Source organism: Lemur catta, chromosome 5, assembly GCF_020740605.2.
Source record: "Lemur catta isolate mLemCat1 chromosome 5, mLemCat1.pri, whole genome shotgun sequence".
Taxonomy (NCBI): Eukaryota; Metazoa; Chordata; class Mammalia; order Primates; family Lemuridae; genus Lemur; species Lemur catta.
The window spans coordinates 37,682,561-37,749,440 of record NC_059132.1 but is presented as its reverse complement, the minus strand read 5'-3'; the positions used below and the strand labels follow the sequence as shown (position 1 = coordinate 37,749,440).

General features: G+C 41.1%; 2 protein-coding genes across 6 annotated transcripts; both read left to right on the top strand.

Annotated features, from left to right (window-relative positions):
- The first annotated feature begins 13,512 nt into the window (after positions 1-13,512).
- LOC123638154 (ankyrin repeat domain-containing protein 26-like) lies at positions 13,513-27,574 on the top strand. The gene is made up of 8 exons (XM_045551550.1): positions 13,513-13,651; positions 17,215-17,254; positions 17,630-17,700; positions 22,033-22,153; positions 22,446-22,513; positions 24,617-24,710; positions 25,358-25,524; positions 27,441-27,574. The coding sequence occupies exons 1-7, from the start codon at positions 13,622-13,624 to the stop codon at positions 25,474-25,476; spliced, it is 543 nt and encodes a 180-aa protein (XP_045407506.1). The 5' UTR covers positions 13,513-13,621; the 3' UTR covers positions 25,477-25,524; positions 27,441-27,574.
- On the top strand, positions 27,489-64,234 carry LOC123638153 (coiled-coil domain-containing protein 144A-like). Of its 5 annotated transcripts, XM_045551546.1 has the most exons (7): positions 27,489-28,382; positions 37,968-38,258; positions 48,768-48,982; positions 54,585-54,728; positions 59,894-59,931; positions 60,370-60,578; positions 63,960-64,234. In XM_045551546.1, exons 1-5 carry the CDS (start codon positions 27,489-27,491, stop codon positions 59,895-59,897), a joined length of 1,548 nt encoding a protein of 515 aa, XP_045407502.1. In that variant the 3' UTR covers positions 59,898-59,931; positions 60,370-60,578; positions 63,960-64,234. The 5 variants fall into 5 exon arrangements, with proteins under 5 accessions (XP_045407502.1, XP_045407501.1, XP_045407505.1 ...); XM_045551545.1 differs by lacking the exon at positions 59,894-59,931 and having other exon boundaries at positions 54,585-54,675; XM_045551549.1 differs by lacking the exons at positions 54,585-54,728; positions 59,894-59,931.
- The last annotated feature ends 2,646 nt before the right edge of the window (positions 64,235-66,880 follow it).

Below are 66,880 nucleotides of genomic sequence, written 5' to 3'. Positions count from 1 at the left end.
CTCATTTCTCTCTATTTTTAGTAGAGAAGGGGTCTTGCTCTTGCTCAGGCTGGTCTGGAACTCCTGAGCTCAGAGGATCCAGCAGCCCAGGCCTCCCAGAGTGCTAGATGGAAATGCTTTTCAATGCAAATTAAGACTCTGGGAGGTGGGGTGGGAGGGGATGGAGGTATGACTGCATGGTGAGTGCCAGGCACACTGTCTGGAGAATGGACACGCTTGAGGCTCTGACTCAGGGGGCTGGGCGGGACATGGACAATGTATATAACCTGAACTTATGTACCCCCATGATGAACTGAAATAAAAAAAAAATAAATAAAAATAAATGCGAATTAAGAAACGAGAGGCAGTCAGTGCAAAAGATTCTTCAGAATGACATATCCCTGATGTTAATGAAGGACTGAAAGAGAGTTTAAGATGAGTGTCATGAACATTAATCAGCTGGGCATTTTAAAATTGCTAGAAGAGGATAATTTGAATGTTGCTAGCATATAGAAAAGAGAATCATTTAAGGTGATGGATATCCCAGTTACCCTGTATGGTTCTATTAAAATGAATGTTTCAAATTATCACATGTTAGTCCTCATATGTGTACACCTAGTGAGCATCAATTAGAATCCATGTGGGAAGTAAAGAAAATTTAATCCTCACTTCTTTTCAATTTAGTAAAGTGATGTCTTGTCTTGAATCTAGTAAAATCTGTCCTACATGATGCAAAGTAGTTTTGACTCTTTTGTTTCTTGGTAAACGTGTCCAACTTAGTGTTCAGTCATTCCATCAGTTACCTAAGTAATTTATCTTATTGTTTGATATAATCTTGGTGGCTGTTTTAGATCTTTTGGAGAATAAGGAGAGAGAAATAAATAAGCCTTTGATTGGATATCTTTGTTAACGAAAATTGAAATGTGAGGTTATATACAGGAGGTTCTCAGTCTCTTTCGATGAAATCAGAAAAGCAATTTTGAGCCACAACCCTCTTAGAGAAATAAATGCAGCGATTATTTCTTTCTGGAGTTACTCTGATCTATCTTGTGGCAATAATATCGGTACCTAATGGCCACCTGTATGTACACATCCCACGTGAACGTAAACAGAATTGTCGATTGCTTGCTCACATAAACTACCTTTTATCACAGAAACATGCTGAAGGCATGGTTTCCAAAGGAGTATACAAAATCATCTCTGGGCGATGATTTTTTAATTTTAAAAATATCTCCCGCTAAGGGCACGCTTTATATTGTTCCCGGGATGCTTTGTGAACTGTCGTATTCACAGTTGTTCCACCTGGCCTGTACAGTCATTCATCTCTAAAACTGAGGAACCCTGTACATTTGACATTTCAGTCAAATTCTTCTGTCTTCCTAGGAACATTGGGTCCCCCTTGACGATCGTAGGTGTACCTGAAGATTTTTAATCTTCAACGTGGATAATCATGGCTTTACTTTTCTTCATACTAGATGTTCTCTCCCACTCTTAAGTACTACCCTATCTGGCATAAAGTGGACATTAGAGCTATTAGTATGTCCTTTAGCGGGGCAGAAGGAAAAGCACGTGAAATTCAACAATGAGTATTATGTCACCTTTTTACATTATAGTAGCATTTAAAGATGCCTCCTAATTCTGTAATCACACAAATGGAGAAGGAGGTCTTCTACAGTTTAACACCTATCCGATAAATTTTTACAAAGGAATCCTCTTGAACTGGCATTTTGAATCAGTGTTGTAGAATTCAGCCATTTCATTTCATTTGATTTAAACATGCATATTCCGGCAATTTTCTGGAAGTAAATATTTGCGTATATAAATAAAAGTATATTTCATATCCTTGAATCAGACACTGAGTTATGCAATTGAAAAATTGCATCCCGTCTTTTATTTCCCTCCTCTCCTTATCCTTCTAGAATTAGCGAGTTCTTTCTATGTTTGCCTTATTGAATTCTACCGCTTTTGTATGGTTTTCAAATATTTACCTTCATAACTCCAGACAGTTTTCCCGAGTAAGCTTACCGAATCCTACGCCCAGTGTGTTTACCCAGCTCTGTGTTGTGCATCACGTCCACTGGGTGCCTGAACTTTGACGCATTGCCAGGTGAAGCTGTCCTTGACCCTTTTCTGAGTCTTCCTGACTGTCCGTAATATACTCCGACATCTGGCTTCTTCACCCCAGTAAACCACCCCGAATAAATAGCAGTGAAAGACTCAAGCAGGAACAGTCCAGCTCTCCAGTCCTCCCCCCAGTCGCCAATTCTGTCATTCAGCAAGTTCTGTATCTTCTACCTGCTCACCATTTTTCCTATCTTGTTACGCTTACTCACTCTCTGACTTATGATGTTGGAAGACCCCCGCTTGGTAAGTTCATTTAGCTTTCCATTGCTGCCTGGGTGACCTTTCTGAAATATATTTGTGAAGATGTAAGACATCTCCTCATTGAGGGGATCCTCATTCCATGACTGATTCTCCCGTTTTCCCTCTCCATCCCGCTTCCTGTAGCTGTTTTGCAGTTCACCACATTATTTTGCTTCCCCTATTTGCCTGGCTGCTTCCTTATCCTTGTGCTGATCCCACATGTCAAGAAATTCTTCACACCTTCGGTCTGTATTTTGTGTGCCTTTCAAAATCCATTTCACTCTTTGTAGCGTTTCTGGAGTTTCCCAGTTATAACGGACTGTTCTCTCCTTTGTGCCCTCACTAGACTTTGTTCAGTCCATTTGTCGAACTGGTGACTTAGTGACTTACCCATTTCTCTTCTTATTTGTTTCCATACATCTCAAGTCCCGCTTGAATATCAGGCAGAATCTGCCTTCTATTTATATGTTCCGCTTTGTCCCAGAATATTGCCCATGATTTGGCAGACACAGTGACTGTGTGTTATCTGACTGAGTGAGTGGGTGAATGAGAGAATAAATACAATGTGCTCTGAAGTGCATTTCTTTTTTTTTTTTTTTTACAGGAGGAGACAACAGAGCCAGCAGGTTTAAGAGAGGAAAATGGTATGAGTATTATTGAAAATGCTCCACGAGAGCCAAAAAGTAATGTCAGTTTTACTGTAAGGCGTGAAAATAGCAGAAGCGGTAAATCAGTGAATATCTCTGAGATTTTTCCATGCGTAAATACTGTTATAAAGGCACTAGTTAACGTATGTGGTTTCAAATGTAACAACCATTTCTTGTAATTATTTTTCTTTTCTTGTATTCCTTCATGCGGCCTACCTTTTGTTCTTTTAATCTACATCAATTCTGAAATAATTTTTTGCTATTAATTTTATTTCATCTGAATAAAAGTGAATGGCAGTAGACTTGTGTAGGTATTTGAAGTATACAGTCACACATGTTCTCATAAATGACTCTGTGAATGACATTTTACAGCTAAGATGTCCTTGTTAACATCTGGACCGAAGGAAGAGGAAGCGTCGTCACCTTGGGATTGGGCTTCGGAGGTACTATGTTTTGTTGTTGTTGTTGTTATGCTGTTAAAATCTAAGCATTGAGTGAAGTTAAAATCCAAGAAGGGGGGGTGTGATGTCACAGTCTGACCTCTGCATTTGCATATAAGGGCTGATCGTCTTACAGTTTTCAGCTTATAGGTCAGAAAATAATAGTGTGCTAAGGACATTACAGCTGTACAGTATAATTCTGCTAGTTTGCTGCATTTTTTTAAGAGGCCATCATACTGTAGGGTAAAAAATAAGGCTTAGAAGTGGGAAAGAATCAATTTGGGCTTTGAAGTATGTTGACCTACAAGCTAAAGAATTCTTCCGGGTCAAGCCGTGGCCAAATGTAAAATTGCATGGTACATGTGAACGTGTGAAAGGTCCAATGACATTCAAAGAGAAAGAGTTTGGAGTAGGATGTTTTGGAAGGTGGAACTAACAAAGAGAGTGCCTGAAACCTGAAGATTTTAAAAGGTTGGATAGTCAAGTCAAGATGTTGAGGAAACAGGAGATGGAAAAGTATGGGGAATAAATAGTAAATACGTGAGAGTTTAATAACAGCAATTCTATTTAGTGATATTTTGATCAGTAGAATTTGTTTTCAAAAACAAAATGCGGTAAATATATTTGTGGCTGCTGTGCTTTTACAAGGGTAGGTAGGAACTAGTGACGACGTATAGTAAGGGGACAGCTGTGGAAAGAGCTTGGAAGGGCCTGACCACTTAGATAGAAGCAGCTGCTGCACAGTGGTACCTGGACGGAGGAGAAGTCAGGTTACATGTTTGCATCCTGGTTATGTCACTGATTACACTAGGAATGAAATCTGCAGGAACTGCCAGGGCTGTGCCAGCAGCTGTGGACAGAAGAGGGAGGGAGGAGCAAGATGAGAAGGGTCTAAAAGAATGAGACCTGTCATTCTTGACACCTGTGTCTCAAGGAGCCCTTCTGGGATTCGGTGCTGTCCTCTCACATGTAGGCAGCCTGCCCAGAATGTGCCAGCTGTGAGATCGCTCAGGTACCCGAGATTCACTGGTGCCCTCTGGCTGCTGCAGTCTGAGTGGGTTGTGTAGCACATTTGTGTCGGTTCCAGGGAAATGAGAAACTGAAGGGCTGAAGCTCCCTGGGCAGCACAGAGGCACACAATGGGTGCGAAAGCAGTATGGTGCCCTCCACGTGGGCTGTGTCTGTGGGGAGGGAGAACGACCTCCAGGGTGCCAGCGGCCTTGTGCTCTGTGCTCAAGAAGCTCCCAGTTCCCTGAGGGCAGCAGCGCTTGGGCTCCTGAGGACAGAGGGGCTGTCTGACAGTTTGGGGGCCTGCAGACTGCCAGAGGTGTGAGGGGAGGAAGAACAAACCTCCCCACCTACCCTTTCCGTGGGGCTCCCAGGTCGTCCGGAGTCTCTCTTTGCCAGAACCCGTTGCTCCTTCCTGTTCTGCCCTGCGAGTTCTTCCCGTGGGATCTGTGGTGGGTTCTGGCACTGTGTCCTTAGAATTACACCTGGGGTGTGCCGTACCATCTGAGGCTTTCTGTTCTTCCTCGTAGGGTCCGGTGCCCGATATCTGTAGTCACCCATTGTGCCCGTATTCCCCTCTGTGCTCTTTCTAGTGAGGGTTTCTGAAGATATCTTTAAGACATGATATCATTACAAGCCGCACATTACTGTTTAGAATTCTGATTACCCATTTTTTTTTTTCCTCCTAGGAGAAACTGATGGAATGTTTCTGTTTCTATTTTTCTCTTTTTGTATTTATTAGTTTGCAGCTTTCAGATAGTGGTATGTGACCATGTTTCACTGCTTGAATGCCTCAGTTTATAGCAATAAATTAAAGTCTACAAAAGTGGAGACAAAAAGTAACTGTCACGTAAATGTTAGTCAGTATTATTGTGGATGTGCTATGAACAGAAGTCTCTGTTATAGATCTTATTGTGCTGAATGTCTTGTCTTTTCTTTCTTGATTTACGTTCATAATTGAGCGGAAATGTTTCTTGGTTTTGTTTGTGTGTTCATCCATGTGCCCGCAGCTTTTGAAATGGTTTTACATCCACCTAAGTTTTCCTTGCAGGAGACGTTTCTTCAGTGTCTGTCTCTTCATTCCCTCTCTGCCTCCGTATTTAGTTACAGGTTTCTTTGTAGTAGCTATGTGTGCCTTTCTTTCATCCATCTGTGCCATATGAGTTTTATTCCTGTTTATTTCTCTCCTTCTTGCAAAGACCTGAAGGACACAATCATTTCTCTGTACCTTTTTGTCAAACAAGATAGAACTGTCTTATAGTACTGTTAATCTCCATCGTTTTAGGTAAGGTACTAGTAAAAACTAAACTTCCACATATTCATGGGCAAGAGATAATTCATACAAATATAAATCACGTGGATGGATGTAAAAATATAGCACATGATGACTGTAAGTTCCTTAATGTTAGTTGTTTCAGAAATGCTCTCAACTATGTCGGAAAATTTTTGTCCTAGGTTATTCTGGTTAAGAAAATACTCTAAATGAATCATAGTGTTTGTATAGTAATGAAGTAGGGATGAGGGGGATAATATTTTGAGGACATCTGTAGTAGCTCCCATAACGCTCTCCCCACATGAAGATATATGTTAAATAATGACAGAATTGAGTGTTGGGTCTACATTCAAGTTATTCCACAATCTGTGCACGTTGTGTTGATTTGTCTGGTAATGGTGAACATTACACTTGAGTTACCCGTGTTGATACTCATTTTTATTAAGGCTTCCATTTTTCTTTCTAGAATGTTGCACAACCAGGATTGTCGAAGCCAATGGCCACTTCTCAGCAACTCACGAAAAGTGGTAAGGTATTTCAAGACTGCCTATATTGTGTTATTCCTTGTTAACTAATTACACATATTTTCATATACTCTTTATTTTTGCAGTACTAAAAAGCAAATATAATGGTGTGGGAACAGAAAAGGAAACCATGTTACAGGACGGTATTTCTCATCATCGAGATGTGGTTGAAAGCCTTCCGACGTCCGTCAAAGTCCAGGGCTTTCATGCTCGTTTCGTTGAAACACATGGCCCTGGCCTGCAACCTTTCTTGATGTCTTCAACTGAGGAAGGTCACACAGAGGTAAGTTAGTTTAAGGAACCACGACCCCTTCTTTTCCCCAGGCTTTGTTCACATACCACTCCCTGACCCTCATCATGCTGACAAGGATCCTAGAAAGAAATGGATGGCCTCAAGGTCATCATAGAAACCAGTGTAATCACAAGAGAGAGAGATGTACAGGATTGAGATTTATAAACTTTGGTGGGAGAAAACAATTCTTAGGGCTGCCACTGTGTGAGCAAAGAATTAGAAAGCAACCCAAAAGTGCTGCTCCACAAATATGTGGATGGAGGAATGAATGAAGGGGAAGAATTCATGTGAGAAGGGCAACATAAACGTAATGATTGAATAAGAGCGTCAATATGACAGATGAGTATAAAAACACCTCAGAAATAGTGGAGTTAAATGAGAGCAGGATCTCTCCACATTAAAAAATATGATGAAAATGCTTTTATTTTTTATTTTTATTTTTCTTATTTTTTTTGAGACAGCGGGCTAGAGTGCCGTGGCTTCGGCCTACCTCAAAGTCCTGGACTCAAGCAATCCTCCTGCCTCAGCCTGTCAAGTGGCTGGGACTACAGGCATGCGCCAATATGCCTGGCTAATTTTTTTCTATAAATTTTTAGTTGTCCTGCTCATTTCTCTCTATTTTTAGTAGAGAGGGGGTCTTGCTCTTGCTCAGGCTGGTCTGGAACTCCTGAGCTCAGAGGATCCAGCAGCCCAGGCCTCCCAGAGTGCTAGATGGAAATGCTTTTCAATGCAAATTAAGACTCTGGGAGGTGGGGTGGGAGGGGATGGAGGTATGACTGCATGGTGAGTGCCAGGCACACTGTCTGGAGAATGGACACGCTTGAGGCTCTGACTCAGGGGGCTGGGCGGGACATGGACAATGTATATAACCTGAACTTATGTACCCCCATGATGAGCTGAAATAAAAAAAAAATAAATAAAAATAAATGCGAATTAAGAAACGAGAGGCAGTCAGTGCAAAAGATTCTTCAGAATGACATATCCCTGATGTTAATGAAGGACTGAAAGAGAGTTTAAGATGAGTGTCATGAACATTAATCAGCTGGGCATTTTAAAATTGCTAGAAGAGGATAATTTGAATGTTGCTAGCATACAGAAAAGAGAATCATTTAAGGTGATGGATATCCCAGTTACCCTGTATGGTTCTATTAAAATGAATGTTTCAAATTATCACATGTTAGTCCTCATATGTGTACACCTAGTGAGCATCAATTAGAATCCATGTGGGAAGTAAAGAAAATTTAATCCTTACTTCTTTTCAATTTAGTAAAGTGATGTCTTGTCTTGAATCTAGTAAAATCTGTGTCCTACATGATGCAAAGTAGTTTTGACTCTTTTGTTTCTTGGTAAACGTGTCCAACTTAGTGTTCAGTCATTCCATCAGTTACCTAAGTAATTTATCTTATTGTTTGATATAATCTTGGTGGCTGTTTTAGATCTTTTGGAGAATAAGGAGAGAGAAATAAATAAGCCTTTGATTGGATATCTTTGTTAACGAAAATTGAAATGTGAGGTTATATACAGGAGGTTCTCAGTCTCTTTCGATGAAATCAGAAAAGCAATTTTGAGCCACAACCCTCTTAGAGAAATAAATGCAGCGATTATTTCTTTCTGGAGTTACTCTGATCTATCTTGTGGCAATAATATCGGTACCTAATGGCCACCTGTATGTACACATCCCACGTGAACGTAAACAGAATTGTCGATTGCTTGCTCACATAAACTACCTTTTATCACAGAAACATGCTGAAGGCATGGTTTCCAAAGGAGTATACAAAATCATCTCTGGGCGATGATTTTTTAATTTTAAAAATATCTCCCGCTAAGGGCACGCTTTATATTGTTCCCGGGATGCTTTGTGAACTGTCGTATTCACAGTTGTTCCACCTGGCCTGTACAGTCATTCATCTCTAAAACTGAGGAACCCTGTACATTTGACATTTCAGTCAAATTCTTCTGTCTTCCTAGGAACATTGGGTCCCCCTTGACGATCGTAGGTGTACCTGAAGATTTTTAATCTTCAACGTGGATAATCATGGCTTTACTTTTCTTCATACTAGATGTTCTCTCCCACTCTTAAGTACTACCCTATCTGGCATAAAGTGGACATTAGAGCTATTAGTATGTCCTTTAGCGGGGCAGAAGGAAAAGCACGTGAAATTCAACAATGAGTATTATGTCACCTTTTTACATTATAGTAGCATTTAAAGATGCCTCCTAATTCTGTAATCACACAAATGGAGAAGGAGGTCTTCTACAGTTTAACACCTATCCGATAAATTTTTACAAAGGAATCCTCTTGAACTGGCATTTTGAATCAGTGTTGTAGAATTCAGCCATTTCATTTCATTTGATTTAAACATGCATATTCCGGCAATTTTCTGGAAGTAAATATTTGCGTATATAAATAAAAGTATATTTCATATCCTTGAATCAGACACTGAGTTATGCAATTGAAAAATTGCATCCCGTCTTTTATTTCCCTCCTCTCCTTATCCTTCTAGAATTAGCGAGTTCTTTCTATGTTTGCCTTATTGAATTCTACCGCTTTTGTATGGTTTTCAAATATTTACCTTCATAACTCCAGACAGTTTTCCCGAGTAAGCTTACCGAATCCTACGCCCAGTGTGTTTACCCAGCTCTGTGTTGTGCATCACGTCCACTGGGTGCCTGAACTTTGACGCATTGCCAGGTGAAGCTGTCCTTGACCCTTTTCTGAGTCTTCCTGACTGTCCGTAATATACTCCGACATCTGGCTTCTTCACCCCAGTAAACCACCCCGAATAAATAGCAGTGAAAGACTCAAGCAGGAACAGTCCAGCTCTCCAGTCCTCCCCCCAGTCGCCAATTCTGTCATTCAGCAAGTTCTGTATCTTCTACCTGCTCACCATTTTTCCTATCTTGTTACGCTTACTCACTCTCTGACTTATGATGTTGGAAGACCCCCGCTTGGTAAGTTCATTTAGCTTTCCATTGCTGCCTGGGTGACCTTTCTGAAATATATTTGTGAAGATGTAAGACATCTCCTCATTGAGGGGATCCTCATTCCATGACTGATTCTCCCGTTTTCCCTCTCCATCCCGCTTCCTGTAGCTGTTTTGCAGTTCACCACATTATTTTGCTTCCCCTATTTGCCTGGCTGCTTCCTTATCCTTGTGCTGATCCCACATGTCAAGAAATTCTTCACACCTTCGGTCTGTATTTTGTGTGCCTTTCAAAATCCATTTCACTCTTTGTAGCGTTTCTGGAGTTTCCCAGTTATAACGGACTGTTCTCTCCTTTGTGCCCTCACTAGACTTTGTTCAGTCCATTTGTCGAACTGGTGACTTAGTGACTTACCCATTTCTCTTCTTATTTGTTTCCATACATCTCAAGTCCCGCTTGAATATCAGGCAGAATCTGCCTTCTATTTATATGTTCCGCTTTGTCCCAGAATATTGCCCATGATTTGGCAGACACAGTGACTGTGTGTTATCTGACTGAGTGAGTGGGTGAATGAGAGAATAAATACAATGTGCTCTGAAGTGCATTTCTTTTTTTTTTTTTTTTACAGGAGGAGACAACAGAGCCAGCAGGTTTAAGAGAGGAAAATGGTATGAGTATTATTGAAAATGCTCCACGAGAGCCAAAAAGTAATGTCAGTTTTACTGTAAGGCGTGAAAATAGCAGAAGCGGTAAATCAGTGAATATCTCTGAGATTTTTCCATGCGTAAATACTGTTATAAAGGCACTAGTTAACGTATGTGGTTTCAAATGTAACAACCATTTCTTGTAATTATTTTTCTTTTCTTGTATTCCTTCATGCGGCCTACCTTTTGTTCTTTTAATCTACATCAATTCTGAAATAATTTTTTGCTATTAATTTTATTTCATCTGAATAAAAGTGAATGGCAGTAGACTTGTGTAGGTATTTGAAGTATACAGTCACACATGTTCTCATAAATGACTCTGTGAATGACATTTTACAGCTAAGATGTCCTTGTTAACATCTGGACCGAAGGAAGAGGAAGCGTCGTCACCTTGGGATTGGGCTTCGGAGGTACTATGTTTTGTTGTTGTTGTTGTTATGCTGTTAAAATCTAAGCATTGAGTGAAGTTAAAATCCAAGAAGGGGGGGTGTGATGTCACAGTCTGACCTCTGCATTTGCATATAAGGGCTGATCGTCTTACAGTTTTCAGCTTATAGGTCAGAAAATAATAGTGTGCTAAGGACATTACAGCTGTACAGTATAATTCTGCTAGTTTGCTGCATTTTTTTAAGAGGCCATCATACTGTAGGGTAAAAAATAAGGCTTAGAAGTGGGAAAGAATCAATTTGGGCTTTGAAGTATGTTGACCTACAAGCTAAAGAATTCTTCCGGGTCAAGCCGTGGCCAAATGTAAAATTGCATGGTACATGTGAACGTGTGAAAGGTCCAATGACATTCAAAGAGAAAGAGTTTGGAGTAGGATGTTTTGGAAGGTGGAACTAACAAAGAGAGTGCCTGAAACCTGAAGATTTTAAAAGGTTGGATAGTCAAGTCAAGATGTTGAGGAAACAGGAGATGGAAAAGTATGGGGAATAAATAGTAAATACGTGAGAGTTTAATAACAGCAATTCTATTTAGTGATATTTTGATCAGTAGAATTTGTTTTCAAAAACAAAATGCGGTAAATATATTTGTGGCTGCTGTGCTTTTACAAGGGTAGGTAGGAACTAGTGACGACGTATAGTAAGGGGACAGCTGTGGAAAGAGCTTGGAAGGGCCTGACCACTTAGATAGAAGCAGCTGCTGCACAGTGGTACCTGGACGGAGGAGAAGTCAGGTTACATGTTTGCATCCTGGTTATGTCACTGATTACACTAGGAATGAAATCTGCAGGAACTGCCAGGGCTGTGCCAGCAGCTGTGGACAGAAGAGGGAGGGAGGAGCAAGATGAGAAGGGTCTAAAAGAATGAGACCTGTCATTCTTGACACCTGTGTCTCAAGGAGCCCTTCTGGGATTCGGTGCTGTCCTCTCACATGTAGGCAGCCTGCCCAGAATGTGCCAGCTGTGAGATCGCTCAGGTACCCGAGATTCACTGGTGCCCTCTGGCTGCTGCAGTCTGAGTGGGTTGTGTAGCACATTTGTGTCGGTTCCAGGGAAATGAGAAACTGAAGGGCTGAAGCTCCCTGGGCAGCACAGAGGCACACAATGGGTGCGAAAGCAGTATGGTGCCCTCCACGTGGGCTGTGTCTGTGGGGAGGGAGAACGACCTCCAGGGTGCCAGCGGCCTTGTGCTCTGTGCTCAAGAAGCTCCCAGTTCCCTGAGGGCAGCAGCGCTTGGGCTCCTGAGGACAGAGGGGCTGTCTGACAGTTTGGGGGCCTGCAGACTGCCAGAGGTGTGAGGGGAGGAAGAACAAACCTCCCCACCTACCCTTTCCGTGGGGCTCCCAGGTCGTCCGGAGTCTCTCTTTGCCAGAACCCGTTGCTCCTTCCTGTTCTGCCCTGCGAGTTCTTCCCGTGGGATCTGTGGTGGGTTCTGGCACTGTGTCCTTAGAATTACACCTGGGGTGTGCCGTACCATCTGAGGCTTTCTGTTCTTCCTCGTAGGGTCCGGTGCCCGATATCTGTAGTCACCCATTGTGCCCGTATTCCCCTCTGTGCTCTTTCTAGTGAGGGTTTCTGAAGATATCTTTAAGACATGATATCATTACAAGCCGCACATTACTGTTTAGAATTCTGATTACCCATTTTTTTTTTTCCTCCTAGGAGAAACTGATGGAATGTTTCTGTTTCTATTTTTCTCTTTTTGTATTTATTAGTTTGCAGCTTTCAGATAGTGGTATGTGACCATGTTTCACTGCTTGAATGCCTCAGTTTATAGCAATAAATTAAAGTCTACAAAAGTGGAGACAAAAAGTAACTGTCACGTAAATGTTAGTCAGTATTATTGTGGATGTGCTATGAACAGAAGTCTCTGTTATAGATCTTATTGTGCTGAATGTCTTGTCTTTTCTTTCTTGATTTACGTTCATAATTGAGCGGAAATGTTTCTTGGTTTTGTTTGTGTGTTCATCCATGTGCCCGCAGCTTTTGAAATGGTTTTACATCCACCTAAGTTTTCCTTGCAGGAGACGTTTCTTCAGTGTCTGTCTCTTCATTCCCTCTCTGCCTCCGTATTTAGTTACAGGTTTCTTTGTAGTAGCTATGTGTGCCTTTCTTTCATCCATCTGTGCCATATGAGTTTTATTCCTGTTTATTTCTCTCCTTCTTGCAAAGACCTGAAGGACACAATCATTTCTCTGTACCTTTTTGTCAAACAAGATAGAACTGTCTTATAGTACTGTTAATCTCCATCGTTTTAGGTAAGGTACTAGTAAAAACTAAACTTCCACATATTCATGGGCAAGAGATAATTCATACAAATATAAATCACGTGGATGGATGTAAAAATATAGCACATGATGACTGTAAGTTCCTTAATGTTAGTTGTTTCAGAAATGCTCTCAACTATGTCGGAAAATTTTTGTCCTAGGTTATTCTGGTTAAGAAAATACTCTAAATGAATCATAGTGTTTGTATAGTAATGAAGTAGGGATGAGGGGGATAATATTTTGAGGACATCTGTAGTAGCTCCCATAACGCTCTCCCCACATGAAGATATATGTTAAATAATGACAGAATTGAGTGTTGGGTCTACATTCAAGTTATTCCACAATCTGTGCACGTTGTGTTGATTTGTCTGGTAATGGTGAACATTACACTTGAGTTACCCGTGTTGATACTCATTTTTATTAAGGCTTCCATTTTTCTTTCTAGAATGTTGCACAACCAGGATTGTCGAAGCCAATGGCCACTTCTCAGCAACTCACGAAAAGTGGTAAGGTATTTCAAGACTGCCTATATTGTGTTATTCCTTGTTAACTAATTACACATATTTTCATATACTCTTTATTTTTGCAGTACTAAAAAGCAAATATAATGGTGTGGGAACAGAAAAGGAAACCATGTTACAGGACGGTATTTCTCATCATCGAGATGTGGTTGAAAGCCTTCCGACGTCCGTCAAAGTCCAGGGCTTTCATGCTCGTTTCGTTGAAACACATGGCCCTGGCCTGCAACCTTTCTTGATGTCTTCAACTGAGGAAGGTCACACAGAGGTAAGTTAGTTTAAGGAACCACGACCCCTTCTTTTCCCCAGGCTTTGTTCACATACCACTCCCTGACCCTCATCATGCTGACAAGGATCCTAGAAAGAAATGGATGGCCTCAAGGTCATCATAGAAACCAGTGTAATCACAAGAGAGAGAGATGTACAGGATTGAGATTTATAAACTTTGGTGGGAGAAAACAATTCTTAGGGCTGCCACTGTGTGAGCAAAGAATTAGAAAGCAACCCAAAAGTGCTGCTCCACAAATATGTGGATGGAGGAATGAATGAAGGGGAAGAATTCATGTGAGAAGGGCAACATAAACGTAATGATTGAATAAGAGCGTCAATATGACAGATGAGTATAAAAACACCTCAGAAATAGTGGAGTTAAATGAGAGCAGGATCTCTCCACATTAAAAAATATGATGAAAATGCTTTTATTTTTTATTTTTATTTTTCTTATTTTTTTTGAGACAGCGGGCTAGAGTGCCGTGGCTTCGGCCTACCTCAAAGTCCTGGACTCAAGCAATCCTCCTGCCTCAGCCTGTCAAGTGGCTGGGACTACAGGCATGCGCCAATATGCCTGGCTAATTTTTTTCTATAAATTTTTAGTTGTCCTGCTCATTTCTCTCTATTTTTAGTAGAGAGGGGGTCTTGCTCTTGCTCAGGCTGGTCTGGAACTCCTGAGCTCAGAGGATCCAGCAGCCCAGGCCTCCCAGAGTGCTAGATGGAAATGCTTTTCAATGCAAATTAAGACTCTGGGAGGTGGGGTGGGAGGGGATGGAGGTATGACTGCATGGTGAGTGCCAGGCACACTGTCTGGAGAATGGACACGCTTGAGGCTCTGACTCAGGGGGCTGGGCGGGACATGGACAATGTATATAACCTGAACTTATGTACCCCCATGATGAGCTGAAATAAAAAAAAAATAAATAAAAATAAATGCGAATTAAGAAACGAGAGGCAGTCAGTGCAAAAGATTCTTCAGAATGACATATCCCTGATGTTAATGAAGGACTGAAAGAGAGTTTAAGATGAGTGTCATGAACATTAATCAGCTGGGCATTTTAAAATTGCTAGAAGAGGATAATTTGAATGTTGCTAGCATACAGAAAAGAGAATCATTTAAGGTGATGGATATCCCAGTTACCCTGTATGGTTCTATTAAAATGAATGTTTCAAATTATCACATGTTAGTCCTCATATGTGTACACCTAGTGAGCATCAATTAGAATCCATGTGGGAAGTAAAGAAAATTTAATCCTTACTTCTTTTCAATTTAGTAAAGTGATGTCTTGTCTTGAATCTAGTAAAATCTGTGTCCTACATGATGCAAAGTAGTTTTGACTCTTTTGTTTCTTGGTAAACGTGTCCAACTTAGTGTTCAGTCATTCCATCAGTTACCTAAGTAATTTATCTTATTGTTTGATATAATCTTGGTGGCTGTTTTAGATCTTTTGGAGAATAAGGAGAGAGAAATAAATAAGCCTTTGATTGGATATCTTTGTTAACGAAAATTGAAATGTGAGGTTATATACAGGAGGTTCTCAGTCTCTTTCGATGAAATCAGAAAAGCAATTTTGAGCCACAACCCTCTTAGAGAAATAAATGCAGCGATTATTTCTTTCTGGAGTTACTCTGATCTATCTTGTGGCAATAATATCGGTACCTAATGGCCACCTGTATGTACACATCCCACGTGAACGTAAACAGAATTGTCGATTGCTTGCTCACATAAACTACCTTTTATCACAGAAACATGCTGAAGGCATGGTTTCCAAAGGAGTATACAAAATCATCTCTGGGCGATGATTTTTTAATTTTAAAAATATCTCCCGCTAAGGGCACGCTTTATATTGTTCCCGGGATGCTTTGTGAACTGTCGTATTCACAGTTGTTCCACCTGGCCTGTACAGTCATTCATCTCTAAAACTGAGGAACCCTGTACATTTGACATTTCAGTCAAATTCTTCTGTCTTCCTAGGAACATTGGGTCCCCCTTGACGATCGTAGGTGTACCTGAAGGTTTTTAATCTTCAATGTGGATAATCATGGCTTTACTTTTCTTCATACTAGATGTTCTCTCCCACTCTTAAGTACTACCCTATCTGGCATAAAGTGGACATTAGAGCTATTAGTATGTCCTTTAGCGGGGCAGAAGGAAAAGCACGTGAAATTCAACAATGAGTATTATGTTTCCTTTTTACATTATAGTAGCATTTAAAGATGCCTCCTAATTCTGTAATCACACAAATGGAGAAGGAGGTCTTCTACAGTTTAACACCTATCCGATAAATTTTTACAAAGGAATCCTCTTGAACTGGCATTTTGAATCAGTGTTGTAGAATTCAGCCATTTCATTTCATTTGATTTAAACATGCATATTCCGGCAATTTTCTGGAAGTAAATATTTGCGTATATAAATAAAAGTATATTTCATATCCTTGAATCAGACACTGAGTTATGCAATTGAAAAATTGCATCCCGTCTTTTATTTCCCTCCTCTCCTTATCCTTCTAGAATTAGCGAGTTCTTTCTATGTTTGCCTTATTGAATTCTACTACTTTTGTATGGTTTTCAAATATTTACCTTCATAACTCCAGACAGTTTTCCCGAGTAAGCTTACCGAATCCTACGCCCAGTGTGTTTACCCAGCTCTGTGTTGTGCATCACGTCCACTGGGTGCCTGAACTTTGACGCATTGCCAGGTGAAGCTGTCCTTTACCCTTGTCTGAGTCTTCCTGACTGTCCGTAATATACTCCGACATCTGGCTTCTTCACCCCAGTAAACCACCCCGAATAAATAGCAGTGAAAGACTCAAGCAGGAACAGTCCAGCTCTCCAGTCCTCCCCCCAGTCACCAATTCTGTCATTCAGCAAGTTCTGTATCTTCTACCTGCTCACCATTTTTCCTATCTTATTACGCTTACTCACTCTCTGACTTATGATGTTGGAAGACCCCCGCTTGGTAAGTTCATTTAGCTTTCCATTGCTGCCTGGGTGACCTTTCTAAAATATATTTGTGAAGATGTAAGTCATCTCCTCATTGAGTGGATGCTCATTCCATGACTGATTCTCCCGTTTTCCCTCTCCATCCCGCTTCCTATAGCTGTTTTGCAGTTTTACCACATTATTTTGCTTGGCCTCTTTGCCTGGTTGCTTCCTTATCCTTGTGCTGATCCCACATGTCAAGAAATTCTTCACACCTTCGGTCTGTATTTTGTGTGCCTTTCAAAATCCATTTCACTCTTTGTAGTGTTTCTGGAGTTTCCCAGTTATAACGGACTGTTCTCTCCTTTGTGCCCTCACTAGACTTTGTTCAGTCCATTTGTCGAACTGGTGACTTAGTGACTTACCCATTTGTCTTCTTATTTGCTTCCATACATCTCAAGTCCCACTTGAATATCAGGCAGAATCTGCCTTCTATTTATATGTTCCGCTTTGTCCCAGAATATTGCCCATGATTTGGCAGACACAGTGACTGTGTGTTATCTGACTGAGTGAGTGGGTGAATGAGAGAATAAATACAATGTGCTCTGAAGTGCATTTCTTTTTTTTTTTTTTTTACAGGAGGAGACAACAGAGCCAGCAGGTTTAAGAGAGGAAAATGGTATGAGTATTATTGAAAATGCTCCACGAGAGCCAAAAAGTAATGTCAGTTTTACTGTAAGGCGTGAAAATAGCAGAAGCGGTAAATCAGTGAATATCTCTGAGATTTCTCCATGCGTAAATACTGTTGTAAAGGCACCAGTTAACGTATGTGCTTTCAAATGTAACAACCATTTCCTGTAATTATTTTTCTTTTCTTGTATTCCTTCATACGGCCTACCTTTTGTTCTTTTAATCTGCATCAATTCTGAAATAATTTTTTGCTATTACTTCTATTTCATCTAAATAAAAGTGAATGGCAGTAGACTTGTGTAGGTATTTGAAACATACAGTCACACATGTTCTCATAAATGACTCTGTGAATGACATTTTACAGCTAAGATGTCCTTGTTAACGTCTGGACCGAAGGAAGATGAAGCGTCGCCACCTAGTGTTTCGGATTCGGAGGTACTGTGTGTTGTTTTTGTTGTTGTTATGCTGTTACAGCCTAAGCATTAAGTGAGGTTAAAAGCTGAAAAGCAGTGATCTAACTTTTCATTCTCGCCTCTGCATATGCATATAAGGAGTTATTGTCTTATGATTTCCTGCTTGTTGTTAGGAAAACAATTCTGTGCTAAGTATATAGCAGCTGCCTAGTATAATTGTGCTCTTTTGCAGCATTCATTTAACAAGGCAGTGCACTGTAGTGCAAAAACTGAGGCTTAGAAGTGACAAGGAATCAATTAGCGCTCTGAAGTATGTTGATCCAAACCTACCCAATTAGTGCAGTGGAACCCATAGCCCAGTGTAAGACTGTACGGTACATCTGGATGTGGACAGGGCTAATGAGAGATACTCAGAGAGAAAGAGTTGAAGTATAATTATTTCCCAACATGCACTACAAAAGATAATGGCTGAAATGTGAAGACTTTAATATGTTTGGATTGTCAAGTAAAGATGTTCAAGGAACACTACGGGAGAAGGAAAATTATGGGGAATAATCAATATGTAAGATTGTAATAAATCGGTTTAGTGATATTTTGATGAATATAATTCATTTTCAAAAATAGAATGAACAGAATATATTTGTGGCTGCCATGCTTTTGCAAGGGCAAGTATGACTTAATGACAATGGACAGTAAGGGCACAACTGTGGAAAGAAATGGGAAGGGTCTGACCCCTTAGATAGAAGCAGCTGTTGCACAGTGGTACCAGGACTGAGTGGATGTCAGATGACATGTTAGTATCCGATTATGTCACTTATTGTAGTAGGCGTGGCATCTGTAGGAACTGCCAGGGCTGTGTCAGTGTGGGTGGGCAGGGGAGGAGGAGGAGAAGGAGGAGAAGAGTCTAAAAGGATGAGACCTGTCATTCTTGACCCCCATGTCCCAAGGATGCCTTCTGGCATACTGTGTTGTCCTCTCACCTGTAGGCACTCTGCACAGACTGTGACAGCTGTGGGCTCACTCAGTTTCCCCAAGATTCACTGGTCCCCTCTGGCTGCTGCAGTCTGAGTAGGTTGTGCAGCACATTTGTGTGGGTTCCAGTGAAATGAGAAACTGAAGGGCTGAAGCTCCCTGGGCAGCACAGAGGCACACAATGGGTGCGAAAGTAGTATGGTGCCCACCATGTGTTCTGTGGTCTGTGGGGAGGGAGAATGACCTCCAGGGTGCCAGCAGCCTTGTGCTCTGTGCTCAAGAAGCTCCCAGTTCCCTGAGGGCAACAGCGCTTGGGCTCCTGAGGACAGAGGGGCAGTCTGACAGTTTGGGGGGCCTGCAGACTGCCAGAGGTGTGAGGGGAGGAAAAAGAAACCTCCCCACCTACCCTTTCCATGGGGCTCCCAGTTCCCCTGGGGTCTCTCTCTGCCAGAACATTCCTCCTTCCTGTTCTGCTCTGTGACTTCTTCCCGTGGGATCTGTGGTGGGTTCTGGCACTCTGTCCTTAGAATTATACCTGGGGTGTGCCTTAACATCTGAGACTTTCTGTTTTCCCTCATAGGATCCAGTGCCCGATATCTGTAGTTAGCCATTCTGCCTGTATTCCCCTCTGTGCTCTTTCTAGTGACGGTTTCTAAAGGTATCTTTAAGACATGATATCATTACAAGCCGCACATTACTGTTTAGTATTCTGATTACCCATGTTTTTTTCTCCTAGGAGAAACTGATGGAATGTTTCTGTTTCCATTTTTCTCTTTTTGTATTTATAAGGTTACAGCATTCAGGTAGTGGTGTGTGACCATGTTTCACTACTTGAATGCCTCATTTTATAACAATAAAATTAAAGCCTACAAAAGTGGAGACAAAAAGTAACTGTCACATAAATATTAGTCAGTATTATTGTGGATGTGCTGTGAATAGAAGTCTCTTTTTTAGATCTTATTGTTCTAAATTGCTTTTCTTGTCTTTCTTGATTTACATTCATAATTGAGTGGGAATGTTTCTTGTTTTTGTTTGTGTGTTCATCCATGTGCCCGGACCTTTTGAAATGGTTTTACACCCACCTAAATTTTCCTTGCAGAAAAGGTTTCTTCAGTGTCTGTCCCTTCATTCCCTCTCTGTCTCCATATTTAGTTACAGGTTTGTGTGTAGTAGCTTTGTGTGCCTTTCTTATCACAGAAACATGCTGAAGGAATGGTTTCCAGTGGAATATAGAACATCATCTCTGGGTGATTATTTTTTACTTTTAAAAATATCTCCCGCAAAGGGGACTCTTTATGGCATTCTCAGGAAGATTTATGAACTTTAGCATTCATAGCTGTTCCACTTGGCCTGTAGATGCATTCATCTCTAAATCTCAGGAATCCTGTACAGTTTACATTTCAGTGGATTTCTTCTTCTTATGAAGATTGAGTCCTCCTTGATAATTGAAGATTTATCTGAAGATTTTTTTTTTTTTTTTTTTTTTTTGAGACAGTCTTGCTGTGTTGCCCGGGCTATAGTGAGTGCCGTGGCGTCAGCCTAGCTCACAGCAACCCCAAACTCCTGGGCTTAAGCGATCCTACTGCCTCAGCCTCCCCAGTAGCTGGGACTACAGGCATGTGCCACCATGCCCGACTAATTTTTTGTATATATATATTTTAGTTGGCCAGATAATTTCTTTCTATTTTTAGTAGAGATGGGGTCTCACTCTTGCTGAGGCTGGTCTCGAACTCCTGACCTCAAACAATCCACCCGCCTCGGCCTCCCAGAGTGCTAGGATTACAGGCCTGAGCCACCGCGCCCGGTCATATCTGAAGATTTTTTATCTTTAACTTGGGGAATCATAGCTTTATTTTCTTCAACTAGATACCATCTCCAATTTTTAACTAATAGCTTATCTGGTGTAAAGGGAAATTAGAACTATTCATATGTTGTTTACCAGGGCAGAAGAAAACCACATCAATTTCAACATGGGGTTTTACATTTCTTCGTATGTTATAGTAGCATTTAAACATGCCTCATAATTCTGTAATCACACAAATGGAGAAGGAGCTCTTTTACAGTTTAAAACTTTTAAGATTAATTTTTACAAAGGAATCCTCTTGAATTGGCATCTTGAATCGGTGTTTGAAAATTCAACAGTTTGATTCCTTTTAAAAATGCATATCCCGGCAATATTCCAGAAATGAACATTTGTGTATGTAAATAAAAGCACATTTTATGTCCTTGAAACACATATTGAGTTAGATAATTGAAAAATTATATACAGTATTTTTTTTTTACCACCTCTGGTTTTCATTTTTGAATTTCAGAGTTTACATTATTGAATTCTACCACTTTAGTATATTTTTCAAATACTTACCTTCTTTACTCTGTGTAATTTTCTTAAGTAAGGTTACTCCTCCTCCCGATTTTTTTACATGTATCTGTCTTGTACATCACATCCCCTGGGTACCCAAGCTTGTTATAGTGTCACATGAAGCTGTCCTTGACCCTTGTCTGAGTCTTCCTGATCTTCATAATCTACTCTGCCATCTGGCTTCTTCACCCTAGTAAAGAGCCCTAATAAATAGCAGTGAAACTCTGAAGCAGGAACAGTCCTGCACCGCAGCCCTCCCTGCAGTCCCCAGTCCAGTCATTCACCAAGTTGTATATGTTCTAGCTGCTTACCATTTTTCATATCTTATTAGCCTAACTCACTCTCTGACTTACAATTTTGAAATACTCTTTTCTCGTTATCCCGGCTCCCGCCAGGTTCATTTATCTTTCCGTTGCTGCCTGGGTGACCTTTCTAAAATATATTTGTGAAGACCTAAGTCATCTCTTTATTCAGAGGATCCTCATTAATTGAAGGGGATAGTTCACATTCTGGGTCATACACGTCTGCTGTGGTTGGGACTGATTCTCCCATTTCCACTCTCCATCCCACTTCCTATAGCTGTGGTCATTTTACCACATTTCTTTGCTACTCCTAATTACCAAGTTGTGTTCTGCCTCATCCTTTTCATCAAGTTGCCCTGTGTAGAAAGCATTTATACTCTCCTTCTTCACTTTGTTTTTCAAAATCTGGTCCTATTTTTGCAGCATTTCCTCAGTTTACCAGGTAGAAGTGACAGTTCTCTTATTCATGCCCTTACTATCCTTTATTCAGTTCAATTATAGAAGTAATGAATTTTCTTTTTCTGTTTTTTTTTTTTTTAATACATCTCAATCCTGTCTTGAATGTAGTGCAGAATCTGCCTTTGTTTATGTGCTCAGCTTTTCCCAGAGTATTGCCCATGATTTGATAGACACTATAAATACGTATTGTTTAAGTGACTGGGTGGGTAAGTGTGTGAGTAAATACAATGTGTTCTGAAGTTGGGATTTTTTTTTTTAATAGGAGGGAACAGCAAATCCATCAACTACAAAAATGGAAAATGGTATCAGCATTATTGAAAATGCTCCTCAAGTGCAAAATGCTAATGGCAGTTTTACTGCTGTGTGCCGTAGTAACAGAAGTGGTAAGTTAGTGACTATAGCTAAAAATTTTTCCACGCTTACATGCTGTTATGAAAACAACAGTTAACGTATGTAGATCAAAATGCAACATCCATTTCAGTTAAATGTTTTTCTTTTCTTGTTTTTCTTCTATTATCAATTTCTTCTCTCTGTATCTGCTTCAATCCTGAAATCAGTTTTTGCTAGTAATTTTATTTCCTTAAATGAAAATGAGTGGTGATAGATTCGTGTATGTATTTAAAATACACAGTAAAAAATGTTCTCATGAGTGTATCTGTGAATAACATTTTATAGATAAGATGTCCGCATTAGAATCTGGAGAAAATGAAGTTGTGGAAGTACCTTTGGACTCGGCTTGTGAGGTACTGTCTGTTGCTGTGTTTTTAAAATATAAGCTTCGAGTGTTGTTAAATCTTAAAAAGCGATGATCTGACTTTTCACTCTCACCTCTGTATATATATATAGAAGGAATTATTTTCTTACATTTTCACCTCATTATTAAGAAAGTAATTGTGTTGTAAGTATGTTAGGGCTGCATGATGCAATTCTGCCAGTTTATAGCATTCCTTTGTGCAGGCAGTATAATGCAACAAGGCTTAGAAGTGACAGGGAATCAATTTGGTCTCTGAAGTATGTTTATGTGTAACCTATAGAAAAATTCCAGGTCACCCCATGGCCCGATGTAAGATTGTTTGGTACTTCTGGATGTGTGAGGGGCCTAATGACCCTCAGAGAGAAACAGTTTGGATGAGAATTTTTTGCAACATGAAACTTCAAATGATAATACTTGATACATGAAGGTTTTAATGCATTTGGATATTCTAGTTTCGGTCTGCAAGGACCATTTCAGGAGAAGGAAATGTATGGGTAATAGTAAATATAGGAGTATCATAGTAACATTTTGGTTTAGTGATGTTCAGGTAAGTAGAATTCATTTTCAAGAATAGAATGCATTGAATATGTTTGTGGCACCCATGCTTGAAATAATGACAATGTATAGTAAGGGCACAACTGTGGAAAGAGGTGGAAATGGCCTGACCTCTTAGAAGCAGTTGTTGCACAGTGGTACCAGCACTGAGTGGGAGTCAGAAGATAGGTTAGTGTCTTGGTTGTATCACATACTGTCCCTGGAATAGTGGAAAAAATGATTCATCCTCTTGGACCTTTAGTGACCTCATTCTTAAAAGTCATACTAATATCTACCTTGTATGTATGGGTGATGAATAACTGTGATAAGAAATGTGAAAACAGTTTTTAACTGGAAAGTGTGTATACAAAAGTAAGGTCAAATGATCACACTGGTGTTCAGTGAGTTAATAAATATCGAGGGTGTTTTTTGTAAATCTGAAAGCAGTAGCATCCAGAAAAGAATGGGGAAGTTAGAATGGGCATGTGGCTTGTTAGTCTGGGGTATGTTAAGTTTCAGCAGACTATTACTGGAGATGTGCTATAGGAATATAGTGATTTGGCACTTGATAACCCTCCAGATAGGATTTTACATGTGTTGACCTTGAATAAATTCCTGTTACTGAGTACAGATTATGTGCTTAGTGGTTAGATGCTGAATGTACAAGATGAACTCTGTTACTGCAGTGGTAGGAATAGAAAAGGTAGTAAGCAAAAAACATTTGATAGTCCTTATTAAGTGCTCCATATAAAGAAAACAGAGAAGGTTAGGTTAGACAATATTAAAGAGGTTCGTAGTTAGGGTGGAGCTGGGAGTGAGAGTGTAATTCTGTAGTCAGAGAAGATTTCTCTGAAGGTGACATTTAAATGGCCAACTTTCACATGGTTGAAGAAGGAACCAGCCATGTGAAAGTCTAGGAGGACAACATTGTGCACAGAAATCAGTGGATCACATTTCATCATTTTACCTGTAGGATCCTGGAATGACCAGGAAGCAGGAAGAGGGTAACCATCATCATCATCATTTTTATTGACATATTCCAAAGTTCATATCATGCCAAGTGTTCTATTTTAACACTAAAATGTTTCTAGAATTAGAAATATTTTAAATGCTTAATGCCGAGTGTATTATAGCAAATGTGTTTTTATATATATATATGTGTATATATATATATATATATATATATATATTTTTTTTTTTTTTAGTTGACTTTTTTGGTGGGGAATGCAAAGTCGAGTTAGGCATTTTGAAGTTAGTTCTTTGTTAAAATATTCACATGAGTTAATATTTTGTCCAGAAATCTGTTTGCTTTGGCATTCTGTGCTTGGATTACAGTCAATATCCCATATGAAGATGAGAGGTAAACTTTATCTAGAGAGCATAGATGAAGTATTCTATTGAAACGTTTTAATTTTCAATAGATATTTCTCCTTTTAGATCTGACTGGGTTTAAAATAGGAGATTCAGATTTTTTTTTTTAGAACATGATGGAAGTCTTGATGAAACTTCTTGGTTTTTTTTTTTTATTGAAACTCATTATTGATATAAATTTTGGCAGAGTATCTCAAAGAGTCCTGTACAGAAGGATGTTGGTCCTTCATCTAGGCCTGTAGATCAAAAAGGAAGAAATACAGTAAATGGACAAATAGAAGGTAAGAACCATATTTGTAAAAAAAAAAAAAAAAAAGTCATTTGGAGAACATTTGTTTAAAAACATGAGCCCTGATCTATTCTACCAGGCCAAAAAAAAAAAAAAAAAAAAAATCACCTATTAAGATACCTAGTAAGGAAAAGGAGAAGTGAAATGGTGACACATTGTAGATCTTCTCAGGTGCTAGCAACAGATGAAATTGAGAATGTCAGTGAAAGGAGCTGAATCGTTAGTTCCATTTCAAGATGGTCTAAGACCTGGGGGAAGTCAGGAAATAAGGAGGAGGCAAGGAGTCAAAGAGGGAATGAAGACTGAGGAAGGCAAAGAGTACAGGGAGTATGCGAAGGAAGGAGAAAAAGGGGGATGTAAAAGAAAGTGGTCAAATAAAATAATTCTTCAGAAAATGGAAGAACAGGGGATTAGAAAGGTGGGACGAATATAAAGTGAGCGTCCAGTGCCAAAACCTGACAGAGAAGTAGAGCAAAATTTTCCCATTCTACCTGTCCTCCTCCTGTTGTGAAGGCATTGATGGTTGAGGCCCATGATCCTGCAGAGCTCCTTTTTCCCTACCATAGAGCAATACAAGCAGATACGGTCAGCTATCCATGGGTGTAATTTAATGTCATGCAAAATGTTGTGACTTCATAGGTTCATACCATGAAAATTTGAGTTCTTCACCACACAGTGACAGAGCATCAAAAGTATATCTAAAAGAAGAATTACGGCAAGATACGCAAAAGTTTAAGAATGAGGTAGACATGTTATAAGTCGAATTACTGTCTGTGGAGAAAGAAAAAGGTCTGCTTGAAAAAGAGGTAGGGGTTCACTTACTGCTACTCTTTGTTTTTTCTCTTGATCAGTTCTTGATCCATTTTGATTTTCTACTTATGATATGAAAAGCTCATATGTAAAATAGGGTTTTCCATATATGTAATTGTGTGTAGAAATAGATTATTTCTGCTATGTACATGATTGGATTTCAGGAAAGGTTTCTCATAATCATTATTTCTTCATCAACCTAACTCCCTCTATCAGTCTCCCAGGTGGCATAAGGACTGGGAAGCTACTAATAATTTAGCGGTATACCATGTGACCACCTGCACCAGGGTAAGCATAAAGAAAATTGATAAAACTATCTATTAATAATGAGCTCTAGGGTCCCCCTCACCCCATTGACTGAAAGATGAATTGCATTCATGGAAAGAACACAATGGGAATACATTGGGAAGGACGCAGTGACTGAGAGGAGATACAACTGTGTCTAACCTTGAGAGTTGCAACAAATGTGGCCAGCCCAATGAATCTCTGAATGTGCTTTTATGTGTGCGAGTTGATCAGTTAAGTCAAACTTTTGGAGCTTATAATTCCATCATGACCACTTTAAATATTTTGGACAATAAATACACATACTTCCACATATTTATTTCAAAATCACCACTCTCAAATGTTTCTGTTGAATAGGAACTTTATATTATGTTGTTTAATGAAGTATGGTTAGATTTTTCACATATGATTTTATAAGTAGCATAAATGCTCAGCCAAAAATTTAGTATTTGACTCCAGAGTAGAAAGCTGAGTTCTCGACATTGAGTTTCAGTGGTAGACAAAAATCTGGAGACATTTCTTCTTTAAAAGTAAAAGTAGAAGAGGCCTCCCATCCCGCCCCTCTACGTCCAAGGCATTATATTACTTTGACAAAGTCACACCTTTAATTTATCTGACAAATTTGGCGAATTTCTCTGATAATTTATGTGACTCAGCATGATGGCATTGCTTCGTCTCTTTTGGTGCCATAAAATGCTAGGTAATACCACTTTAGGAATACCACTTTTGGAGGAATCATTTCATCTTTCTTGGTTTTACTGCCATTATCAGTAGATAAGGGAGGTGAAGCAGGTAATTACTCATGCTGTACATTCTCCATCCATAAATTTTTATGTCTATTGAATATGGAATTTGGGGAGCATCTCATTTTTCAGAATTCCGCACTGGCAACTCAGCAGTTACACTCTGCCCCTTGTGTTGTGGCAAACTTGGTTGATATATTTCAGTGAACACCATCATTTTTTTTGAGATCCCAGGATCCGGATAAGTGTAGAATGATAAAAGGCAGTGGGGAAAAGAATAAGCTGAATGCAGAAGGGGGAAAGCTTCCTTTGTCGTCATGAAGCCCCACAAGGTCACATTCTCTAAATCTGGCTATTTAGTGGAAAATCTAGGTGATAGCAAAAGAAGACTATACAAATGTTAGAAAAGTAGAGTATCTATAGAATATTCCCAGGAAAAAGGAACGTAAAGTACTTTGGGAAATTTTATCTGTCCAAAGATAGGCAGACCTAAGGCTCTCACCATGGGGGTAGTATAAGGTTAGATATTAGAGTGCAAACCCAATTTTTAAATGTAGTCAAATTTATGAATCTTTCATTCTATGCCTTTGGGTTTGTTGTAATTCAGGGAAAGGTTTTTCCAGTTCTGAGATCCTTAAAAATCCGGTAGTGGTTTCTTTTTTACTTTCATGGATTAATTGTTTTCAAATAAATTTTTGATCCTGTGGGAATTTATGCTCTATAAGGTTGGAGGGTTTGCTCCAACTTCTTTTCCAGTTGTATATCCACTTATTGCAACCCTTTCATTGTATAAATGGACAGGTTATCTTTTAATTTCAGAGGAAATCATGATAGATAGGTCCTTGTATTGAGAGATAGCTAAAAGCTTCCTTGGTTTTCCATAGATTTCTCATAGCCAAGAAAGAGAAAAAGATCTACTCCATAAGAATCGCATGTGGCAGGAGGAACTTGCCATGGTGAGAATGGAGAGAGACAAAATTAAAAGTCAGAATGAAGAAAATGAAAAGAAATATCCAAAGGACACGGAAATTATGAAAGAAAAGTATGATGTTTACATGACTCTATTGCGGAATTTGGAAACATTAAATAAAACTGTGTGTCAGTATGGTGAGCAGCTTTGTGTTCTCACAGCTGAGAATGCAATGCTAAAGTGTAAACTGGAGAGTGAAACACAAAACAAGGAAAGACTGGAAGAAGAACTTGCCTCTTGCCATTCCAGACTGACTGCCGCTACACGTGATCTTGATGAAAGTGAGACATCAAGAAAACACCTAGAGCTTGCTTTCTACACAGCAAGAGATGAGTGGGATCACTTACAAGACAAAATGAATTTTTACATGTCGAATCTAAAAGAAAACAATGAGATTCTTTCTGAAAAACTTTCTAAAGCAGAAAGTAAGATCGATAGCCTGGAAACGGAGCTCCATCACACAAGAGAGCTCCTCCGAGAAAAAACGTTTTTAGAAGTTGTACAAAGAGACCTAAGGCAAACACAGTGCCAAACGAAGGAAATAGAACAAACGTATGACAGTGACCAAAGCAAAGTGAATCCACACATGGGCAAGCAGGAATCTCTAGAGCAGAGATTCTGTGAACTACAAAGAGAAAATATGTTGCTTCGACAGCAACTACATGCTGCTCACAACAAAGCTGCCCAGAAAGACGAGACAGTAACCAATATCCAGGACCAGCTTCAGGATATTGTGAAACAAAGTCAAGCTGACAGTGACAAGCAAAGTCTGCTTCTAGAAGGAAAACTTCAGGAGCTCACCAATGAATGTGATCGTTTAAAAGAAACAATGTGTCATTTGGAAAAAGAAAGAACAGTAAGTACACAGAATAGTAAATGTTTTTCAAATCTCCTGAAAGAAAATTGCAAATAATATTTCATTATGGGTAAATGTTGAATCCAGCTGGATTAAAAAATATCTAGAATGATAAAAGTATTTGCTCTGTCAGCGTAGAAACATACCTTGTTTCCAGCAAATAGATGGGAGAGATGCTGTTCTTTGAGGAAAGACATTACGTCACCTTCAAAATTCTAAGCTACGAATTGTCAGTATAGACTAACATTAATAGTGCAGACTTACACTGTGTAAAATGCAATTTCAATGTCTTTATGTTGCCCCATTTTAACACCATGATGAAGCAGATACATGGAAATGTTTATACCTGAAATGAGTATTATGAAATTAAGATTCAGTGAAGTGGGTTACTCTGACCATTAAGTTTAGATTCCAGAGATGAACTGAAATGTACTGCTGTATCTTGTAATACTTTGACTTCAGTAGCTTTTTATATGTTTTAGTTGGCATAATTTTATTTTAATTCATGTCTGTTTGACTTATATCTGAAAATATTTCAATTTGAAATGATGTACTGTTTATGACCTATCAATTCTTCAACAGCAGTTTACTTTTATTAAATCATAAGATGGTAGTAACACTCAGCAGAAACCAATCAGGCGGGTGGGGAGAGGAGGGGACACGTAAATTCGCAACTAAAGGGTACAGTGCACGCTGTCTCGGTGATGGGCACACTTATAACTTCGACTCAAATTGCACAAAAGTAATTCCTGTAACCACAGCATTTGTACCCCCGTAATACTCTGAAATTTAAAAAAAAATCATAATGTACTACTGAATTTTAGCAAAACCATAGTTGATTTACTCTTCTCAGTGTTATTTTTTATTTACTTTGTATATTTTTACACATAATTTGCTCATAATTGTCATTTCAAAGCTCAATCACTATGATTTGGAAATAACTTTGTCTAGTATAAAGATAACTATAGCTATCTGTGATTTGTGAGTTTGGCATTGGATCCCCGTTTTCAGACTAATGAGGTGTGGCAGGATTCACATCTAGTGGGGATGGAGTGAGTAGGGGAGAGAGGTAGGAGCTGAAGTCAGGGAGTAGGGTGGAGGCCAGGTATGCTAGGACCTTGAAGGCTGTTGGAATTTTGCTTTTACTCTGACAAAGGAATCTATGGGAAGGATTTGAGCAGGCAATTGAATATGTGAGGAACTCTGAGGTTGATTTAAGCTTCTGATAAAAAAGAAGGAAAGCATTTTACAATGTAGAATCTCCTACCCCCATCGGTCCCTCCCACATACCCATTTCTTTTTGAGACTTCATTAGATCGTGGAACATTGCAAATTCCTCAGGGGACAAGTGACTAGTGGGCTGAATCTGTTGATTAAGTAACAGGATAGCAATTTGGCAGGAAGCTGACACTTTCTGTGATCTCAACTGAATTCAGTCACAAACAGGAATGTGTACACATGAGGAAAAGAAGGTGAATGAATATATGTGGTGATATTTTTCAAAGTATGTATGTTAGAGTTAGATATTCTTAACGTGATTTAATAATAAGGTGATTTATAAAATGAGGTAACAAAAATATCAGGTACTTGGGAGACATCTACAAGAACTGGCTACTACCTTGAAAAAACAACCAAGGCCAGAGGCTTTTGTAGAGGTTTCACCGTGTCACGTTAATTTAGAAGATGGGACAGGTTCAAAGAAGAAAATAGATCAAATCAAAAGTCAAGTATGTATGAAATGTAACATGTCAACAGTTCATCTATAGCTGGTTAAGTAACATAAAGTGTTTATGATAGTGATTTCAGTGTGTAGCTTTCATTTGTATTTTTATTATAATTGATTTTATTAGTTATATATCTTTACATGCATTTATTTTCTAAACTCTGTCATTCAGCCATTTTTTCTTCTAATTGCATATGGTTTTTCTTATAACATCTTTAGGAAAATGCAGAATTAAACATCATTCCTCACAGAAGTTGAGAGCCTTTTTTGTTGTTGTTGTTCAACTGTGATCTTTAGTGATTTCACTATTGCTATGGTGAGGGAAGCCTGATTAACCAAGAGGATAATGTTTCATGGAATGTTCCATAATATTTTCTGATTTCCCATTTTCAGTTTTGAGAATGGACACAGGATCTGTGTATATGTCTTTCATGGATTTCGGGGTAACTTGGTTTTTTTTGTATTGCTTGTTTTTTGAGACAGAGTCTCACTCAGTCACCCTGGGTAGAGTGCTGTGCATCAGCATAGCTCACAGCAACCTCAAACTCCTGGGCTCCAGCGATCCTCCTGCCTCAGCCTCCTGTGTAGCTGGGACTACAGGCACTTGCCACAATGCCCGGCTAATTTTTTTTTCTTCCCTTTTTTTTTTTTTTGAGACAGAGTCTCACTCTGTTGCCCAGGCTAGAGTGAGTGCCGTGGCATCATCGTAGCTCACAGCAACCTCAAACTCCTGGACTCAAGCAATCCTCCTGCCTCAGCCTCCTGAGTAGCTGGGACTACAGGCATGCGCCACTATGCCCGGCTAATTTTTTCTATATGTATTTTTAGCTGTCCATATAATTTCTCTCTATTTTCAGTAGAGACGGGGTCTCGCTCTTGCTCAGGCTGGTCTCGAACTCCTGAGCTCAAACAATCCGCCCGCCTCAGCCTCCCAGAGGGCTAGGATTACAGGCGTGAGCCACCACGCCCGGCCGCGGCTAATTTTTTGTTTCTATTTTTAGTTGCCCAGCTCAGTTTTTCTATTTTCAGTAGAGACGGGGTCTTGCTCTTGCTCAGGCCGGTCTAGAACTCCTGACCCCAAGTAATCCTCCCGCCTCAGCCTCCCAGATTACTAGGATTAGAGGCATGAGCCACCGCACCCGGCCTATTTCAGGATAACTTGTATGGAAAGGCTATCTTTAGTATTCTCCAAAATGCAAATATTTAGGCTGATTTACAAACTGTTTCAAAACGTAGACATTTCCTTCACCTTCCTTTCATTTACATGGTTTGTAAAAGCACAGAAGAAAAAAAGAATGAAATTAGGTCTTTCCCAGCAACATGGATAGAACTGGAGGCTATTCTCTTCAAAGAAATAAAAGAAAAATACCACATGTTCTCACTTGTAAGTGGGAACTATGTCATGTGTACACGTAAACATAGAAAGTGGAATAACAGACATTTGTAGATTCAGAAGGGATTGAGGGGAGTCAGGGGTGAAATGTTATTTAATGGGTACAATAAACACCATTCAGGTGATGATTACATTAAAAGCCCAAACTTCATTCATATCTACACAGTATATCAGTATCACAGAACTACGCATGTATGCCCTAAATATATAAAAAGAAAAACATTGTTAAAAAGCATAGAAATATTAAGATCATATATAGTATGCACATGTAAAATAGAGAATTAAGGAAATATTGGGATATAATACACATACCATACAGTTCACTCATTTAAAGAATAAAAGTCACTGTCTCTCAGTATCCCCACAGAGCTGTGTAACCATGACCACAGTCCATTTTAGAATATTTTCATCACCCTAAAAAGAGACTCCATAGCCCTTAGCCACTCACCCATGTCCCTCCACCTTCTGCTTCCTAGGCAACCATCTTCTAATTTTTGTCTCTGCCAACTTGTTTGTTGTGGACATTTAATAAACATAGAGTCATTATAGAATGTGTCATACTTCATGACTGGCTTCTTTCCCATAGCCTCATGTTTCAGGGGTCGTGTGTGTTGTAGCACATATCAATACTTCCTTTCTATTTTAGTTGAGTACTATTTGCTTGTATGGTATACCAGTTACCCACTCATCGGTTGCTGACATTTATGTCGCTTCTGCTTTGGGGCTGTTTTGAATAATGCAGCTATGAAGATTCATTTCCTAGTTACTATGTGGACATATGTTGTCATTTCCCTGCCACAGGATTTTATCCTCAGAGTTCTTTGGGCTGGAGTCACCATCTCTCTGCCTCACTCATGCCATCCTTTCTGCCTTTTCAGTTTCTGTTCATCTAGCCTCATTTATTCAGACCCAGCACACAATTTCCCCTTCTCTGTGAAGCTTTCCCTTGCTGACTTTACACTTCAGCACTTGTGGTCTAGTCTGTGCAGAACAATCTAGCTCTTAATTTTACATTGCTTTTACTTTTTCTCAGAGTCCCCTGGCCACTCCCTAACTTAGATTCAGGGCTTGGGAGAGTCAAGGTGCTTTCTCCTGGTGTGGACGGTATGATTCCCCAGCGGGAATGTGGACCTCAGAAAGAAACTCATCCTCACCTGCATCGTGGATCCACTCCCCGTGTTCAACCACTCCTGGCCCTGTGAGCTGCTTATCTTTCTTGTCCTTCCCAGAATTTGGAGTATTTTTTTTGCTTTTCTATTGAACTCTCATGTTGCCTCTTGGATAATATACTCAGGATGTAGTTGCCTACACGCTCTTTTGGTTCGTCTAGGTGGATAACGTGTGCTGGTAATGCTTCTGGTCAGCCATCTTGAAAACAATTGGATCAGTTCTTAACGTCTTAACTGCTGATTCATATTCCGTTGTTTAGACACACAGGCATTTTATGTATCCATTCATCACTTGATGGCCCTTTGGGTTGTTTCCATGTTTTGGCTATTATGATATTAGTAATGCTGCTAGGAACTTTCATGTTCAATGTTTGTGTTTACGTATCTTTGCAATTCTCTTGGTTGTATACTCCTGAGTTGAATTGCTGGATCATAGGAAATTAGATCCAGCATAGAGATTAATGATCTCCGCTTAATCTTTTGAGGAGCTACCAATCTGTTTTCCAAAGTGGCTGCACCATTTTCCATTCCCATCAGCATTGTATGAGGGCTCTACTTTCTCCACCTCCTTGCCAACACGTATTTTCTATCTCTTTGCCGAAAAATTTCCATCCTAGTGTGTGAAGTGATACCTCATTGTGATTTTGATTAGCATTTCCCTAATGAGTACTGACTTTAAGCATCTTTGGATGTGCTTATTAGGCATGTGTATATCTTCTTAGGAGAAATGTCTACTCTTTTCCCACTTTTAAATTGGTTTGTCTTTTTATTTCTGAATTATAAGTGTTCTTTGTATATCCTGGATACAAGGCCTTTATCAATACATGATTTTCACATATTTTCTCTCACTCTGTGGCTTGGTTTTTCACTTTCACAGAAGTTTTAAATTTTTATACAGTTGAGTGAATCTATTTCTTCTTTTGGTGTTCTGTCTTAGAAATCACTGCCAAATACAGTCACAAAGATTGATGCCTCTGTGTTTTAAGAGTTTTATGAGGCCGGGCGCGGTGGCTCACGCCTGTAATCCTAGCTCTGGGAGGCCGAGGCGGGTGGATTGCTCAAGGTCAGGAGTTCGAGACCAGCCTGAGCAAGAGTGAGACCCCGTCTCTACTAAAGATAGAAAGAAATTATCTGGCCAACTAAAAAATATATATACAAAAAAATTAGCCGGGCATGGTGGCTCATGCCTGTAGTCCCAGCTACTCGGGAGGCTGAGGCAGTAGGATCGCTTAAGCCCAGGAGTCTGAGGTTGCTGTGAGCCAGGCTGATGCCACGGCACTCACTCTAGCCCGGGCAACAGAGCGAGACTCTGTCTCAAAAAAAAAAAAAAAAAAGAGTTTTATGGTTTTAGCTCTTCCATTTAGCTCTCCTATTTGGAGTTAATTTTTAGACATGGAAATTGGAGGGAGTCTGCCTTTAGTCTTTTGCATGTGGATGTAGAGCTTTCCCTGCACCAGTTGTTGAAAAGATGATTCTTTTCCCATTTGGGTGGTTTGTTAACCTTCTTGAAAATCAATTGGTCATAAAGGCAAGGGTTTAATTTTGAACTAACCGTTCAGATGGTTGCTCTGTGTCTGTTCTTATGTCAGTACCCAGTCAAATTTCATGAGAAATTTTTTGCAATCTGTTGCATATTACCAGTTGTCTTATGTAATAGTAAAAAGTCAATGTATTGAATGTCTTCATTTTTTGCTTTTTGAAGGAGCTTATGGCCAGCTTATGCCTTGCTGACTCCACAACTTGAGTGGAAATCAGGCTTACAAAGACAGAGTCCATTCTTTCAATTTTCTCCACTCAAACCTTTAATCTGTCACCCAGAGCCTCCCTCTTCACTCCCATTTCCATAAGTTCTTGGTCATGGGCTGTGCTGACTGAGTCTGCTATTTATTGTATTGTGTTTTATCAACTCATTATAATTCAGAGAATCATCTGTAGATTTTTATATCTAAGAAAGAAGATTAGGTCTGAGCTGTCAGCTTTTCTCATTGGAAATTAAGTTCATCCATCATCTTTCAGTTCACAGTAGCCCCTCTTTCCACCTGGTACCTGGTTCTTTAGTATAACACTGGCACTGATCCTATTCTTAGCACATGTACCCCAGAGGTGTAGATGGGTGCCAGTGGTGTCAGTGGGGTGGCTGGGTGCGTTGGTGCCTGGGCCTCCAGGTAGTGTGGCCCAGCAGCTGTGATGACAGTGGCAGGTTGGTCCTCACGCTCCCAGGTGGCACATGTGGCACCGTTTGTGACAGTAGCAATGGTGGGCCAGTCCTGAGCCCCTGGGTGGCACATTTGTGTGGGCACTGATGGTGGTGGGTAGGTCAGGAGAAGGTCAGGCGAAAGAGTTGTCAGCATTGCCCAGTTGGGAAGGCCTATCTTCCAGACCCCAGATTGTGGGGGTGGGGGTGGGCAGTAGCACTGTCCTCAGGCCCCCAAAGGTGCACCGGCCTGGGAAGAGCGGGCTGATCCTCAGGAACCTGGGTTGTGCATGTGTGCACTGGTGATGGCAGCAGCTAAAACAGGCAAGCTGGCCTTGTCTTCAGGTTCTCATGTGGTGCATGCAGGTACCAGCCGCAGCATGTCAGGTAGGCTTGTCCACAGGATTTGGTGTGGTACATATGAGCAGGCCAGTCCTCACGTCACCTGAAGGTGTGCACAGGTGCATGGTGGCCCTGCCGTGGAGGGGGTGGGGTTACCGTCATAGGCAGTGACCACAGTCAGGTGGCCCCCAGGCTCTGGGGAGCATGCACCTAGGTTCCCTTTGTCCTTGGGCAGATTCTCTCGTGGGCCAGACCACCTATTCCTAGAGATAGAGGGTGCTATGTGAGCTAGAGTTTTGGGGACCCAGCCACGCCTCTTGGCCCAGGTGGTGCACGATGCTATAACCCTCTAGGAGAATGTAAGGAGCTGTCAGCAGGGCTCCAGGCATGTGCACATGCAGGGGCTGCAGGACCACAGGGTAGGTGGAGCTTAGCCTGGTGGGGCCTGGGTGCTTACAGTGCAATATCCTGCAGCAGCTGGGTCTCAGGGTTGAGTGCGACTCAGCGTGAATTGCCTCTTGGGCACAGCCCGGTTGTGTGGGCTCCAGGCAGCTCCCTTTGTTAGATTCAGGACCTGCAAGGGCTGAGGGCTCTCCGTGGCTAGGATTGCAAGTGCCCTTGGGGGATTGTGCATCGCTGGGGATAGGGGAGTCTGTCCTGGCTCTGAGCTGATCCTGCCAGCCTGGCTGCTTCGCTTCCTTTTCATTCCTTGTTTAGGAGGGTCCCTGCTGAATTCCAGTGTTGTCTCTTAGAGGAGTTCTTCAAGGCATCTAATCTGCTTGTTCTGTGGTCCCTCTCTGTGGAGTAGTCAAGTGCTAGGTGCCTCCATCAGCCATCTTGATGACATCTCTGTCTACGGGATGAGTATGAAAGAAGGTATGGAAACATTTTTAAGCCAGGACAATCTACCCCCTGGCTGCATTCTTTTTACATTTCTCCCACTTCAAAAACACACCACTTCCTACTCACTACACCCAGAAGTGTCATTGATTGTGGCTTTACACACAGGCTGGAAGCTCAAGACCTGCCATTCCAGATGGATGTACTCAATGTATATCATTTTTGCACTATTGTAAAGTTACAAAATTATAATTTTAACCATCCTAACTCAGGGACCATCTACATATTGTAAATTGAAACGTGGACAGGCTGAAAATGGGAAACTAATATTTGAACCCAAGAAGTCCTGGATCCTTGCTATTTAATTTTCTTTAGCTTATCTCTCATGTTGATTTTACTTTAGCTGCTGTGTAGCAGCAGTGCGCTTTCTTCCAGGTTTCAGTATCATTTCTTCACTGGCCTTGACACCCTCCCTGTCATCCTGTACCAGGGCCTTCAGACTTCCACTAACGGTCTCCTGGAAGACCTTTTGGTTTTCATTCTTACTCTTGTCTAGGTCCTTGGAACATCCTCCTTCCTCCTGGTCCCAAGGGATCCTACATGTTTTAGTGGTTCTTGTTGTCTAATGTCAGCACGCCCTATTTAGTATCCATGTCTGTACCAATTCTCTATTGCTGTGTAACAACCCACCTCAAAATTCAGTGTCTCCAAACAACATGATTTTGTTCACAATCTGCAGTTTTAAGCAGGGCTCAGAGAGGCCAGCTCATTCTTTCTCTTACTTGGCAACAGCTGGGGTGACGTGAAACTGGGGACTAGAATTACCTAAAGGCATGTTTGTTCACACATCTGGCAGTCAAAGCTGCCTTGTGGCTGGTACTCTAGCTGGGGTGCTCAGCTGGAGCTACAGGAGGATTCACCATGCGGCTTGGGCTTCCTCACAATATGGCGACCGTGTTCCATGGATAGGCTTCCCTAGAGAGAGCTGTCAGGTGGAAGCTAAATTATGTGTTCTAACCTAAGCTTACAAGTCACACAGCAGTTCCACCATGTTATAGTCACTAGAAACCAGTTGCTAAAGTCAGTTCATTTTCAGGAGAGGGAATTTCATGGCAGAAATGTCAAGCAGTTTGTAGACATGTTTTAAAACTATCACTTCACTCACTTTTTTAAAATCAGATAATCATTACAGCTAAAGGAAAATCATTTATTCCAACTCGGTACTGCTGAAATTCTACAAAGTATTTTTGGTGGTGGTGGTTGTTTAATGTGCTCCCTTATTTTGTCTAAAGAATCAAAAGATTATAATATAGTGCTATTGAATAAAGACATTTTTGTTCAAATGAATGGATTTTGTCACATTTATAGTGGGAGATGATTGCTTCCTAACCCCAAGGATCATCACTCCTGGGAATGTAATTCAAATGATCCTAAGACATTTGCCGTTCAGAAAAAGGCTTATGACATTAGAATGCATATGTCCAGGATTCATTAATCTGAGTCTTACTTTGAAAGTCTTTTTCTGGGAGCCATTTATTGACTCAGGCCTAAATAACTCAATAAGATATCCCTGAGACTTCTCTAGATATTCTGGGGAATAGTCATGCAAGAAGGGGCATGAGACTTTCTATTACGAGCCATTTCAAGGATGAAAGAATTGAATCAAGCATAGAAAAATCTAAGATCAAGTGCAAATGTTGTGTGGCAAAGAGGATGAGACTAAAGACTCTGTTTTTGTGATTGGTGGTGGTTTTAACTTTGGCCTTGATTTCCTGAGCAATTCAAGTGTCTGTATTTCAGGAATCTAGTACAGTATAGATAAAATTTTCTTGCAATTAACTTTATTTCAAAATGTGTTATTAGTTTTCTGTGAGGCTATTGTCGGCCTACGTCGTTACCAAACTATATTATTTTGTTCTTGCAGATTGATCGACAAAAACAAGCACTGGAATTTCCATGTTCAAAATGTGGACGTCAATATGCAAAGAATCAAGTTGTTCAGCCGGAATCGTTACCTAAGGAAATAATCCAAGAAAGATATGAGAAATTACAGACAAAGAATATGAGGTTGAAGCAAGCAATAGTAGACCTCAAAAATTACATGGAAAGGAATATGGTAGACCGTCATCAAGCTGACCAGTATAAATGGGAGATTAAAGCAAAAGCCGAACAGACTGTTGCAGAACAATTCAAAAAAATCAATCTGTTTTTGCAGGTTGGTTCATTTACCTGTGATGCACTTTCATTTATTTCACTGCAGATTATATCGTGGATATATACATTGTATGCGTTTCCTCTACTTCCCCTACGGTAATTTACTTTGTAGATTTCTAGAAGGAAATTGCCATCTGTTTCTCCCTTTAAATTTTTGTTTCCATCATCATTAGAACTAATACGGTCTTTCAGAGTAATGATTCTCCTCCTTAGAGTCATTTGATTATTAAGTCCAGTTTTCATAAAACAAGATTATTAGGAAAAGAAAAAAAACTTATGATTTAGAAATTATCCCATACTCTTGAACTGTTTTTAAGTTATATTGCTCAGGTTTTACAATTTTAAATTGATTCTATAATTCTTTCGATTATCAGATTACATGCGTACTATTTTTAAGAATGATCCAATTTTTTTCTTTGAAAAACATTGTCTTTATACTTATTATAATATAATTGTAGTTTTTTGTCTACAAGTATCCACAGATTTACTGAGTACAATGTGGGTGGTAGATGTACTTATCTATTTTCTACATGATATTGTAATCTAATTTGATTCTAAAAAGTTGCCAGTTTTTTCTATTTCAAAATATTAGGGGTATATAAATATTTTTCTTACATGGATAGCTTTTGTAATGCTTGAGTCAGGGCTATTAGTGTGCCTATCACCCAAAGAGTGTTCATTGCATCCGTTAGGTAGGTTTTCACTCCTCTCCTCATCCCTGGTTTCCCCTGCTTGATTTCCAATGACTTTTACTTCCCTCTGTGCACATGTGTGCCCATCATTTAGTTCCAATTTATTAGAGAATGCATGTGATGTTTGTTTTTCCATTCTTGAGATACTGCACTTAGAATAACGGTCTCCAGCTCCATCCACATTGCTGCAAAAGACATTAATTCATCCTTTTTTATGGCCGAGTAGTACTTCATGGTATGTATGTGTGTGTGTGTATATATATATATATATATACACACACACACACACACACACATATATATATATACCACATTTGTTAATCCCCTCAGGAATTGACGGGCACTTAGGTTGATTCCAGATCTTTGCAATTGTGAATTGTGCTGAAATAAACATTTTAATGCAGTGTCTTGTTGAAAAAAATGACTTCCTTTCCTTTGGGTAGATTCCTAGTACTGAGATTGCTGGATTGAATGGTAGGTCTACATTTAGTTCTTTGAGAAATCTCCATACTATTTTCCATACAGGTTGTACTAATTTTCAGTCCTGCTAACAATGTGTAAGTGTTCCTCTCTCTGTTCTTCCAAGCCAGCATCTATTGCTTTTTTTGACTTTTTAATGAATGCCATTCTGAAAGGGGTAAGGTGATGTCTCATTGTGTTTTTAATTTGCATTTTCCTGGTGATTAGTGATGTTGAACATTTTTTTTTTATTTGTTGACCATTGGTCTCTCTTCTTTTGAAAAACTTCTGTTCATGTCTTCTGCCCACATTTTTTTATTTCAGCATATTAAGGAGGTACAAATGTTTAGGTTACATATATTGCCCTTGCTTCCCCCTCCCCCCCCAGTCAGAGCTGCAAGCACGTCCATCCCCCAGACAGTGCGCATCACACTCATCATGTATGTATATACCCCTCCCCTCCCCTCTCCCATCAGGCTCGATGGCTGATGAATGTTATTTCTACATGTGCACTTAGGTGTGGATGAGTTAAAACCAATTTGATGGTGAGTACCTGTGGTGCTTATTTTTCCATTCTTGGGATACTTCACTTAGTAGAATGGGTTCTAGCTCTATCTAGGAAAATACAAGAGGTGCTGTATCACCATTGTTTCTTATAGCTGAATAGTACTCCCTGGTATACATATACCACATTTTATTAATCCACTCATGTATTGATGGGCACTTGAGTTGTTTCCGCATCTTTGCAATTGTGAAGTGTGCTGCTATAAACATTCGAGTGCAGATGTCTTTTTTACAGAATGTCTTTTGGTCTTTGGGGTAGATTCCCAGTAGTGGGATTGCTGGATCAAATGGTAGATCTACTTGTATCTGTTTAAGGTATCTCCATATTGCTTTCCACAAAGGTTGCACTAGTTTACAGTCCCACCAGCATTGTATGAGTGTTCTTATCTCTCTGCATCCACGCCAACATTTATTGTTTGGGGACTTTTTGATAAAGGCCATTCTCACTGGAGATAAGTGATATTTCATTGTGGTTTTGATTTGCATTTCCCTGATGATTAGAGATGTTGAGCATTTTTTCATGTGTTTATTGGCCATCCTTCTGTCTTCTTTTGAAAAGTTTCTGTTCATGTCCTTTGCCCACTTTTTGATAGGGTTGTTTGATCTTTTTTTGCTGATTTTCCTGAGTTCTAAATAGATTCTAGTTATCAGCCCTTTATCAGATGTGTAACATGCAAATATTTTTTCCCATTCTGTAGGTTGTCTATTTGCTCTTGCGATAGTTTCTTTGGCTGTGCAGAAGCTTTTTAATTTGATCAGGTCCCATTTATTTATTTTTGTTGTTGCTGTGATTGCCTTTGGGATCTTCTTCATAAATTCTTTGCCTAGGCCAATGTCTTATAAGAGTTTTTCCAACATTTTCCTCTAGAATTCTTATAGTTTCATGCATTAGGTTTAAGTCTGTTATCCACCGTGAGTTGATTTTTGTGAGAGGTGAAAGGTGTGGATCCTATTTCAGTCTTCTATATGTGGCTATCCAGTTTTCTGAGCACAGTTTATTGAATAAGGATTCTTTTCCCCAGTGTATGTTTTTGTCTGCTTTGTCAAAGATTAAATGGCTAAATGAGGATGGTTTTATATCTGTGTTCTTAATTCTGTTCCACTGGTCTCTGTACCTGTTCTTGTGCCAGTACCATGCTGTTTTAGTTACTATAGCCTTGTAATATAGTTTGAAGTCTGGTACATTGATGCCTCCCGTTTTGTTCTTTTTGCATAGGATTGCTTTTGTTATATGGGGTCTTCTCTGGTTCCATATGAAGTGTTAAATTATTTTTTCTAGATCTGTGAGAAATGATGTTGATATTTTAATAGGGATTGCATTGTATCTGTAGATCACTTTGGGTAGTATAGACATTCTAACAACATTGATTCTGCCAATGCACGAGCATCGTATGGTTTTCCACCATTTTACATCCTCTGCTATTTCCTTCCTCAGTGTTTCATAGTTCTCCTTGTAGAGGTCCTGTACCTTCTTAGTTAGATATATTTCTAGGTACTTTATTTTCATTGTTGCTACTCTGAAGAGTATTGAGTCTTTGATTTGGTTCTGAGGTTGACTGTTATTGGCATATATGAATGCCTCTGATTTGTGTGTATTGATTTTGTATCCTGAGACTTTACTGAATTCATTTATCAATTCCAAGAGTCTGTTGGTTGAATCCTTTGGGTGTTCTAGATATAATATCATATCAATCATCAGCAAAGAGTGAGAGTTTGATCTCTTCTTCCCCCATTTGGATGCCCTTAATTTCCCCTCTCTTGTCTAATTGCTCTAGCAAGGATGTCCAGCACTATGTTGAACAGTGGGCATCCTTTTCTGATTCCAGTTCTAAGTGTGAATGCTTTCCATTTTTCCCCATTCAGGATGATGTTGGCTGTGGGTTTGTCATATATGGTTTGTATCATTTTTAGGTAAGCCCCGCCTATGCTTATTTTGTTAAGCATTCTTTTCATAAAAGAGTGTTGAATTTTGTCAGATGCTTTCTCTGCATCTATTGAGAGGATCATATGGTCTTTGTTTTTGCTACTATTTATGTGGTGAGTTATATTTATAGATTTGTGTATGTTGAACCATCCCTGCATCTCTGGGATGAAGCCCACTTGGTTGTGATGGATTATTTTTGTGAGAAGCACCTGAATTCAGTTGGCTAGGGTTTTGATGAGAATTTTTGCATCTATATTCATAAGGGGTGTTGGTCTGCAGTTTTCTTTTTTTGTTGTATCCTTTCCTGGTTTTGGTATCAGGGTTATGTTGGCTTCATAAAATGTGTTGAGGAGGATTCCATCCTTCTTGATGTTGTGGAATAATTTCTGCAGGATAGGCATCAGTTCTTTGTAGGTGTGGTAAAATTCAGGTGTGAAACCCCTTTAGAGTTATTTGTTTGGGGTTATTTCTTTGCCTCTTGCTGATTTGTTTGAGTTCTTTGTAGATTCTGTATGTTAGCCTTTTATCATATGTAGGATGTGCCAATATTTTCTCCCAATCTGTAGGTTGTTGGTTTTCTCTCTTATTTGCTTTGGCATGTAGAAGCTTTTTAATTTAATCAAATCCCATTTATTTATTGTGTTGTTGCTGTAATTGCCTTTGGGGTCTTAGTCATAAATTGTTTGCCCAGGCCGATACCTAGAAGTGTTTTTTCTACATTTTCTTTTAGATTTTGTATGGTTTTATGCCTTACATTTAATCCTTTTATCCATCTTGAGTTAATTATTGTGAGTGGTGAGAGCAAAGGGTCCTGTTTCATTCTTCTGCACGTGGCTATCCAGTTTGTTCAGCACTGTTTATTGAATAGAGCTGCTTTTCCCCAGTGTATATTGTCTGCTTTTTCAAAGATGAATTGGCTGTAGGTAGATGGTTTTATATCTGGGTTCTCTGTTCCATTCCATTGGTCTGTGTCTCTGTTTTTTTGTACCAATCTCATGCTGTTTTAGTTACTATAGCCTGGTAGTATAGTTTGAAGGCTGGTAATGTGATGCCTCCAGATTAATTCTTTTTGCTTAAGATTCCTTTGGCTCTTTGGGCTCCTTTATGGTTCCAAATGAAGTGCAGAATTATTTTTTCTAGCTCTTTATATATATATTTTTTTATTTTCTATTTCTTTTACTTCTGTTCTGACATTTGTTCTTTCTTTTCTTCCACTGGCTTTGAGTTTGGTTTCCTCTTTTTCTTCTAGTTCCTTGACATGTGCTGTTAGCTTATTAGTTTGTGATATTTCTGTCTTTTTTGATGTAGGCATTGAAAGCTATGAGTTTACCCCTGAGGGATACTTTTGGAAAATCCTATATCTTGCGATAGCTTCTGTCCCCTTTGTCATTCAGTGCAAGGGACCTTTTATTTCCATCTTAATTTCATTCTTGATCCTATAATCATTGCACAGCAGGTTGTTTAATTATCTTGTCTTTGTGTAGATTTGAGTGTTTCGCTTGTGATTGATTTCTTGTTTTATTCCACTATGGTCTAAGAAAGTACATGGTATGATTTTAATTTTTATGAATTTCTTAAGACATGTGTTGTGGCCTAAGATATGATCAGTCTTGGAGAATGTCCTATGTGCTGATGAGAAGGATGTATATTCAGTAGTTTTGGGGTAGAGTATTACGTAGAGGTCTCTTAGGCCCGTGTATTTTAGAGTCCTGTTTAAGTCCAGTGTTGATTTATTTATTTTCTGCTTTGATGATTTGTCCAGCTCTGACTGTGGGGTGTTGAAGACCATGGCAAGTACAATGCTGCTGTTTATTTCTTTGCTTTGCTCTAGTGGAATTGGCTTTGTGTATCTGGGAGCTCCTGTATTGGGGCACTTATATTTAGGATTGTTATGTCTTTTTGTTAAATTGCTCCCTCTACCATTATATAAAGATCCTCTGTGTCATTCTATAGCTTTGTTGATTTAAAGTCCACTTTATCTAGTATGAAATGTCTACACCTGCTCTCTTCTTGTTTCTGTTTATGTGGAATATTTTTTTTTCCATCCTTTGACATTGAGTCTGTATGTGTCCCTGTGGTTTAGATATGTTTCCTGGAGACAGCAGACATTTGGGTGGTGTTTTGTCAGTCATTTCACCAGACTATGTCTGTTGAGTACAGCATGCAGACTCTTAATGTTGAGTGATAGAATTGATATCTGGGTTGCTGATGGGTTTTTGCCATTTTGGGTAGTACCTTATGGTTTAGTTTTCCCTCTTGTGCTGTTATTTTATAAGAACTGTGAGTTTTAGGTTTTCTTGGGTGATCTTATACTGGTGGGTATCTATTACGCTGATTCATATACAATGCAATTCTGAGTATTTCCTGCAGGACAGGTCTGGCCAGGGCAAATTCCTTCAGTGTTTGCTTGTCTGGAAAAGACTTAATTTCTCCATCCATTGTGAAACTTAGGTTTGTAAGATTCAAAATCCTAGTGTGGCAGTTGTTCTGTTTAAGAAGATTGAAGATGGGGCCCTATTCCCTTCTGACTTGTAAAATCTCGACTGAGAAGTCTGCAGTTAGCCTGATGAGTTCCCCTTTGTAGGTTAGTTGTTGGCTTTTGTCTTCTTGCTTGCAGAATTTTCTCCTTCATTTTGATTTTGGGCGGGTTGATTACTACACGTCTTGGAGATGCCCTGTTTGCTGTGAATTTTCATGGTGTTTGATGACTGTCTTATATCTGGATGTCTGAATCTCTGGCAATACCAATAAGTTCCTCCATAAGTTCCTTAAATAGACTTTCATGCTTTTTGTTCTTTCTTCTTCTCCCTCAGGAATACCTATAATTCATATGTCAGTTTGCTTCACATCGTCTCATACCTATCTCAGTGATTGCTCAGTCTTTTTTATTCTTTTCTCTGCCTTTTTGAATGACTGGATTAGCTCCAGAGCCTTGTCTGAAGCTCTGAGATTCTTTCTTCTCCTTCTTTCATTCTGTTTTTGAAGCTTTCTACTATTTTTTAAAATTCCCTAAATAACTCTTTCACTTCTTTATGTTCTGTTACATTCTTTCTTGTGTTGTCTCCTAAGCGACTTTTTCATTGATTTCCTGAAATATTTCTTGGCTGATTTTTGTTGGTTGTCAACTTTCTCTTCAATTCCATCCATCTTATTTGCCATCCACATCCATAAATCCATTTCTGTCATTTTGGCAAATTACATTCTGGTTGGAGTCCAGTATTGTAGCTCCATTGTGATTGCCTGGCAGTGTCGAACGATTTCATTTTTTTCTGTTGCCAGGGTTCTGTTGGTGATTTCTTCTCATTTGACTCCTCTTCACCCGGCTCTGGGCTAATAGGTTCACAGGGTACCTGTTCTCCTTTGCTGAGAACTCTGCTGTTTACTTAGGAGAAGGGGTGGACCCTAGGTGATGCTTTTGTGTCCTGGTCTTGAACGTTGACCCATCAGAGAGGGGTGGGTGCACCGAGAGCCTGTAGAACAGCTGTTCTGTTTTGACCCATTCCCCTGCGATGGCTTCAGCTCAGGGTGGTACTGTATGATCTTCCTATGGGGTGGTGAGTTATTCCCCAGCTTATTGATGGAACTTTGAGTTGGGGGCTGTATGCAACCCTCTCCACAGAGACTGATGCTGTAGGGGATTGCTCTACTGAGGTTCACCCAGCAGAGGTGACAGTGACAGCTTGGAGAAGCTCTCTAGGCAGTGTCCTGGGTGAACGGGCTCTGGACATTTGCTTGATCCCAGTCCAGGAGTGATGGGTGCTCAAGGCTGTGGGATCCCTCATGAAGTGTTGGACCTTGGGGAGGTTCTGCCAGCTCACTGGCAGTGGTGAAGACTCAGGGGTTTGTTCTTGGGGCCCAGGCACAACTCTGTAATCTCAGAGGTTGTGTTGCAGGACTGGCCAGGGCCCTAGAGCCACTTGGGCAGAGCTTCAGGCCTAGGTACAGCAAGAGCCTTTGAGCTGGGTCTGGGGATCGCAGGAGCGGAGGTGCACAGATGGGGGGACTGTCCGATTGGCATGGAGACTGCTGATGCTGAGCCACTTACGTAGGGGTTTGTCCCAGCTGAAGGACCACAGAGGTTCTCTCCCCTCTACCTAGATCCCACCAAGGCAGTTGTCCAAGTCTTCCCAGTTGGTTCCTGTAGCATCTGAGGCTCCTCCTCTGCTCAGAACTCACACTGGGGAGTGGGGCACTCGGCTCGCTGACACAGGCACGGCACAGGGAAGCGTCGGTTCTGTATGCTCCCTCCCTGGCCCAGCAGAAGTGATGGGAAGACTCCTGCTGGAAAGCTGAGTCCTGAACAGACCTGGCTCCGTGCACCTGAGCATTCAGGGTGGTGTAAGCTATAGAAACCCAGGAGCAGCAGCCACCACATCCCTGCTGTGCCTGTTCTCCAGGGCAGTGTCTCTGCACAGACTCTGCTGCAGCTCCCCATCAGTCCACAGGTCTGCAGTAGTGGAGGGAGTCCCCTCCCGGGTCAAGCCACCTGCAACTTTTATCTGCTGCTTAAAAGCAACACCCACACAGGCTGCTTCTATTCTCCCTCTTTCCCTGTTCCCAGCAGTGTGAATTATATTGGGACACCCAGGTTAATTTCTGAGACAGTAGGTGCTGCTTGTGAATAAGAGTCTACCAGGCCTCGTTTGATTGAATCAGTAGATGCTGTCATGGGCTGTGCAAATTATTCTCCCTGCCAGTAGGTGGTGCTTCTAGGAAAGAGCCAGCTGCAGAGTTGTTCTCTGGGGCCTGTGGCTGGCTCAAGTCCCTCAGAGAAGTTCTCAAATGCGCCAGGCCGTGGGAGGGGACTCCTTCTTCTCCATGACAGTAGCAGTGGGTGGAGGAGCCAGGCTGGACAGGGCTGGGTCAGAGAGCCTGCCTCAGGCTCAGCAGAGGCAGGTGTCAAAGGTCAGTTCCCAGGATGCTGGATAAAGCCACTAGGAAGGGATTGAAGCAAGTTATCAAACTAGAAAGGCTGCTCGTAGGAGAGGGGCCATCTGGGAATCACAGATTGGCTGTGGGAGTGGGTTTCACTCTTCTCCCTCCTTCTCTGTCCTGGTCATCTCCTTACAGCATATGGTTGCAAACGGGAGGCCAAACTTGCTCAGCTCACGAGCAGTGGTGCCGTGGGTTGGGAACTTCACTGCCTGAGGTCCTGCCTCAGTCTGAAAGTGTGGCTTTCCTGTGGGGTCAGGGGTGCTCCGCCAGTTCACTGCAGTTCTGACCCACACTGCACTCTGTTGTCAGTTCTGCCCACGTGGGCTCACTTGCGTCCGGAAGTTAGTTGTCAGATCTCCCCTCAGTGCCCCCAGACAGTCCTAGTCCTCGGGGCATGAGATCTAGTCCTCGGGGCATGAGATCTGGCCTGCGTGCCTTTCCCCTAGAGCTCCAAGTTCATTCTCTGACTGTGCCAGAGAAAATCGTGCTGGTCCCGAGTTATCCATGAAGTGCTGAAGCAGGCTAGGTACCCCTCTGCCTCAGGGTCCACCCTTCACTGCTGAGTGCCAGTGGGTGGCTACAACGAGTGCTGGCGAGCAGCTCCAGGAAGTGCAAGTGGGCAGGGAACCCCCAGAGTAGGCACCCCTGAAGGGTCCACTGAAGGTCCTCAAGGGGAAAGGTGTGGGCCCCACTGTCTGTGGACACCTCAGTGTCATGGGTGCACCAACAGAGGGGAGACAGCTGCTTTTGAGAGTTTCAGTTCAGTCACCCCTTTGGGCTGCAATCAGTGAGAGAAGGGGGAGGAAAAGAGTCTGAATGGATGAGAGCCAGTACTCCAGCCCACCATGTCTGTCTCCCTGGAAGGAAGCCCACAGGGAATTTCCAGGCTCTAGGATCACACAAATTCTCCAGGGCTCACTGCAGTCTGGGCAGGAGTTGGGAGCTGTCTGTGTAGGAACAGCTGACATGAAAACTGGATGGCTGGAGCTCCCTGGGGTGGACAAAGGAACACTATGTGTGGAGAAGCAGGGTGGCACCCACCATCTCAGCTCCAGCTTGTGGCTATGGGGAGTGATCCAGAAGAGGTTAGAAGGCTGATGCTTTATTTTGTGGATGTTCCCAGTCCAGTGGTGGCAACAGCCCTTGGGCTCGTGAGGGTAGAAAAGCTCTCCAGGGGCTTGGAGGACCGCTGACCACCATAGGTGTGAGGGAAGGAGAAATGAAACCCCCTACCTGCACTCTCCACTGGGCTCTGAACTTCCCTGGGTTGATCTCTGTGGATATCGTTTTCCTTTCTATTTTTTTCTGCAACTACTTCCTGTGAAATCTCTGACAGACTCTGGCACCTTTCCTTGTGAAATACATCTGAGTTGTGTTTTTTCCTTCTTCTCCTTTATCTGAAACAGTTTTTTCCCTGTGGGATGCTCTGGCAGCTGAAGTCTCTAGTCAGCCGACTTCCCTCTCCCCCTGAATTTTTTAATAATCCATATAGAATAATCCATTTAGTTGATATTGATGATAAATATTTTAAACTTCAGCTTCTTTGGCTCTCTGAGGCCAGATGTGGTGAATCATGCCTGTAATCCCAGCACTTAGGGAGGCTGAGGCAGGAGGGTCACTGGAGGCCAGGAGTTTGAGACCAGCCTGGGCAACATAGTGAGACCCCTGTCTCTACAAAAAATAATAAAACTACCTGGTATGTGCCTGTAGTGCCAGGTACTCAGGTACTCTACCTGAGCCCAGGAGCTGGAGGCTGCCATGAGCTGTCTCTTCCAGCCTAGGTGACAAAGGGAGACCATGTTTCTAAAAGGGAGACAAAATAAAATAAAATGAATAAAATACTCTCTGAAGCACTGACTCTGAAGCAAAGGAAAGAAATATATAATAATTGTCCAGGTTATAATGATCAATATTGTATCATTTAAATTTGTTTCAGGCCTATGCAGCACAACGAGATAAGAGACAAGAATTAAGAGAGAAAGAAGTGGCTGCAGTAAAGCATGAGATGGAACTGAAAGTTAAATTTCTCGAATCTAAACTCCACAAAATGAAAATGTATCAAGAATTTAATAATGTTGAATTGCAAAAGATAAGCTACTCTATGAAGTTAGAAGGAGAAGCTAAAAAATCCTTGGCATGTGGACCAGAAACGTAAGTCAAAATATGAAATCATAGAAAGTAAGCTCATTAATTTGACTTGAAAGCATAATTTTTAGTGGGACAAGTTCATGAGATTGGCGGGATGTGACAGCTAACTAGACACTATAATTCTGGAAAATGATACAGTTAAATGAATTTACCTTTAAAAGGTTCATCCAGGACTCTTTGGCTCTCACTTTCTTCTGATTTTAAAACCCCTTATTATTCTCATGTAGTTAACCTAGTCTGTTAGCCTTTCAGCTAAGTATTTTTGAAGCTTTATAATTGAGACAGTGATAACTGTTCTATAATTGCTTTTCACCATTCCTTTCATTAGAAATGTTAATAAGTTTAACTATGTTTTTGGGAGATGACCACGTAAACTGAAAGGGTTAAGTCCTCCTCCTCCTCCTGCTGCTCTTGGCACCTTCAGGCACTCGGTACATTAACCTTCCTTGATGGTGATCTTTGGAATTATCAGTAGAGGGTGCCTTGAGACCAGCAATATTTTATAGTTTTTCCACTCTAGATAAAGTCATGTGTGTGAAATGGGGAATGGCTAACATAGGGAAGAAAGAAAGTATAATTCACAAGGTGGTTAAAAATAATCCTTTGGTCAGTCTGAGGGTCCGGTGTATGGATGACAAAGGGCAGGCCCCCCTCTGAGGCCTCGGTAATGGTGTGAGGAGCTCACTGCCTTTGGAGCTGCCTTAGTTCTTTTTGATCACCAGCTCCACTATCTCATGCTCCCCTTGGACTTGGTACTCTGAATTATTCCTCAGTGCCAAATGCTTGATTTTCCCCACATGATGAGTGAAATGCACAAGGGTGGTGAAAGCAAATGTTGAAAATGTCTTTGAGGGATGTTTTTCTTAAATCTCTAAATTGGTTTACTGAATACAAATATTTCTAGTTTTTTTTTTTTTTTTAGTTTTTAGTCTTTTATTATTTATACTTAAGGAATACAACATGATGTGTTGATATCTTTATACATATTGAAATGGCTGTTATAGTCAAACAAATGTATGCATCATCTCACTTCCCCTTTAAATACAAGTATTTCTAATGGCATCTTCAAGAATCTTGCAAGTAGAGCTATTCCAGAAGGCAGCAAGTATTACCTGTTAAGCCATACATCATCGATAGCCATTTCCCTCCCCTCCTTACTTTGTTTGAGTTACTTGTTGTCTTCAAAATTCCCGTAGGGATATGTGTACTTGTTCAGAGCAATTTTAAAACTATAACTACATCCACTAGACTTGCTCTCTGACACATATTCAGAATTACAACACTGTTTAATGGGAAATTCCATTTTCTGAAGATAACTTTTTAAAAAGTACAATCATTTAGGAAAAAATGAAATAGTGAGTGTTTGTGTTTTGTAATCTCCCAGAATGAGTGAGAGACCAGCAGAGCTCAGTAACAAACTCCTTGTAGACTAATAGCAGCCAGATCTGCTTTTACCACCCAGGCCTTGAGGCCAGTCATACCGCCACCTCGTGGTGGCATTCTTAATAACGGTTTAGGTCTTGACAGAGAATTGATTCCAAATGAAAACTTAATGGTCCCTGCCTCATGCCCATGAACTTCAAATAATGACATGAAGAACAACTTGATCACAGTTAGTTATGTCACCTTTTTCCTTTGGGTTTCAGATTTCTGATAGAATACTTCTTTTGAATTTGGTGAAATACTGAGTTGTTTAATTGATTTATGCTTGTTAAGTAAAGGGTCATAATTATCTGTGTTCATAAAGAGAGGAAAGATAAATTTTATAGTTTTATGGACGTCCTTACAGCTCTTATTTTCAACAGATACCCATTTGTTAATGTCATTCAATAAACAAAACTAAACTGGCACATTTTAAATTTCCTTAGAAGCTGTGTTTAAGTTAGATTTTAGAAATTGAATATTATGGACTAATAACTTAAAGTATGTTTACAGGTGCTTTTGCTTCCTTTCTAACTGACTTTAGCTTGGCTGTGGTTGATAACGCTTTGAAAGATTTCCTGCACCATCTCAAGTTTTCCAACATTAATCATAAGTGAATGATTGGCATCCAGATACTTAACCACATATGCATGTTTATTATTTAAAGGAAGCTCAGATAAATAAGTTTTATGAAATAAACATTCCCAAATATTAAAAAAGATAAATTTCTGTTTTTAAAAGTTTGTAATTTTGCTACATAAGAATATATCCTTAATTGCTATCTTACAGCATTTTTGTCCCAATTATTATAAACTGTACCTACTACAGGGCAATCATGCAGCAGTTTTAAAATAGATAAATCAAGGAACTATTTAAATTTTGAAAATGGCATTCACTCGAATGATTGATGACTAAGCTGGCAATGACATCAAGAGTCTTTAAACAGTGACTACAACCAAACAGATTTCCTTATACTCTTCCTCCTCAGAATACTGTATAATGCCAACATAGTCCCCAGCTCTCATGAAGATGTAACAAGGACCTTCCACTCCAACCCTGTGATTTCACTCATGTTAAGAATCCACTTCTGAGGATCTCAAGATGAATCCAACAATGAAAAGCTGTATCAATTGCAGAACGCTAAGGAAAAAAACAGTTGAACTATACTTAACCAAGTTGAAGATATTCGTCTAATGTCTGACCATTTTTGATTAGGAAGAAAATTTTAAAAGCCAGGCAGAGCGGTGCATGCCTGTACTCCCAGCTACTCATGTGGCCTAGGCAGGAGGATCACTTGAACCCAGGAGTTCAAAGCCATAGGGCAGCATGATTGTGCCTAAGAATAGCCGCAGCACTCCACTGGGCAACACAGCGAGGACCTCTCTCAAAAAAAATTGTTTCAAAAAAAATTTTGTTCAAACAGTTGTTTGAACCAAAATCCATCAAAAATAACAGCTAGTTTTCATTGTGTATCATTGTTATTAAAATATTCATTTCAGTCCATGTACCCTGCCATTTAGTTTTGATGCTGTGTTTATTATCTCCTTAATGTGGAGAAAAGTAACATAGACCTGTGTTAAATGAGGCCTCAACCTTCTTTCTTTACCTGAATTCATGTCATAAGAAATCAGAGCAGAGCAAAGCTCAGGCAGGCTGCAATCTCTCTGAGCCCCTGTTGCCTTTTATGTAATATTAAGGACTTTGACTAAATCACAGCATTTCAGACATTTTTAAAAGATTATGTAAGAAATATAACTTGTCATTTTTTTAGAGAAATTGCATGAAACCGTTTCACATAGGGCAGATAGAAGTAGAGCTGTCTAGTTAAAGGAGGGCTGGGGGCTCTGAAGTTGTGACTTCCGTATCCCTTCACCCTGCAGTGTCCTCTGTAGGACCTCAGATTTCTGTGGGACATAGTTTGAAAATCACCAGTTATGAGGGAATCCTTCCAATTAGCAAAAAAAGTGCCGGCATATTGTTCACTTGCGTGTAATTTTCTCACCTTATACTTTTAAGAATGGAATGATACAAATGAAGGTGTAGATGTGCTGCCTTGTTAATGTTGGGCTTGAACCCACCTCTACCACCTGAGACATAATCCCCACCTGGACAAACAGAGAGAGGCCACAGGGAAAGCAGAAGCACTTTTATTAAAAATATGTGTTTTACTCCAGAAGAAGCTAGCATGGTTTTTGAATTAGTATTATGCATAAGCTTAACTGAATTTTTTTTTTTAATTTCACCTGGCAGTGTTCAGTTTCTCCTAAGCTATTGCTTTACACACCTCAAAAGCCACGGATGGAACCCTTGTCTAACTGAATAGGACAGGGATTAATGTCCCCAAGACATTTTTCTGTCCTTTTGTTTTCCATAATCTGTGCCAGACACTGTATTGTCATTCCATTGAGGACAATAAGTCTGAACTTCTTTTAAGGGAACTAAGAAGAAAATCTGTGATTTCAGGGAAAAGGAAGGATAAAATGCAAAGAACTTTTAAAATGTCCCTTAATGTCGGCCAATGTTCACTTGTGTATGTAGATAACACTCCCCCCTCCCCCGGCCTGCCACCAGCCAGGAGAAAAGTGGAGCCATCAACACTCCAGACCCTCTTTTTCAGCCTCTGGGGGCCCCTCCAGAGTGGCTCCTGCCAGCATTTGGGATCTGTCCGTTTGTTCTCTGAGCTTCCGTCTCTAACCCCAGAAGAGATAGTTACAGTAGTATTTCCTTAATTAAAGTCATTCATGTAAAAACCTGCAGTTGACATTGTGTTTATTAATGCTTATGTAAGATTCTTTCGTTAAGTCCCTCTCCTTTTATCTGGTTTTGAGTTATTTTACAAGACCTGGCTAGTAATAGTCTGGTCACATTATTCAGTTTATAAGTGCTGTCTGTAATGTTATTGTCAAGAAATGTTATGGAAAACGGTCTCTCAAAATATTGGGAAACCTGTTTTCAAAAATTTGAACAGGCACTGGATATCATATTATCATTATCATCAGAAAGTATTTATTGCATTCAGTATACTATTTCAGACCCGGTTCTGGGCATTCAGGGAGAAAATACCTTTCCTACAAAAGATTTCAGTAAGAACCCTCCCTCTAGAGGGGGATGCTTGCAATGTAGTTTGAGATATTCCCACCCATTTCATAATTAAGTAGATAAATACAGCTATAATTAGATGTTTCAATCAGTTGGTACCAATTCTGGAAAGAAATCGCAGCTACAGTTGGAAGAGCTGTATATTATTTTCCCTGTTTCTAATTCTAGAGAGCCATGAATCAAAGAAACTAAGTTTGAAAACTGGCTCTAACCTATACTTATCTATTTTTCAAGCAAATTTTCTGCAGTCTTTGTGGCCATATGAATAAAGAAATGTTAGTCCTAATACAGATAGCTTAATAATTTTACTTCCTCTTGGCCGATGGAATTTTCACATAATGTGACAGTAGCATCTTCCTCATGGATGTATTTAAGATTCTGCAGTGAAAAGTTAATAGTGTAGAACATTTCTTAAAATTTTAAATTTATAATAGTGGAAAATGGAAAGTCAATTTTAAGGAAAAATCCATTACACTGAAAAATGGTTTAACCTTTTATAAAAGGCAAGGTTTTGCTAAGAATTAGATATTCATTTTAGAATATGACTTGAATCGTCCAACGTTTGTACAATTAAGAGAAAACATCACCCTTTTGGAATGATGGATATCCAAGAATAGAGCCATAATAATTGTATGTTTATGAGATTAAATAGCATTATACATATATATTTTCTATTACGTAAATGTAAAATAAGTAGGAATTGTATTTCATTTATGGGATTATTTTTGTGTTGAAGCAAGCCTCAAGTTAAGTCTAGTCTGGACATGTATTAAAAGCCAAAGTTTGTAAGTGAGATATGATTCCCATGATAATGTCTCTTGTTTACTTAAACATTCTAAATAATATTAGACTTATTTCAGATGCAGCAGGAGTTAGAAGAAAATATAACTCTATATAGCAAATGATATCCCTTTCCATTGTTTGGTTAATAGATACTACATTTAGTATTTTTTCTTAGACACATCTAGTAAAAGATGTGAAAACATAAACATTTGTACTGAAGAGCATACTTATGCCTCATGAATTCGTCATGTTCCATACCCTTAAGAACATCTCATGACATCTCTGTATGGCTTTTTTTCAGACTCCACACTTCATTCCTGCATCCCTGTGGAAGTGTCCAGAGGCAGGCTGAAACTGTTCACAGAATAACCAAACCCTCCTCAACTTCTCAGGTTTATGGCCAAAATGGGACAGCCATTTCAGTTCATAAGCAATCACTTGACAGGTGACATTTTAAATCAGTCATTTCCTATGTTATTGGTTTACTTTTGCCCTCAGAAAAAGTTGCATATTCCTTGGCATGGGATAAAAACTCCCCAATCAGTTTGCTCCCTGTCAAGGTATTCAGCCTTTTCTCTTGCCACTTGCCCTCCTCTCCCCCTTTGCTCTAGCATCTCACCAAACTAGACTACTTAGAAGTAAGTGCGCAAGGACTTAGAAGTCCTAAGAAGGACTTAGAAGTAAGTCCTTCCTCAGCTCCAGCTGGTTGCATTTGCCACTTCCTTCTGTCTGGCACACTTTGTCCTTGTCCTTCAGGTTTCAACCTACATTCATCTCCACATAAAGTCTACAGTATTGACACAAAACTTGGACAGATGGCCCTTGTGTGTGTTCCAATAGTGTCCAGTTTTATACGTGTCGTGGTATCTGTGACTCTGTGTGGAAATTGCCTGTTTCTCAGCATGGTTGTGGAATAAGTGAATGAAGAATGGGAAAACCAGAGCTCTGACACTTAACCACAATCACAGTTAATTCAGTGTGCTACTGTGGGCAAATAATATTTAATAGTCATTTTGTCTTGTAGTCATACATACATATTTTTCATTCTTATTAACCCTGATAAAGTTCTCAACTTATTTTTAGTGACTTACACTTAGTATGAAATCTTTAGGGAAAGAATGTAATTCTTTCTTTTTCTTTTCACATGCTGCTGAATTGGAATCTAGATCCTATAGAGCTGCTGCTCTAGGATCTTCTGATGAGTCAGATCTGCATGAAGATCTAATTTGAAAAGCGTCCTGAAGATGTGTACTGATGTTAAGGAGAAATTATATTGTACTGGGAGACTTTCGAGGAGACCTCACAAATGAAAACCAGTATCATTGAGCATATGCAGGCTGCCCAAGTGTCTGCTGCTTAATCAGCCAAACAAGCAAGTTTTCAAGAATACATTAGTGGCATACATTGATGGCTAATTTCTGTTTTCCAGTTTTTATCACTATATATAGTGACAGACATCACTGTATGCTTAGACAGACATCATATCGACATACTGGGACTGTGGTCACTGTCGATGTTTGCATTTATAACAGTTGTTACAGTACCACTGAACTGGCAGAATTTTAATTTTAAGCACTGATTTATATGACTTATTCCTCATGGAAAAATAAAATTTGCCTAAGGTTTCTTACTTTATCTGTTTATTTGTTTATTTTTTATTAACTTCTTGAAATATTCTTAAAATTATAGAAAAGTTCCGAGTTTTAGTACAGAGAGCTTTTTGTTTTTGAACTATTTGAGCATTAATTGGTGGCATTGTGCCATCACCCCTGATTACTTTAGTGGGTATTCCTACAAGTCAGGATCTTCCACGTAGCTGCAATACAGTCTTGGTAATCAGAAAGTTAACATGAATACATGCAATTATTAAATGGTCTGATTCTTTCCAAGTTTTATTAATTGTCTGTAATGCCCTTGGTAACCATAGAATCCCATTCAGATCCATGGATTGCATTTAGTTGTCCTGTCTCTTAGATTCTTTCAGTCTGGAGCAGCTCCTCAGTCTTTTCTTGACCTTCACTACCTCTAATCTTTTGAAGAGTAAAGTCGAGTAATGTAGAGTGTCCCTCCATTGGGTTTTCTGAGCTTTCATTATGATTAGGTTTAGACCATATCATTTTGGACAAGAATATCACAGAAGTGATCCTGTGAGTTTCTCGTTGCATCCTGTCATGTGACCTATAATCTGGCTTGTCCTATTACTGGCGGTGTTAGCATTGATCAGTAACAGTGGTATCTGCCAGTCTCTCATCTGTAAAGTTACTTTTTCACCTTGTAATTAATTAGGATTTTGTGGGCTTGGTAATTTGAGATATGTAAATATCTCTGTTCCTCATGAAACCTTCAATTGATTCATTTACTTTTTTCAAAATGGATTCATGGTTGATTTTATTCCATGGCTTACAATTTGTTGATATTGAAAATGTATTTTTCATTGTATAAGTATTCTGTTTTGTAAAATTCAGACATACAGAAAAATTATAGCAATAGTACAAAGAATTATTGGTTGGATACCGTCCCTCAAATGTTAACGTTTGACTACATTGGCTTTATCCTTTCTCTGCCTTCTCTTTTCTTTCTACCTATAGAAATATATAATATGCACTTTTTTCTGAACTCTTTGTAAGTTGCAGACCTGATTTGTCTTTTTTTGTGACTATGTCACTGTGTATCTCCTGTAATAAGGAATTATCTTCTTACATGATCTTATAGAGCTTTATAATAATTGTTGAAATCTAGAAATTAAAATTGGTTCAATATTAACATCTCATCTACAGACTGGGAACTAAAAATAAAATCCTAAGGCTCCTGCTAACTGAACAGATGCCTCTCGCCAAGGGGACTCCAGAAAAACCTTAAAACTGAGTCCCCAGCCATCATGGGATGGCAGGTGTAAAGCACAATTACATGCACAGGTTTTCTCATTACTATTCATGACTCTTCTAATAGCTTGTTAAATATGTATTTTTAGCCATCCAGCTCAGTACAAATCCTGTTTCTTTTGTCCATCCCTTGAAACATGTGTTCTTGGCTTGAGGCGACAGCCGTGTTTCCCAGCCTGTCAGAATGACCGCTGCAGGTTGAAAATACTTCATGAGATATAAAGCTCTCCTTTTTCTAAGTATATAAACCTCATTGTATATTTTTTTAGTTAATAAGACCTTATTCAGATTTTTCCAATTATCTCAATATCCTTTATAGCCAAAGAAAATTCAAGATTAGGGATTGTCACAATCCATGATGTGTTGTGTCCATTTGTCAGGTCTTTTGAGTTTTTTAATCTGGGACAGTACCTGGGTCTGTCTTTGATTTTCATGGCATTTACATTTTTGCAGAGCACAGGTCAGTTTTGTGTAGGTTTTCTCTCAGTTTGGGTTCCTGTGAAGGTTCCTCATGATTTGATTCAGGTTATGCTGCATTCAGGCAGGAATGTCACAGAAGTGATGCCGAGTTCCTCTCAATGCAGCATATCTGGAAGAAGATGTTGTCACTTGGTGTCATGACTGGCCAGTGTTGACTCTGATTATTTAGTGAAGAAGGATGTGCTGGGGTTGTCTGTGGCAAAGTTGCTATTTGCCCTTTGCATTTCAGAAAGCTCTTGCGTGAAGGTACATGGAGGCTCTGTAAATATCTGGCTGCTGCTCAGAATTTCATGCCCTAGATTGAACATTTCATTCATTGCTGATTCCTGCCTGAGTAAATTATTATGATGATTGTTGCCAAATGATTATTTTCTCATTCTTTCATTCCTCATATTATGCATTAATAAATAAAACCGACAAAGAGGGGTGAAGGGAAATCTTACAATTTTGGTAGGCAAATGCCCCCAGATTTGGTCAGTGGTAGCCATTTCAAGCTGACTTCATGTCTTTTTGGTCTCTCCCCATTACTCTTCGAGTACTTCCGTACCTTCTGGCAGAAAACAATGTTCCAAGCTTATGTTGTATTTTCTCTGCCCTATCCCTGGAATCAGCCATGTTTTTAGAAGCTCTGATTCCTTTTAAGGGAGAATGATATTTGGAAACCATGATCTGGACACGCGTTGTGGCCGGTGTGCTTTGGGCTGTTGGGGTCATCCTTGCTCACAAGCTTCCTCCGTGAACAAAGCAGGGAGCACATGTGTATGCACAAATACATGTGCATGCTTACATTAGTCTGTATTTCTGTATCAAAATGTATTGAAAACTCTGAGTTCTTACTGACATTTCCAATTCCAGTTCTGAAGAGTTCATTCTACTTTTCCCTTTCAGTACAGTTCAGCCTTGAACAACGTGGGGGCTAGGGACACTGAACCCCTGTGCAGTTGAAACTCTGCATATAACTTTGGACTCCCCAAAGATGTAATGACTAGAAGTCTTACCGATAACATAAACAGTCAATTAACATATGTTTTGTATGTTCTGCATACCATAGACTATATTTTTATACTAAAGTAAGTGAGAGAGAAAATATTGCAAAAATCATAAGGAAGAGGAAATATACGTATACTAATGTACTGTATTTGTTGATATCAGTGTACATCTTCTGTTTACAAGGTGAATGTCTGTCTGAAATGGGGGACAGCCACAGCTCCACACCACAATCTGTGATACTTATCAAGCAACTCAACTCTTTCTTATAGTGTCATGACTTTTTTTCTGCTTCTTGGGAGCACTTACAGCATCATAATGGAATTTCATATAGGTCCCATGGTGTTAGTCAAAGTTTGTGGCATTGCAATAACAATGGTGAAAAATGCGTGAGAACCATGAGATGACTTTTTCTGGAAAGACAGAGTGCTCAGTTGGAGATGATTAGTGTCACGTGGCATTTTAAGTGGATATTTGAAACATTTCAGCTTCCTGCAATAGCAACAGGAGGTGGCTTCAAAATTATTACAGTAGTAGAATATATGCAGTAGTTAATTTTATGCAGTTATGATTTAATATTGCATCTTTACATTTCTTTGCATTTCTGTCCACTGCAAATGGCACCATGTAGCCTGTGTGCCCCAATTTGGAGAAATGTATACTTTTTATAATAGATTGTGTATATTTTATGATAGTAAATGATAAAATAGACTAATACCTATAATACATATATTTTGTGCATTCATGGCATACCTTTTTCTTAATTTTGTTGATTATCTCTATGCTATGTGGTTCATCTGCAAGATTTTTCCAGTTGTAGTGAACCTCCAAAAATACTGCATTATATTTATCAGGTAGTACCTGCACAAAAGTGAACCCATACAGTGCAAACCGTGTTGTTCAAGGGTCAACTGTATTTGTATCTCTCTTTCCTGACAGTAACCTGGCTGTCTTCATCCCGAGTATATAGTAAGTGACCAATAACTGTTAGCTATGGTGGCCATGATGATAATGTAGAACCATCTGGGTGATTCAACTCCTCAAACATTTTCTGAGTACCTGTAAAGGCTAGAAAGGTCTCATGTCCCAGCCCTAAGGGGAAGTAAATCAGGAAGTAGTCCAAACTGTATTCTATATATTTGTGGCTAAGCCCAGGTGGGGACACCCCACTCCTGTCCTCTGAGCTTTCAGGAAGGTCCTCCTGAGGTCATTGGGTGGTCCCTTCACCATCTGGAGTTCCCATTCTTTATCTCATCCTCAGATAACTTCGGACATACCTACTGCCCAAGGACCCCTGGGGTAAGTGTTGGGGGAAGGAAGGACTGGGAAGGGGCAATTCAAAGCTAAACCCTAGGCGGGGGGGGGGTGGTAGAGGCAGAGAGAGACCTGTCTGCAACCACAGCAGAGTTCATAGCATTTCTGAGACTACAAGCCACAAGAAGTAAGTGTGTATAAGCATGAAGTAGAGGAGAAGACAATTGTCAGAAGGGCTGTCCTTGAAGGACTTCCTGAAAGGGTAGAGCTTGAGCTCAGTCCAAAGGATGGACAGAAGTTCCAGTGGGCCAAGATGACAAAATACTTGTAACAAAACCCATTCCTTCTTCCACGGCCTGAACCAAGGTCTTCCTTGGGTCATTTCTTTGTTTTGCCACCTGACAAGGTGCTTTTGCTCCCTGAGGAGGAAAGCTAGGAGCTTGCTTCTCTAAGACCCCTGCCCTCACCCCACTCCCATTTCAGACTCCTACGAAGGATGCCACTACGGTGAGGAGAGAGGAGACCACTCATCGGTACTACGTGGCAGCGTAGCCTGGCATCAGGAGGCCTGAGGATCTGCAGGATCTTGGGGTTTCACTTTCCACATCGGTACAATGAGAATAAAATGGCACCTGACTGCATACCTGGAGAGCGTTTACAGAAAGCATACTCTATGCAGGATGCCTGTGGAGGTACGGAATTCTAAGAGAAGCCCTTGCATTTGGGACATGCAAAGGCCAGACTCCCTCCCTCCAATTTCAAGCTGTACATGGGCCTTAAGAGCTAAATAGAGTCGTGTGGGCAGTAGTAGTGGCTAGAAGGGTGGAGGTGACAGGGAACCTGCCTGTAGAGGGTGGCCCTGGGTATAGCTAAGTCCAGAGGAAGAGAGAATTTCAGATAGGAACAAAGGTGCCCAGCCAGGACATTCCAGAGAACACAGGAAATGGTTTGTGCTCTGTGGCCCAGCTAGCAGAAAAGTCAGTGTTAATCAGAGGGCCCTTGGAGTCCTTGAAAAAGGAGCATGCAGGGTGGGTGAGTTTTCAGTGGGACACAGATGTGTGTGTAGAGCAGTGAGAGAGTGAGGATCTTGCTCATCCAGAGCCAGCAAGGGCCAAACATGGGGGCGGCCCTTGGCCACCTGCCTGCAGCCTCTGTCCCTGTGGAGGCCAAACGCAGAGAGGCTGGGAGCCCGGACCAGGCTGCCCTGCACAGCTGGCATGCGGGGGTCCTCCTGCAGCCAGTGATGAGAAGGCTCTCTTCAGCCTCATCAGCTGCAGGCTTGGAACTTCTAACTCGGGAATGAGGCAAGACACACAGGAAGAACCAAGCCCCCACGAAATTTAACTGGATGTCCTATATTTTATCTGGCGACTCAGCTCCTTCTCAGAGTGTGTTCTTTAGGGAACCTGACCTATAACAAACCTGATGAAGTGGGTAGTATCATTGCCCTCCTAGAAAACGAAAAACTGAGTCTCAAATTGTGGTCCTATAAGTGACGCTGGTTGTAAAGGGAGGAGTAAAACATTATGGGTTTGGGAGCTGGGTCAGCTGGGGTGGGGTGCGGGTGCAGAAACTCCTCAGCCATTTTCAAAGCCCCACCTCTAACTGGGCCTACAGCTCTGGAGAAAAGGGCTGTGGTCCAGGTTTTCCAGCCAGCCTTCCCAGGGCAGGGCTGAACAACCCCCCTGGAAGAAGGATTTAATCAGCCCCTTTGTCTCTGCCTCTCTTGGCCTTTGCTTTACTTGTCAGAGTCTGTGTCAATAGCTGGAAATCCAGGCCGCGTGACAAGCAGCAGCCTGGCCTGGGCTGCCCCCTCCCCAGCTTCTCACTTCCACCTGCCTTTCCCCACACAGAGCCTGACTGCAGGGACCTGGGCAGGCTCCCCTCTCCCCTGAGAGTGCAGCTGGCCCCAGCCTCAGTGTTGCTCAGCTGGGCCTTAGCAGTTCCACTCTGACTCTCCTCAGTAGCCAGGGTGACCTCTAAACAAATCAGATTCTGCCACTCCCCTGCTCAAAACTCTTCCATAGCTCCTGATGGCCTCCCTGCAGCTGTAGACTGTGCCTTTACCCATGATGCTCCCTCTACCTGGAATACTTTTCTTCTCTATTTGAGCTAATCCCTCCCATTCTTCAAGACCCCTTTTTGTCTTTGAGGCCTCTATCTGTCCCCCTTGGCTAGAATGAGTCACTTTCCCCCCTGGCCAGCATGGCATCCTTACTGTGTCTGATGCCCTCTCCCCAGGGCGTAGGCTGTGAGCATTCGCCTGACCTCTGTGCAGCATTTTCTAGTTTATAAAGTGGTTTTCACATGTGCGCTCCCTTTCAGCTCTCTTGGATAGACACCTTTGTCTCCATTTTAAAAATGATGCAGCAGAGGCCTGGCCGGGTTCCTGATGTGCTCATCCTCAGGTAGCTCAGGACTGCGGAGCAGGACTCCGTTACCCAGATCTCGGAGTGCAGCGCCAGTGCTGTGTCCAGGAAAGGCTGGCCTTGCGACTGCATGGCCGACACCAGCTAGCTCGGTGGGTAGGCTGACGTTACTTCAGCGGCGCTAAGAGGAGCCCCCTTCTCTGCTCTGTGCCTGTACCCCGACACAGGCCCCAGTTCCTGGCTGGGTATGGGGGTGCTTGGGCACGAATGCACTTCCGGTTCTGCCTGCTTCCTCTTTAACTGGAATGCTGGGCCAGGTGACTGGGAAGTCACCTTCCTGGGAGTGCAGTAGGAAGTTACCACCCTGGTGCCTTTGATGGTAAGGTTAAGTGGAACTGGGATTCAGGCCCATGCAGTCCGGAGACGGGGAGCTGAGTGGGGTGCTTTCCACCTCTGGACGGCCCAGCATCACCAGCCTACCTGGAAACGCAGCAGACCTGGAATCCCCATTTCCCAAGGGCCACCCACAGAGCTGCCCAAGGACAGGGCTTAGGGAAGGGCTTCTGCCCTAGGCCTTTACAGTCAGTGCCAGTTTCCTCAGGGAATCATGGTGGCTCTCCCATTCAAGCAGACCCCGAATCCCACCCCTTGTCACCCCTCCACTGCTACCGGCAGGTCCCAGCCACCGTCCTGGTCCTGTCTCTGCTGGCTGACTCTGGCAGCCTGCATGCAAAGGGCTTCTGCGTGTCTGCTCTTCCATCCCTCTGCATAGTCCCCTCTGGACAGAGAAGTCAGGGCGATGGTGTCACTCTGCTCAAACCCTGCCTGGCCCCCCATTTGTGGCTAAGAAAAGCCCAAGTTCTTAAGCGGCCCACCAGGCCCTCCATCATCGGTCCCCATTCCGCCACTCCCCGACTCCTCTGTGCCAGACACAGCCCCCTCTGGGCCTTCACTGTGGCTGATCCTTTTGCCTGGAAGACTCTTTCCCCAGAAACCCACTCAGCTAACTTTCTCTCCCTCCTCCTCCCAGTCTTTGCTGAGACCTCACCTTCTCAGCAAGGCCCACCCTGGCTACCGTGTCTCACATGGAAGTCAGCCCCACTCTGCCCCACCACTCTCCATGCCCTCCCTGCTCCTATTCTGTTTCTTCAGTAACACTTTCACCTTCTGCTCACTTATCTCGATGGCTTACTGTGCGAGGCCAGGGTCTCTGCCCCTTTTATTCACTACTGAAGCCCTAAGCCAGAGCCTTGGCGTATGGTATGCACTCACTAAATATGTGTGGGGTGCACTGGATCTAGAAGTGTGGACAATGATAATCCCTCCATCACTGTGCTGTATTAAGAATAAAATCAGTCCGTTAAGAGCACTGAGCCTAGGACTCCTGGTAAGTGCTCCGTGAATATTCTTACGGTCAATATGTTAAAATGAACAGATTGCAAAAATAAAAGGTACAAGGGGTCATCTGCAGTGGAAGGGGGCAAGGGTGCTCCTAGCCTCTTCCGTCCTGTTGCCAGGGCCTGGGGCCCCACCCTGCGAGTGGCACCTTAGCTGGTGGAAACCTTCTCCCCACACAGCTGCCTTCTTAGCCCTTGTCTTCTCCCAGTGTGGTAGATGGGGGCTCATCTGAGGGGCCTTCCTGGAACAGCCTCACGTAAAGGAACTTGGAGGTCAGCCAGTCCAACCCCTGTGTTTGTTTCACAGGGGACACCAAGGGCCCGTGTGGGAAAGGACTTGACTGAGGCCTGCTGCCAGCTCTAGGTGCCTTTCACCATCCCTCCAGCGACTGCATCCTGGGAATCCCAAAGCAGGAATCAACATCTCTCAAAGGGCTTCTTTAACAAACCAGTTTGTGAAATGTTTAACTACGGAAAGCCTTACACAGCATTTGCACTCTTCATCTGGTTGTGTTTACATTAAATCACCTTTGTTGCAAAGAATAAAATAAAATGAAATTTAAAGTGTTCTGGAAAATTTGAGATGTGACTGTCTAGTTGAATTTTTCATTTCAATAGATATTTATTGAGGACCTCAGGTGTAAGTCTTGGAGACAGAGGCGGGCAAGACACATTCTGTGCCTTTCCATAGTTCTCAGTGGGGGTTGGGAGAGGGCGTGGGCTGTGTATAAAAGAGCAGCATTATGCCGCAGCTGCCCTGCTCCTTGGTGTTTACCCAAAGGAGTCAAAAACTTACACCCACATAAAAACTTGCACATGAATGTTTATGGCAGCTCTATTTATAATTGCCTAAAATTGGAAACAATCAAGGTGTCCTTCAACAGGTGAATGAATAAACTGTAGCACATCCAGACAATGAAATATTACTCAGGAATCAAAAAGATATGAGCTATTTAGCCACAAAATAACATGAAGGGGGACCTTAAATACATGTTGCTAAGTGAGGGAGGCTAGTCTGAAAAGGCTACATAGGTATGATCCCAAGGATATGATATTCTAGGGAGACAGAAAAAATCAGCGGTTGGCAGGGGTTGGGGGAGGCAGGGATGGATAGTTGTTTAGGGCAGTGAAACTACTCTGTGTGATACTGGGATGGTGGATATGTCATCGTACATTTGTCCAAACCCATTGACCACACAACACCAAGAGTGAACCCCAGTGTACACTATGGACTTTGGGAGATAACGATGCATCCATGTTGCTTCATCCACTCTAACAAACGTGCCGGCCACTCTGATGCGGGATGTTGACAAGGGGGAGGTTGTGCACATGTGGGGGCAGGGGGCGTATGGGCAATCTCTGTATCATCCACTCAAGTTTGCTGTGAACCTTAAACTGCTCTAAAGTAAAGTCTATTAATTTTTAATTAGGTCAGAATTAATACACAAAAAGACACACACATGGAAAACCCAGCACAGATGAGGTTCACGGATTCAGGATCTCAGAGGTGGGAAGGTCTTAGGATCCTGTTTCCTCTGATGCCAGTCTGTGGCCCCCAGTTTCATGGAGAATGTATTCACTAAACTGCTCCAGTTGAAGGACTTTTACACTGGGAAGTGACTTTCTTGGAACCTCAGTGGGTTAGTAGTAGAGGACCTTAACGACCATTGCCCAGTCCCTTCGTGGTTCTGATGAGAACTGGGCTGTAGAGGACAGTGCCTGGCTTACGGCCTTCCAGCTCTGAGCGGTACAGCTGGCCTGAGCCTCTCGGCTCTGATACAGGCTCTCCAGTAGTGCTGCCCCTTCTCACATCCCCGTCCCCATCCCCAAGGTGGCCTGTGAGGTTCAGACTGTGGAGGATTAGTATGGCTGAGGTGCACAGTGCAGGTCCAGGGCGAGGGGTAGCAGAGGACAGCAAAGGCCCCCCAAAGTCCAGCAAGACCAAACAATTGTCCTGCCCCTTCCAACCCTCCTCCTCCTTCCTGTGAGTGGCTGATCCTCCTGGGTTCTTACTTCTTGTCACCTTGCATAGAGGGCAAGGTCCCTCTGTCTTGCTCTAGTCTTCCTTAAGAAGATAATGGAGAGATGCCCTAGAGCCCAAGCCACTCGGGGCCAGGCCTCCATGGGAGGCATGACACGGAGTCTGGACCTCTCCATTCCTCCCTCCCCCTCCCCCTGCTCTAACTCAGCTGCCCAGTTGGACCTCCTCAGGCAGGAAGGGATGGGGAACAAGCAGCTGGCATGTGTGCCATGAGAGGGAAGCAGAGGCTCTCCCATGTGTCCCATGCACACTTGCAAAATGCCTGTCCCTCTTTCACCAGATGTAAAGCCAGCAGCTCCTTCTGGGAGGATCTAATTGACTAATTCTCAGGCTCTGTCTCAAAAAAAAAAAAAAAGTGTCTTCACCAGTCAAAAACAAGAAGGCAAACAAAAAACAAGTTTACTGATGTTAATTAAATAAAAAGATGGGTATTATTTGTACTTAGGAAACCCAGGAGAGGCAGGCCCATGACCAGTGGACATGGAGTTCTGGTTCTCAATAGATTTATCATGCTCGTGAGTTTAGCACATAGGTAAAGGCTCCCTTTGGCAGGGCCCCACCGTCCACCTCCGTGGTCCACTGGACTTTCCAGCTGTGTTCTGGGTGAAGCAGGGCTGGGATGTTACCAAATGATGAATAGGTGTCTCTCCAGTGCCTTCCCCTGATTGGTTCCCAGCTTCTCTGCCCCGAGGAACCACCCTCCTGACCTACACCTGCCACCTGTAGATTTAATCCCTACCTAACTAACATCAGTACATTGTAATATTTTTTTAACTCCATTATAATAACAACAGCTGACACCAACAAAACTTTTACTGAAAACCACTTGCTCATCCTCAATTCTCCTCTTCCCTCAACACTGTGTTGGAATCACAAATCCTGAGTAACCATCACTATCAAGACTGCAGATGCTCAGGGATTGACTACTACTGATTATAATATAAGCCTGTTTACAATTCCTAACTTCCCATGCTTGAGTCAGGAAACCAGAGGCATTCAGGACACCAGGACCCAAATCTTTGAAGTGTCATCCACTTCTGGCACGCTCTTTCAAAAACAAGAAGTGAACATTTAAAAAGTGATTGATATTTCCAGTAGATTCCAAGTTTACCAGAGCTGTTCCTAAAGATAAATCAATCAGCAATCACCTAATCCAATGTGTCCATGAGTCCACCATATTTTGTTTA

What these genes read in the sequence shown, in the direction of transcription:
- LOC123638154 (XM_045551550.1), top strand. Translation starts at nt 13,622, where the DNA reads ATGTCTTCAACTGAGGAAGGTCACACAGAG. An exon ending in CTAGTGTTTCGGATTCGGAG is followed by an intron (nt 17,701 to 22,032) that starts GTACTGTGTGTT and finishes TTTTTTTAATAG; the next exon opens with GAGGGAACAGCAAATCCATC. An exon ending in GTGCCGTAGTAACAGAAGTG is followed by an intron (nt 22,154 to 22,445) that starts GTAAGTTAGTGA and finishes AACATTTTATAG; the next exon opens with ATAAGATGTCCGCATTAGAA.
- LOC123638153 (XM_045551544.1), top strand. Translation starts at nt 27,489, where the DNA reads ATGTGGCAGGAGGAACTTGCCATGGTGAGAATGGAGAGAGACAAAATT. An exon ending in TTGGCATGTGGACCAGAAAC is followed by an intron (nt 48,983 to 54,584) that starts GTAAGTCAAAAT and finishes GCTTTTTTTCAG; the next exon opens with ACTCCACACTTCATTCCTGC. An exon ending in CATAAGCAATCACTTGACAG is followed by an intron (nt 54,729 to 55,449) that starts GTGACATTTTAA and finishes ATTGGAATCTAG; the next exon opens with ATCCTATAGAGCTGCTGCTC.